The sequence below is a fragment of the Sander lucioperca genome, chromosome 9 (genome assembly GCF_008315115.2).
Source record: "Sander lucioperca isolate FBNREF2018 chromosome 9, SLUC_FBN_1.2, whole genome shotgun sequence".
Lineage (NCBI taxonomy): Eukaryota > Metazoa > Chordata > Actinopteri > Perciformes > Percidae > Sander > Sander lucioperca.
In genome coordinates, this window is record NC_050181.1 from 31,065,191 (window position 1) to 31,136,606 (window position 71,416).

At 42.4% G+C, this 71,416-nt stretch overlaps 2 protein-coding genes and 1 long non-coding RNA gene across 21 annotated transcripts; 1 reads left to right on the plus strand and 2 right to left on the minus strand.

Annotated features, from left to right (window-relative positions):
- Positions 1-23,873: 23,873 nt before the first annotated feature.
- On the minus strand, positions 23,874-50,353 carry amph (amphiphysin). 19 transcript variants are annotated; one of them, XM_036005126.1, is made up of 25 exons: positions 50,182-50,353; positions 46,987-47,067; positions 46,267-46,321; positions 44,867-44,961; positions 43,176-43,271; positions 42,988-43,095; positions 42,818-42,903; positions 41,903-41,978; positions 41,211-41,293; positions 40,167-40,305; positions 37,807-37,926; positions 37,629-37,712; positions 36,726-36,752; positions 35,895-35,918; positions 34,558-34,725; positions 33,645-34,503; positions 32,860-33,353; positions 32,547-32,576; positions 31,212-31,253; positions 29,598-30,167; positions 29,198-29,242; positions 26,948-26,998; positions 25,386-25,562; positions 25,150-25,251; positions 23,874-25,037 (listed from the first exon to the last, which is right to left on the minus strand). In XM_036005126.1, exons 1-25 carry the CDS (start codon positions 50,248-50,250, stop codon positions 24,933-24,935), a joined length of 3,786 nt encoding a protein of 1,261 aa, XP_035861019.1. In that variant the 5' UTR covers positions 50,251-50,353; the 3' UTR covers positions 23,874-24,932. The 19 variants fall into 19 exon arrangements, with proteins under 19 accessions (XP_035861019.1, XP_035861020.1, XP_035861021.1 ...); XM_036005127.1 differs by having other exon boundaries at positions 33,645-33,818; positions 33,936-34,503; positions 42,818-43,095; XM_036005128.1 differs by having other exon boundaries at positions 33,645-33,686; positions 33,891-34,503; positions 42,818-43,095.
- An 8,123-nt stretch (positions 50,354-58,476) lies between these two features.
- On the plus strand, positions 58,477-59,123 carry LOC116064100. The gene is made up of 3 exons (XR_004108454.2): positions 58,477-58,558; positions 58,598-58,624; positions 58,960-59,123. It is a non-coding gene; the product is annotated as an uncharacterized LOC116064100 (long non-coding RNA).
- A 5,026-nt stretch (positions 59,124-64,149) lies between these two features.
- On the minus strand, positions 64,150-71,186 carry inhbab (inhibin subunit beta Ab). Its single transcript, XM_031281382.2, has 2 exons — positions 69,600-71,186; positions 64,150-65,197 (listed from the first exon to the last, which is right to left on the minus strand). Exons 1-2 carry the CDS (start codon positions 70,273-70,275, stop codon positions 64,416-64,418), a joined length of 1,458 nt encoding a protein of 485 aa, XP_031137242.2. The 5' UTR covers positions 70,276-71,186; the 3' UTR covers positions 64,150-64,415.
- Positions 71,187-71,416: the final 230 nt, after the last annotated feature.

A 71,416-nucleotide genomic window follows, 5' to 3' on the forward strand; every position in this document is an offset into this window, starting at 1 on the left:
CAAGTCCAGCCCACTACCACCGGGACCAGGGACTCCGACACCATACAACCAGATCCGGAGGAGGGACAGGACGCCCCACCACAGCAGCCACTTCCACCTCCCCCACCTCCACCACAACGCGTGGCAGCACAGGCAGCAACGCCACAGAGGCGCCAGCTCACTATAGAGGCTGAAGTTCATCATGCGCCTACACAACAGCAGCTGACCGCACCATCATCACCGACGAGGCTACAACTGGTCACAACTAGCACCATGACCGAGACGAGGAGCGACTGGTCCCCAGACCAACAGCCGGAGGGAGAGAGGGAGCAAGGCTCACCACAGATTCCCTTCCCGCCCCCTACAGATCCACCTTCTTCCTCAGCTCCCCCCTTCCCCATCTTTCCTCCTCCAGTTGCCCCACTCATTTTCTCCAAATCCCTGCCCACTCAAACCCTACCGAGGCCGCAAAGACAGACACGGCTGTCACCTCACCTCAAATCCATTCTTCAGGTTGAGAAGAAGACCCAGAGTTTGACCCCGAGGAGGGCCACCATTGACCTCACAGTTGTTGAGGACTCCCGCTCTGAGGCCCCAGAGAGCTCCAGCTCATATAGAGGTAGGAAAATGTTCTCTGATATCAGCAAAATCAGACTTTCCCCCTACCCACGACCCCCATCCCAGAACACACTTACCTCAACCTCACCAGCAGCGCCCGTAGTTGAGTTCAGACCCTTTAGGCATACGCCTACAAACAAAAAAATGACGGCCTGGACTTTGATTCCAAAGAGAAAATGGCTGATCATGGGAGACTCCAACATATCAAGACTCCCCCCCTTTCACATACACCGAGCTACAAGCTGATAGCTTCCCGGGCGCTACCCTCAAACACGCAGAGGCCATTTTGGCCAAAACCAAGGTCAGTGATACTGTTGAGAAACTGGTGTTGTCATTTGGTTTGAACAATAGGGCCCAGGATCCACACAAACTTGCCATTCCACAGCTCTTAAAAGCTATTCGAATGGCAAAAATCGCCTTCCCTAAGGCCCAAATATTCATCCCCCTAATAAACTTCTCAAGGGCATTACCCCACGCAGAACAGACTAACTTGAGGACCCTGAACGACCACATACTAGCACACCACCAACATATACCTCAACTCTCCAGAAACTCTTTTTGCACAGAGAAAGACTCAATCCACTGGACCCGCTCCACTGCTAGCCACATGCTGGACCACTGGCTAGAGTGTTTAAAAGCCTAAACCCCGGAAAAGCACCACAGCAGGCGGGGTCGAGGACTGTTTTCAATCTGTGTAAGTCATTCAGGTTAACGGCAGCGGAGACCTCCCTGTTAAATAAGGGACTGACCTTTGTCCCTTCAGGTAACAATGTGAAACATAAGAATGTGAAAGACCAAGCAAGATTTGATTTACAGGATTACCATAGGAGATTAAAGATAGCAGTTTATTATGAGCAAAAAACAAATACTGAATACTTACCTTTTACTCCTAGATCGACCTGGGCTCCCTCCACAGCGCAGCTTCCTCCTGAAATAGAAACAATAATTAAAGCTGATATTCAGCACTTTCAAAATGATTATAAAATTAACTGGTCGAAACCAAATTTGGACAAATTCGAATTGGAGGCCCTCACCTCTTTACAAAAAAATGAAAAAATTATTATTAAGCCTGCTGACAAGGGTAGCTCAGTCGTTCTTATGGACAGAGAGGATTATTTGTGGGAGGGATTTAGACAGCTTAACGATACAAATTACTATAAGAAACTAGAAAAACCTATATATAAAGAGACTGTGCCCTTGATTAAGAAAATTATTGATTCATTATATAATAAGAAATTTATTAATCATAAACAGAAATCATATCTTCTAGGCAGCAGTGACCCTCGAATCAGACTTTTTTACATGTTACCAAAGATTCACAAGAAAAAAGAGACCTGGAGTGTTCCTTTTAGAATTCCACCTGGGAGGCCCATAGTGTCAGACTGTGACAGTGAGAGTTACTACACCGCAGAGTTCATTGATTATTATCTGAACCCCCTCGCTAAGCTCCACGCCAGCTATGTTAAAGACACTTACGATTTTATAGACAAAGTCAAACAGGCCTCCTTGCCTCCCAGCTGCTTCCTCTTCACACTCGATGTCGAAAGTTTGTATACTAACATTGAAACGACTCAAGGCCTCACGGCAGTCAGAAGAATATTCCACAAATATCCAAATAGCAAACGTCCCGATAAAGAGATATTGCAATTATTAGAAATTAATTTAACCAGAAATGATTTTGAGTTTGACAAACTATATTTTTTGCAAATAAAAGGGACAGCGATGGGAAAACGATTCGCCCCCGGGTTCGCTGATATTTTCATGGCTGACTGGGAGGAAGGAGCTTTGGCCAAATGCCAGAAAAAACCACTACATTATTTGAGATATCTTGACGACATATGGGGGGTGTGGCCCCATTCTGAGGAGGAATTTAAGGACTTTTTGATCACTCTCAACAACCATAATCCCTCTATTAGACTGAAATCCACCTTTAGTCCAAATTCAGTAGATTTTTTAGACACCACAACTTTCAAAGGAGAGGATTTTAAAGATAAATTGAAATTGGATGTTAAAGTTTTTTTTAAGGAGACCGACACCCACGCCTTGTTGTTTAGATCTAGTTTCCATCCAAGACACACTTTTGCTGGACTTGTAAAATCCCAGCTACTGAGATTCAGCAGAATTTGCACTAGAAACCAGGATTTCATGCAGGCAGTCAAGGTGCTGTTCTCCAGTCTCGCCAGCAGGGGGTACTCACGCTCCATGCTCCGCCAGACATTTAAAACCTTCAGAGAAACAAAACCTATCTGTCTGGATACAGTCCTCCCTGTTATCACCACCTATTCTAGAGCCAATATTCGTCTTATGAGAGTGATCAAAAACAACTTTCATGAGTCTGGGGGTAACACTATATTTCTTAAAGATTATAGGGTCATTGCTGCCTTTAGGAAGAATAAAAATTTGAAAGATATTCTAGTTAAGGCAAAATTAAAACCATTGAAGGAACCTAAACCCAAAGCACACACAGATTTCTTCAGATATCACAAATTTGTGAAAAATCAACACAGTGGTGAGGTTTTTCCCACCCAGAGAAACACAAGGGCACAGTCAAAGAATTGTGTTTATTTAATTAAATGTTCACAATGTTTAATACAATATGTAGGAGAAACGAGAAACACGATCCTCACCAGATTTGCACAACACAGATACAATATTCAGAAGAAAAAAAACACACAAATTCCTCTTGTCAGACATTTTATTCAGCATGGCTGGGCGAATCTCACAGCCACCATTTTGGAATGTAACCCCAGTTGGTCCACTACTCAAAGGAGGAGAATAGAAAAAAACTGGATATTTAAATTGTGTACTTTAATACCGTGTGGCCTCAATGAGAGATGAGGGGGACCTGGCTATCCCAGCAAACATGGTGAATGCATTAATTCTGACGCTTTCAGCGTCAGAATTCCTTTCCTAACCCTAACCCTAACCCCCTAACCCTAACCCCCTAACCCTAACCCTAACCCTAACCCTAACCCCCTAACCCCCTAACCCTTTTTTGGGCTGTGCCCTGCCGGGCTCCGTGGCAAACCCGGCCACCAGGCGCTCGCTGACGGGCCCTCCATCTGGGCCTGGCTCCAGACGGGGGCCCCGGGCTTCCTCCGGGCAGGGTCACATCATCTCTACCTCGTTTTTTCATGGGGTTTTTGAACCTTTTGTGCCTGACTATGTATAATATATTTACAATGTATGTAATATAAAATATAAAAAATGAGCACAAAATGACAGTTTGCGACATTAAAGAATGGCTTGTTTAATGCTAAGGCCATATGGTCAAAATTAAATGATTAATAATGTAATAACAATAACTTGTAACAATGACCTATTCCACCAGTAAATTGCTGGTAAATGACAAAAACAACCACCAGATGGGAAAAGGGTATTTTACAATAACTTAAAATGCACCACAAGGCTGGCGAGTTTCAAGTGAACAGTCAAACTGTTACGTCCCGGTGTTGGAATCCTCTACAGGGAAATACAGTCACACTTTACACCGCTTAGCGTTAGCTATCAGCATTTTAACCATTGTGTTTAATCCAGCTAGTAGCTAACGGCAACGTAGTGTCCCATGCAGCGATGCTTCTGGAAAAAAAAAAAAAAAAGTCAGGCACCGAAATGAGGAACCAAAATTTTCGTTCTTATCAGTTTCGTTACTACCGTTTACGTCGGAACCAGTGCCCTATTGACACCGCATTTCGGTACCCAACCCTAGTTTTAAGTCACATTTTAATGACCCTTTGAGATCCTGATCATTTTTTAAATATATTATTTATCAAGATGAAGGATTTTAGTCACAAGTCTGGCTCTGGAGTGTAACTGCAAACATTGTAACTAGGGATGTTGTGATCCAATCTGAACTTATTTCTTCATTCAGTGTTTCCCATACATTAATTTATATTTAACAGCCCAGAACAATAAAAATACAAACTGATTATTTTTGGAGCTCGCAGTCTCTTAGACACATAAGGGTGACTTTATTCAGTTTTTTTGGCTGGCCATGATGTACTCACCAGGCATTTCAGGAAGAGCTTCTCTGCTGTGTCACGGACAAATATGGGTAGACCTTCAAGGCAAGTTTTCCTTCGATGCAGTGCAATGTCAGATGTCTGAAAATCAGGGGAAAAAAGACCAACAGACTTTAGAGCAGTGAATATGGGGCCTATTTACAGAGTTAGACTGCAGTCGTGATTTCACCATGGTATTTGTTGACAAATACAAGAACTTTAGGTTATTGTTACAATTTAAGAAACCTAGACAATGTATAACAGGGCTGCACGATATTGAAAAAAACTGACATCGCAATATTTTTTCCCCCTGCGATATACTGTATATTGCAATATGAAAAAATACTGTAATTTTTACGAGATGACAAATAGCTCGAATATTCCCAAATTATAGGGTAACTTTGTAGGGGAGTGCATCTGAATAGAAAACAATTAAAAAGAACAATTTTCTTATTTGACCCACTCTCTTAAACATTAATGCTTTACAAACACAAAAACAAGAGAGCGCTGCGACTTCTCTTCTGGAGTGATTTTGGAGAGGGAAATGAGGTAGTTAAAGGACAATTCCGGCGCAAAACGAACCTATGACAGCTCCCCGCAAGTAAACATGAACGCGACTGTCTTTATAATCTATCTTTTTAATAAACTATCTGTACACTTACAACGCTGTCAATGCTTCGTTTCACATTTAGGGACCCTAATTATGCTAACGTTAAAGTGTGGTGATATTTCGAGCCTTTTTAGTGGTATTAAATAGCGATTTAATTTGAGTGTCCCAATGCCCCAAAATACTAGCATTTCAAGCTAACCAGCGGTCTGTGGTAGCCTCGTTAAAGCTCCAAACTCATTCGATTAGCATGAAAACATGTCCCAGAGAGCGACAGAGTGGGTACACATCAGTTAATAACACCTAGGTTCGTTTCACGCCGGAATTGTCCTTTAAATACACTGGTTGACTCACATGTAACCATTGTATTCATCCTACTCTATTAATCCAGGCTAAACTCAATGATGGCATGCATGTTGCTTTTCCTAAAATAAGGGGGCTCCCTGATGTGGCTACCATCCTGTTCCTCGCTCATTTTCAGGTTGTGGTCGACAACTAGCGGGCCTGCTTTGTTTGTTTGATTAATTGATCAACATTGATTGAACGTCTGGATGTCACACACTAGTAACAAACTGTGTATACAAGAACACTTAAATCAGTGTAAATTACATTATTTCAGACTTTTCTTGTAAATTAGTATTACGTTTCCAGCTTCGCGGCTCGGAAACGTAACATTAGTTGGGACAGACCCCTTGTTTCTTAAGGCTAACTATAATAGCTATTGCTTGGCTGGTAGCACATTTCTGGCAACTTTGCGGTGCAAAATGGCCAGGAATGTGATAACGTTGCTTAGGTGCTTATTTTGTCTTTTCTACAGACACACGGAAGAGTCTCACTTCCTGTAACAAACCCCGTCGAACTAACATTACGTCACATACACACGTTGCCCACATGGCCACCTGCCTTAAAGGGGAAGGGTCGGCTAGTAACAATCACGTTAAATGAGAACCGTGCAAGTTTTCTTTTTCTATCAAGCAGCAATAAAAGTTGTAGCGTTAATATCACACATCCTGCGATGTGACTATTGCACATGTGCACATTGCGATGTCGACGATGAAACGAAATTCCTAGTAACTAATAATCAGCTGAATTACTGCTCTTGCCAACAGACCACACCAACGTTAAAATAAAAATGTAAAAATGTCCCCCCTTTAATGTTTAACTAGCAGCAAACACAAAATAAATACCCTGGGCCTTGCAGAATTTCTTCCAAAAATAAATTTCACAGATAAGTCTACCTGTTCATCAAGCCTATCCAAGAGATTTTCCATGTCTTGACCACAGGCTCCCCTCCTGGCACGGTACAGCTTAAGCAGTCTAGGACAGTACTCATCTAAGGCTGCTCTAAAGGTCCCCAACAGGTCTTTAGTAGTGACACGGAAGAACTCCTCACAAATCTGTAGAAGTCAAAAGAAGTCCAAAACAATCACAAAAACATAACGATCGAGTTTGTAGTGATTTTGGATACACTTAAAATAATTGAACTCATAAAGAGTTCACAATCTAATTATGTTTAACAATCTAATCTATACTCTGAATAAGCCAATGGATGACCCTGTGGTCATCTTTGCTTTGAAAAGCAATCAAACTAAAAATATTTTATTATTTTTAAAATCTGTCTTGCCTGTTCTCTCAGAAAAAGAGCAGGCCATCTCTCCTGGATTTCCAAGACCATGGGCTCCACCTCCACGATCTCCTGTGAGAATGTGAGGTCCATCTTCTGTCTGATGAGTTCCATGTCTTTCCCCTTCTTTTTCATTTCACCCACCAGGACACATCTCTGGTCTTCTAGTGTCTCATCATTGTAGTTTTCTGGATGATCAGGAACATGATTTACTTCACCTCGCTTTGGTTTTTTCAAGGAAAACCTACCCTCATCAACTTCGTCATCCCTCCCTCTTTTCCTGTTTACACTGACCTCATTACATCCAGCCTGGCGCAGTTTAGATCGGTAGTTTCCAAGTTTGTACTTGATGCTTGTTGTCCAACCATCGTATCCTGTGCCGCTACCAGGCTCCTTAAGGCACGGATGTTTGTTGACAAGTTCAGAGGCAACCGATACTATTTGATATTTCTCAGGGTAGGCTTTCAGAGCAAATATTTCTTGTGCCAGCTTGTCTAGAATTTCCATTTTCATGTCTTTCATTACACTTAGACCTTGCCCAGCTTTTTCACGAATGTCATTGCCCTTACGGAGCTTTAACTCCACATCATATGAGAAAGAGGGGACCACAAATGGAGAAGGCCACTCTGAAATGTTTCTCATGAAGGTGCGAATAATTGAAGATGAGCTGTGGGAGGAGGCTGGTGAACTGATGCTGGCTGTATCAAGGGAAGAGATGCAGGATGAATGGGATGGCGTCTGCGATTCATCAATATTCCAAATAATGTGCAAGACAGCCTTTTCTGGTGGCAACTCTGCAATGTCCATCAGGTTACACACTGCATTCCCAAAATCTGGGTCTTCATACTGTACAGCGAATTCACCGTCAAGTTCAAGTTTTTCTCGTAGTACATTTTTTAGTTCGTCCAAAGATTCAGGGGTCTTCGTCAGCTGGACTTTCCGGATAAGTTTCGGATTCATGTGTACTCGCAGTAACAAAGCCTGTGAGGACAAACAGAAAAATAAATTGTGCAGGACCATTAACTGAACTGTAAGAACACTTATAACTTAAAATAAGTTATAAAAGAAACAAGTTGAACTTACAATAAGCAACAGCTGCCAAGATTCCACTCTACAAACCCATAAACCTCTGTCTTTTGTTACAGTTTTGCTTTAGATACCCCTAACAGCATAAACTAGTACAGCACAGCACATACCATTTCATTCAATGCAGCAGGCACGTCCTGGGGGTCACCATTAACTTTCCAGCAACTGGGTATGCAGCCAAAGGGTGGTAATCATTCAAAGCCTCTGGATCCAGGATTTCAATGTCTGTGCCGCTGTCAGTTACTTGGTAAGACCTGTAATGTTCGGTAAACCAAGAGGAGAGCTTTCTACTGACAAAGGACACTTTCTCAAAGTTGACGACAATGTTCAGTATCTTGTAGAAATGTGGCAGTCCACTGCATTGCCCAGCAGAAACTATCATGCCCTTTACATACTGGGTCCCATAGAAATGAACATCTTTGGCAAGGGACACAGAATCGTGATGTGGATACTTCTTTTCAATTACAGTCCTCAGTTTTTCTTCCAACGATGATGTTTTAACCATGTCAACATTGCCAATGTACAGTTTTGGTTTGAACAAATTTTGGCCATTCAAGGTAGTACGCCATCATTTGTTGATGTTTACAAGAGAGTGTGAGAAGCACATTCTTGAAATTGAGAACATCATGCACCACTTTTTTGAAAAAGTTATGCTTGGACTCAAATCTCATAGTCCACAAGTCCACTAAAGGTCCAAAGCAGCGTATGAGATGTACATAATGTTCAATAAAGTGATGTTTTGGCCGCAACTTAAAGTCAGGGAAGGTATCAATAAGCAGATTCCGATGGTCAAATATTTTACTCTGCAAGTAACACAGTATTTCCTCAGATAGTGTTGTAGAGACAATGATCTCAACAATCTCTTTAAGGTCCATCATTATTTCCCATGAGGGCTCCTGTTCCGGAATACTGCTCCCAATCATAAGAGGCAGCAAACGTAAAAGTGTCCAATTTTCATGCCCGTTGCCACTGATTCTTCCGTTTCCAAAGCTGGCCTTTGTAATTTGTTGTGGCTTGTTGACCTTATCAGAATATGTGTATGGGAAATGTTTTATGCGGCTATTCAGTCCATCAAATGTAATGAATCCTTTTCTAATCAGTTCTTTCAGACACAAACATAACTCTACTGGAATAACCCCTTCAAAGAAGTCATGTAAAATATCTGGGGGAAATCCAGTAATTGGATGGAAGTAAGACAAATGCTTACTCAGTACACATGCCCTTTTAACACCGTTTATCACTTGACTCAAGCTCCTCCACAAATATGTTGTGCTGTTGTACAGTTCTTAGTTGAAAATCCCTTGCCTCGACAGTTGCAATTTGGTCTCAACTAAGACAACAAAACCTGCAAAATTTTTCAACATTGAAAGATTCATGAAAGCCTGCAAGGCTGTGGGCCCCAAGGTTGTCTGCACAGACACAAAAAACTGTTCCCTTTACAAACGTATCTAGAACCTCAACAAACACACCATCCCTTTCCAGAGACTGTATATCCTTGATCAGTGGATAAAGAAATGCATCATACCCAAACAGTTTAATATCAACACTCTTTCCAAGAGCAGCCAGCTGAATTAATGTCAGGGAAGAGCGAAACTTTGTTGGTAAATTGAGCACAACCCAATAGACCGCAGTAATCTTATGAATTTTTCTGGATGTCCCCAATGGGTTACATACTTCGAAATCATCAATGTACAGTCCTATAGAAATACTTGTCTCTTGCACACCAAAAAGTTTGTTTTCTTTGAAGTACACACCGTCTTGAAAGGACCTGTACTGACCAGGTTTATCTACTTTAATAAACACTAACTTGTCTAAAAAATCTGACCGTCCCAGTAAATTCTCTAGAACCTGAATGATTGAAACATACACAAATGCATTTTTATGCGTTGTGCTATACGTATATTCAGTTGGTTCAATTACAGGAAAGTGCTGTTTAAAATAGAGATTTCTCCTGTGATTAGTGGACAGCGCACCTTTTGCCTCAGTAGTCAAAATAAGTGGATTGGTTTGGAATATAGAATCATTCATTTCTTTCACAACACAATCATCTATGTCAATACTATGTTTAGTAAACACTTCTTTGATTTTTTGAAGGGAATGAACTTTAGAAAAGTGCAGAATATCATTAAATTCTTCAGCGATTTTCTGTAAAGCACTTTTGGAGACATGCAATACTGATTGCATACACAGAAAAAGAGATGCAATTTTATGTTCAAGAGTCTCAGCTTCTACATATTCTTCCCCACCGTTGTTACTTGAACCACTTTCTGATGCCTCTACCTCAACAAAGTCATCTATTGGCTGGTCAACGATATGAGTGTCAATGGCACAAGTTTCATTTTCAGAATGCACTCTTAGACAAGTTCTAATGTCCTTTGCATTCTTTTGCTTTCTGCTTCTGTGTGAACTGAATGTTTTAAGATTGTTAGTTTTAAACTCACACCGCAGGAAGGGGCAATGCACAGTGTGTTGATTTTTTAAATGATGTCCCAGATGAGTGAAAAAAGTGCGCTCAGTACAAGTTTCTTTAAATTCACATAACTCACAGAAAAAAGACGATGTCACCTGCCTTCTTACAGTCCTGCAATGGGATCTGGTAAGGTGGGATTTTAACGCGCCAGGTGTTTTGAAGGTACACACACAGTCACTGTAGATACAGGGCCAGTGAGATCCTCTTCTGTGTCGTAGTCTATGGTGCCTCAATAGAGCTTCTTGACTTGAGCTCAGAAAACCGCAGAACCCACACTTCATAGGATAACTGCAATGAGAATTAAAAGGCAAATTAGTTTATTTACTTTTAATGGATCTGTAAAACAAGTAATCCAGAACAACAAAGTGTTATAAATAGTATGATTATATTGTTGGTTTATTAAATTTATGCAATAAAAATGTACAATGCTTAATGTGTTTGTACTGCTGCTTAGTTCAAATACCAACAGTCTTTTCCCAATATCACTTACCCGGCCTTTAATAAAGGTTGTAATGCTTGATTTTAGTTTATCTAGTTGAAAGAGTTATTTTTTATTTTAATGGTCATTTTGGAGGCTGTAATTAGTTTGCTGAGAACTAAAGGTGTTCCTAATATTTTGTTCATCCCATTTAATTTTGGGCTGCTTGTAACACTTCTGTTACAGTCTATTAAATTCTTTGTATTGGGGTTAAAATATTTGATACGCCTCTGTACAACACATCACATATTATAGAGTCAAAAATGACCATTACAATAAATTAACACCTCTCTAAATCATATTCAACAAAAACTGAAGCCTGATATCTGCGTGTACCTTATAAACAAATTAGTAAATGAGTATATTATAGACATAAATGCACAACTCTGCATGTCAACATACCTACTTTTAGCGAACAAGAGAGGGTTGTGGTTGGTAGAACCTTAGTAAACCTTTCCCGGTGGGACTGACCACAGAGCAGCATGCAGGACAACTGCAGTTAGAAAAAAAGCATTTAGATAAACAAATTAGTTGTTTACATTTTGTGAGGAATATGCAGGGTCAACGTTGTAGATGTAAAAATGCACAAAGGTATTAAACACTGTGTGGGGACATGTGCAGGTATACAGTAGACTCAGTTGTCAGTTATTATTAGGTACACCAAGATTAAACTAATTCAGTGTCATACAATAGCTCTGAAATAAATCCATCCTTCATGAGGCTTATGAGTTTCTGAACTGAATCTCTATTATTCTTATTTACTATACACTGAGAAGGGTTACAAATATTTAGTTTATCCTACACACATAAATATACGGTTAACAAAATATTAACACCTCTTAGTATGAGCCAGGCCCAGTACAGTTAACTAGCACCATAAACAGCCTTCAAATACACCAATAAAATAAAAAACCTCTTTCAAACAGATTAAATAAACTGACCACAATACCTATCAAGGAAAGGTTTTAATGCAGAGCCATTGTATTACGTTGCATAAGTTTTGTTTATGTGTACCTAAAATGCCTAAATTTTAAAGTGATTGTAACATAACCAGCAAATGCCTTGGCAAAAATGACACGGTGGATGGGGCACACTTACATACACACTTATACTGTATATAATATGCCAATGTACGTATATGCTTTAGCAATTGCTTTAGTGATTATTCATCCCGTTATGCTCTTTTGCTTGCGAAAGCAGCGGGGATACAGAGCCCGGTGATCGGCACATCTAGGTAACGTTAAAGTAGTTGAATGTGCTTTAGCATTTTGGCTGTTTCCATTCGCATATCCTGCAACAGTGAAGCAATAAGGGTTCGCCAGTGTGACTGACTTGCACACGGATCCGCTTGTTGTGGTAACTGTTAACGTTACCTCACTTAACGTTACCTCCGACCAATTGCCCGCAGCCTCGTCCGCCAAGTTGTCCGCATCTCTAGCCAGACCTTCAGACACTTTCTAAGCCGACGAGCTAACGTGAGCTGTTACTAGCACGGTGCGAGACATTTCGTTTTCTAACAACTGACTGATTCGCGCCAGAGTTTGGATGACAGAGCTCGTGAACCGCGCACACTCCAAAAAGACTGACGTAAACAGTAGATAATGTTACCTGCACTGTCATATAATGTTAACATCCAAGTACCACTGAAGTAAATTGTTAAGTCACACACACAAAATATTTATTTATGACGTTACGCATTTATTTGTCAATGCAAGAAAAAAATGTAAGACCTTTGAAAATGAAATGTAGCTAACGTTTAATTTGTAATTGAATTTTAATATCGTTTCGCGTGACTGGTCGCCAGGGCCTGGAAATTATCGAAGAGCATTAATAAAGCTCAAGAAATAATAGGGAAATCGTCCAAGCACGGATATAACATTACATTATCTAACATTACCTCCAGACCCTGGGAGCGAGCGGTGTCTCCCCTCCTCCACCCCCATGTGCCAAGTAACGTTAGCAACAGCCTCGTCTGTAATGGTAATGACCTGAATATGACCGCTTACCGGGTAACGGATATAACCAGCATGTTCAATATAGACACCGAATTTATCAAACCCACTAACGTTAGCTAAGTTTATGTTTAACATTACCATGCTAATATTAACGTTAGCTGACTTAACATTGACGCTACTTAGCGGGCAAGGTGCAGTGTAGCATCAAGCACACGATTAAATAACATAAAAAATACCTGTGATTAATGCAAAACCAATTTTGCAGTACTATATTCAAACAAAATAACGTTACTCACCTTTTTGACTTAATGGTTCTCGTCTCGATGTAATCCAACATGTCGGAAAATGTGGATGAAAACCCCTGCAGAACTGCCCAGGAAACCCTGTTTTAGCGTTGAGCATGCGCAGAGTAATTCACCTGGCCTCAATTGGAGTCTAACTACAATTTCAAAGTGGTGCCACCATACATTTTGAATTGAGACCAACTTATCACAATAAAATTACTACAGTGAATTGCAGTAATTACTTTAACAAAGTTTACAATGCCATTATGTATTTTTTGTTCTGTTTAATTGAAAATCAAAGTAAGATGAGCAATTTCAAGTTCTCGTTTTTACAGTGTGGAAGGAACTTCTTTTGGTGGAACTTGTACGTTCAAAAGTAGTTTAGTCGTGCAACAGAAAACTCAGATTGGACAGATAGTCTAGCTAGCTGTCTGCATTTGCCCTGCAGAAATCTGAGGAGCAGTTAACCTAGTCCTCAAAAACCCACCGGAGGTTAGAACGCCAACACAGAGAAAGAGGAAAGGGATGGACATCCGGCCAAAATGAGAGACATCCGGTGGAATTTCTGGTGGCACCTGAACAATGCGTTTTTACTCCCTCCCTGCTCACATACTCACCTTGCAGTACATATACTGGCCCATCTCTACTCATTCCTTGCCAGATTGTCTATTTAACACCTCAAGCTTTCCAGCTTTAGTGTCCACTCGATTCTGCCTGCCAGACACACAGATTTAGGATCTTCGCCTGACAGTCAGAAAATGTATGATTTATAACCTCTTTAAATGTCTCAGGCTGTTCGTACACCTCGCTATATAAGTAATGCACTGTAATTTGTATGTCTACCACATACTTGGTATTTACACACAGGGCTTTCAAGCTTGGAAGCAAAGTTCTTGTCCCAGAAGAAGATATAGGGAAAACACAAGACTTTCACCAAGGAAATGGGTGTTTGTGTCGTGGAAGTATTGCTTAAGGCGATCCTTTTTTTTTAACCCAAACCAGAATCCTTTTTCTAATCTTAACTAGTCGTTTTGGGTGTCTAATCTTAACTGTTGTTGCCGCATGATTATTAACTTTTGTCAGCTAAGTTTAACTGCAACGGCCGCTGAAACGTCCGTCCTCACGGTGGCCATCCTCACCTCCTCCATCATTATCTGGTACACTGCTGCCACTGCCAAGAACAAGGGCGGACTGCAGCGTAGCATCCACTCTGCTGGGAAGATGATTTGCTGCATGTGCCTCAAGGACCCTGAAGCACTAAAGATTGTGGCTGATCCCTCCCACCCTGGTCACAACAACTTTTATGAGGCAGGAGGCTGCAGTCCATTAAAACCAAAACCTCTCACGTCACAACAACAGTTTCTTTTTGTCTGCAGTCTGCCTCGTTAACAAGGTCCGGGACCCTTACTGACAGAGTCTCTTAACCCCCCCCACCCCACCCTCCCTAGGGTTGGGTACCGTTTGAATTTTTTTACGATTCCTATGCCGAAACGGTACTTTTAAAACGATTCCGATTCCTAACCTATTCCTAAACCGATTCTTGAAGAACTGAAAAATGACATCAAAGAAAGGCTCTTTTATGGAGTTTTTTTTTAAAGTTGAAAATTATTTAAATTTAACAATATATTAACGTTTTAAAGTACTTAAAGGAGAACTCTGGGCAATTTTTACGTTAATCTTGATTGAGTACTGTCGATAGCAAAAAAAACGAGCCAAATCGGTGCTAGCAACATGGAGCTGCTGCAGCTAATGCCGAGAGCTCCCACTTAGCTAGAACGGCAGTTTTGGGGGCATATCATAAAGTGTGCCTTTGTGCCTCTTAACAGACACAAAATGCAATTAAAGCTTCAAGCAGTGATAGATGGGCCGTCGCGCCTCTGCACGCTTCTGGGTTACTGGCGGAATCCACTCCTTGCGACCGTGCATTTGCGGGGAACTCAGACACCACAAATCATCACCAATGAAAAGGGAACTCCCTGCTGAGTTCAACAATACCTCAAACAAGACTCTACGTCATACAGTTCATTAGCTGTGAAAAGGGGCGTAGCTAAATTATAGGGGGTGGGTCAAACCATCACCAATTAAAAAGGAACTCTCTGCTGAATTCAATGACACCTCACACAAGACTACGTTAAACGGTTCAAATGTTATGAAAGGGGGCGTGGCCTGAGTAAGTGGGCGTGGTTAAAATATAGGGAGCGGCTCAGTATCACATGTCGACCACACATTATAAGTTTCATGTAAATCGGATGATGTTTGTCATATAAGGCGCATTTCCTGTTGCCAGTGGGGGGTGCTATGACCAAAAGTAAATATTAGCCTGTAGATGTCCTCAGACCTGGACCCTTGGCAATCATGAGAAATTTTGGGCAGATATGACAAGTTACACTCAAGTTACAACAATTTCGTTGTTCATCGCTAAACACTCAAAATGGCCGCCACGCCACGCCCACACCATTTGACAAAACGTTTTTCTTTTAATAACTTTTCATCTTTAAGGTGTTGAGATGGTACAGACCAAATTTGAAGTCCGCCGGATGAAATCTCTGTCCAGTAAATGTCCTCAGAGTTCGAGTCTTATGATTACTGAAAAGTTAGACTACCCACTTCCTGTTTCGGCGGCGAAACGCACAAAATGGCCGCCCCGCCACAGCCACACCCTATGATAAAAAGTTTTTCTTTTAACAACTTTTCATCTTTAATGTCTTAAGATGGCACTGACCGAATTTGAAGTTGATCGGATGAAATCTCTAGGAGGAGGTCGTTAAAGTACGACATGTGGAAATGGCCAAAATCGCAGTAACTTCGAACTTTGAATTAAAAATGGCGGCCTTCCTGTTGGGTTTAGGGTATGGCTCTAATGACGTTTTCTATACGTCTTGACATGCTACGTACCAAGTTTGGTGAGTCTACGATAAACGCACTGCAGGGGCTCAATTTTTTTTATCATTTTAGGTGGCGCTAGCGAGCCATTTTTGTGCGCCTATTCCCGAAACCCTTAAAATACGTAAATTTTCACGAGACTTGATGCAACCGCCAATTTTGGTGAGTTTTTGAATATGTTCAGCCCCTCAAAAAGACGATTAATTTGCAGAAAATAATTCCTTCAGTTCCAATAGGGCCTTCGCCGCTGTCGGCGCTTGGGCCCTAATTAAAATGTCTGTGCAACATGAACAGGGCCCATACATGACAACAAGATGCGTTTTCAACTCAGACATTGTTTAAATTCACCTACCCTGTTAGCTTTTAGCTGCCGTCTGGGATGAGTGAGGGTGTTCAGCCAGGCTTCGGTAATAATCATCAAGCAGCAGTTCTCTGTGTATTTGTAGCATATATATCCATTTTGTGTGCGATCCATCTGGCATTGGTGAGTGGTGGGAACTATCATCTCCCAGGACCTCAAGTGGGAGCTGAACATCAGCTCCCTCGTCAAGAAAGCACAACAGAGGATGTCATTCCTGCGGAAGCTGTAGAGATTCAATACTCACAAGTCCTCGACTGAGCGCCGCTACTTTGGAGTTCACCCCATTGGACGAAAGGGTCGCCTCCCTACGCCTGCGGGTTGTGGGGGGGCAAACTCTGACTGTTGTTTGTTCTTGATCTAAACCAGAGAGTTGTCTGTTGTTGGACTTCTGTGCTAGTCATGGATTGTCTATAACGAACACCATGTTCGAACATAGGGATGCTCATAGGTGTACTTGGTACCAGAGCACCGTAGGCCGAAGGTCAATGATCGAGTTTATAATCGTTTCATCTGACCTGAAGCCGTATGATTTGGACACTCGGGTGAAGAGAGGGGCAGAGCTGTCAACTGATCACCATCTGGTGGTGAGTTGAGTCAGGGGGTGGGGGAAGACTCTGGACAGAACTGTTAAGTCCAAACGGGTAGTGCGGGTAAATTCGGAACGTCTGGAGGAGACCCCTGTCCGACAGACTTTCAACTCACACCTCCGGCGGAGCTTTTCATGCATCCCTGTGGAGGCTGGGGGCATTGAACCTGAGTGGACAATGTTCAAAGTTTCCATTGCTGAAGCTGCGGCGGGGAGCTGTGGTCTTAGGGTCTTAGGTGCCTCAAGGGGCGGTAACCCACGAACACCATGGTGGACACCGGTGGTCAGGGAAGCCGTCCGACTGAAGGAGTCTTTCCAGTATTTGTTATCCCAGAGGACTCCGGAGGCAGTTGCAGGGTACCGAAGGGCCCGAAGGGCTGCAGCCTCTGCCGTGAAAGAGGCAAAGCAGCGGGTGTGGGAGTAGTTCGGATAAGACATGGAGAAGGACTTTCGGTTGGCACCAAGGTGCTTCTGGAAAACCGTTCGCCACCTCAGGAGCGGGAAGTGGGAAACCATCCAAGCTTTGTACAGTAAGGATGGGACGCTGTTGACCTCAACTGAGGAGGTAATAGGGCAGTGGAAAGAGCACTTTGAGGAACTTCTAAATCCAGCTAATACCCCCTCAATGGTAGAGGCAGAGCTGGAGGATGATGAGGGATTGTCATCAATTTCCCTGGTGGAAGTCGATGAGGTAGTTAAACAACTCCACAGTGGCAAAGCCCCAGGGATTGATGAGATCCGTCCAGAAATGTTTAAAGCTCTGGGTGTGGAGGGGCTGTCTTGGTTGGCACGCCTCTTCAACATTGCATGGAAGTCTGGGACGGTGCCTAAGGAGTGGCAGACCGGGGTGGTGGTCCCCACTTCTCAGCCTCCCCGGTAAAGTCTACTCCAAGGTGCTGGAAAGGAGGGTTCGGCCGAAAGTAGAACCTCAGATTGAAGAGGAACAATGCAGATTCCGTCCTGGTCGTGGAACAACGGACCAGCTCTTTACTCTCGCAAGGATCCTGGCGGGAGCCTGGGAGTATGCCCAACGGGTCTACATGTGCTTTGTGGATCTGGAGAAGGCGTATGACCGGGTCCCCCGGGAGATACTGTGGGAGGTGCTGCGGGAGTATGGGGTGAGGTGGTCCCTTCTCAGGGCCATCCAATCTCTGTACGACCAAAGCCAGAGCTGTGTCCGGGTTCTCGGCAGTAAGTCGGATTCGTTCCAGGTGAGGGTTGGCCTCCGCCAGGGCTGCGCTTTGTTACCAATCCTGTTTGTAGTATTTATGGACAGAATATCGAGGCGTAGTCGGGGTGGGGAGGGGTTGCAGTTAGGTGGGCTGGGGATCTCATCGCTGCTTTTTGCAGATGATGTGGTCCTGATGGCATCGTCGGCCTGTGACCTTCAGCACTCACTGGATCGGTTCGCAGCCGAGTGTGAAGCGGCTGGGATGAGGATCAACATCTCTAAATCTGAGGCCATGGTTCTCAGCAGGAAACCGATGGAGTGCCTTCTCCAGGTAGTGAATGAGTCCTTACCCCAAGTGAAGGAGTTCAAGTACCTTGGGGTCTTGTTTGCGAGTGAGGGGACAATGGAGAGGGAGATTGGTCGGAGAATCGGTGCAGCGGGTGCGGTATTACATTCAATTTATCACACCGTTGTGACGAAAACAGAGCTGAGCCAGAAGCAAAGCTCTCGATCTCCCGGTCATGACCGAAAGAACGATACCCAGGGTACAAGCGGCCGAAATGGGTTTCCTCAGGAGGGTGGCCGGTGTCTCCCTTAGAGATAGGGTGAGAAGCTCAGTCATCTGTGAGGAGCTCGGAGTAGAGCCGCTGCTCCTTCGCGTCGAAAGGAGCCAGTTGAGGTGGTTCTGGCATCTGGTAAGGATGCCCCCTGGGCGCCTCCCTAGGGAGGTGTTTCAGGCACGTCCAGCTGGGAGGAAGCCTCGGGGAACACCAAGAACTAGGTGGAGGGATTATATCTCCAACCTGGCCTGGGAACGCCTTGGGATCCCCCAGTCAGAGCTGGTTAATGTGGATCAGGAAAGGGAAGTTTGGGGTCCCCTGCTGGAGCTGCTCCCCCCGCGACCCAATACCGGATAAGCGGACGAAGATGGATGGATGGATAAAAACAGTCATGATAACAATAAAACTATAATATACAAATACAATAATAAAAGTTGAACAGTTATTCAATTTAATAGGTTGTAGGGATGGGTTTGGGAGGAGAGAGGGAGGGGTTTTATTTTTAATTTCTTTAGAGTGTAAAATATTCTAAATAAATAAATAATGTTCTAAGTAAATAGGATAAATAGGTTTGGAATTATTTTTACAACTGAAATAATTTTTTTGTAATTACAGAGGGAATGTACCAGAAAAAAGGTAACGTTGGGTACCGGGAACCGAATTTCAGGTAAAAATGTGAACAGTACCCAACCCTAGCCACAGGCCAGGAAAGATTCCTGATATAATAGATGGGAGTGTTGTCATTATTATTTTTTTTAAATAATAACACAGCATGTCCTACTTGTTCCCTCCGTTCAATAGGTGTATGGTCCTGTGACAACACAGAGAGAGCTGTTTCAGGGCACCGTAAAGGATCTGGTGAAAGATGTCCTCGAAGGGGGAAACTCTCTGGTTTTCACTTATGGAGTCACCAACGCTGTGAAGACCTTCACGTTCTTAGGTGTATTCCACTCTCTCAGACATTTAGTTAGTGTTGCTATTTAAATTAAGCAAAACATTTAAGGCTGCAGTTTGGAATGTAATCCATCTCGGGAGGAAGTGCTTTTTAGATTAGATGCAGAAAAAGCTTTTTGCCACCACATCCTGTATGTCAGATCTCATGTTGTGCCTGATCAGTAATAGCCACATGGAGTTACATGATATTCAGTTCATGGAATCACTGATTTAAGAAAACACTTCATTCAGCTTAGATAGTTGACCAAACAAACAAACAACAAAGTTACGACCTCACTCACTGTCATGAAATCCTGGATTGACACCTTGTCAATAAATACATGGTAGAAGCAGATTAACTTTTAAGGGGATTTTGAATTTCTGCCCTCCCTGTGATGAAACTGATTATAAGAGTTGTTGTGTTGAAATATCATGTAGATACAGTACATAGCTTTTCTTAAAAAAAAAAAAAACATCACAATGACGACAGACGTGCAAGTGGCGACGTTCTTTTTCTACTCTTGCACAATAGTTATTACATTTTCAATTTAATAAAGCCCCCTAAAAACTCTTGCAAGCAAGTGTTGCTTTTATTGTTTTCTTCTCGTGCAGCTGTAGGCCTTTTATTTAAAATACAAAAGTTTGTGTCAAAATGAGCCCCTCCTCGCTGCTGTCTGCCTGAGCAGTCATTCCTTTCCATAATTTCTTCCTTTATTTGGATCCGAATTAGCTGCTAACAATGTAACAGCTAATCTTCCTGGGGTCCACATCATCATTGCTTTGATGACAATGCATGCTCGCACCTGTTAAAGAGGAAGGAAGGACCCTGTGGTATTTCAGACATATTTCTGTCTTGAGATTTAATGATGATAGAAGCACCTTAACTCGTAACGATCCAACAATGTGCTCTTGTCACTCCAGGTCCAGATGCCGATGCTGGTACCCTGCCCTGGTCTCTCGATGTTATTTTCAGCAGTATTGATGAACAGGTTTTCACTGGGATGAGCATCAAACCTCATCACTGCCAAGAGTTCACAAGGCTCACCATGGAGCAGCAGGCTGAGGAAGTGGTGTTCAAGAGAAACTTCATAAGACAACTTAAAGAGGTAAGCCATCCGTCCAAAGCTGCTGCGGATGACAGCAAAATAACTGGCAGCATGTTAGCAGAGCAACAGCGCCAGTCCTTCATAAGTGTCTACAAAGGATTCATTCAGGCACAGTACTGCAGTGCAGGTCGCCTGTGCACAGCATTCAGAACCCAATACATAGACACGGTACTTTTGCATGTAAAATGGAAGAAAATAGACTTGAAGCTTAAACATACGCTTTGGATTGCGGCTATTTAAAACATGAGTACAACGGAGCCATTATGCAGTCTTTTGTAGATAGTTGTTTTGATGTAAAATAGTGTAATAAGATAATCTGTCGGATGTGTTTGAGACTGCCGACTGAAACATGTAGCTAAAAGAGCTGGTAAGCCTTAAAGAGATATTTAGTGAATTAAGATCAAGCTCTGTGTCATGGCAGTGTGTTTAGGTGAATGGTGTTTGGCCTCCCTCCATGTCGCCACTGCTTGGAGCTCTGAGCAGCAGCGTTCTGCCTAGATGGGGAAACAAACACTGCTCACACAAAAATGACACACTCTGAATACAATTGGCAAAATAGCCCTTTTGTGCGTGAGATGCTTGTGGCTGCTCAATGTCTTGAGACACTTTTAGAGCTCTAAAGGTCAGATAGATAGCACCCTACACTAATGATTTATTTCTCTCTCTCTTTCTCTATCTATATCTATATCTATATATATCTATATATATATATATATGTATATATATATATATATATATATATATATATATATATATATATATATATATATATATATATATATATATATATGTGCTATATAGATCAAATTAAAAATATTATTATTTTACTCTAACTCTAACCCTCTACTAGGAAAAATCATGCCATAATTAAATTTAAAAAAGAAAAAGGAAACTGAAAAAGCTCACGAAAAGTTGAAATGTAAAATGATAATTTGAAAATGTAAAGTTCAATGTAAAAAGTCAAATTTAAAATGCAAAGCTTAAATATAAATGCTTAAACTGAAATCTTTGAAATCTTTTATTGAATGACAGAAAATCAAATATGAAACTCAAAATGTGACTTCAAAGCCTACAAGCATTAATATGTATATATATTTTTTTCAAGATTATTTTTGGGCTTTTCCACCTTTATTTGACAGGACAGCTAGGTGATAAAGGGGGAAGACATGCAGGAAATCGTCACTGGTCAGACTCAAACCCTGGACCTCTGCGTCGAGGCATAAACCTCGAAGTATATGTGCGCCTGCTCTACCCACTGAGCCAACCCGGCCACATCAGAAATCAGAATCAGAAAAAGCTTTATTGCCAAGTACGTTTACACACAAAAGGAATTTGTCCTGGTGTTGTAGGTGCATGTCACATTAAAGCAACACGCACAGACACACCGAGTCGCCATATGTGGCGCCATCACAACTCTCTCAACTCTCGCAGGGACAGATACAGCATGACATGAGGAGAGGAGAGGGAAAAAAAGCAACTCTCAGACTATCCTCATAAAGATAAGAACAGTCTGGGAACAGGAAAAAAACACCTCAGCACATAAGCACACAAACAGTACATTTGCACTGCTGAACATAACATAACATAACATAAATGTACAGTTGCACATTTAGCAGCGAAGGCGTGGGACTGGGGAGAGGGTAGGGTGGGGTAGTTTGGCCTGCTGAGAAACGCACAGCCCGGCAGTCCCACTAGTGTCCCAGTCCGCAGAATGTTATAGCGATAACACAGCACGTTGCCGCGGTGACACCCTTGAACAGTTCAGAACCGATACAACAATCAGCAGGCAGTGGGGAAGACGGGGGAGGAACCAAGAGCGTCTCGCTTGCAGAGCCCCAACAGGGTGACTGTTTGTTCCAAGAAACGGCCTTGGCAAGGCCGTTCAGGATAAGGGAGCCGAAAGATTAAATTTGTTTGGTCTACACGAATGGCTGCTCTAATTTAAACATTCATTCTATAGTTCATCTGTTCAACTGTTCAACTGGTCAATTTTTCTTTCCAAATCCATGACCTTCCTCATGATGATATCCAAGCTGCGGGTCATTACCATGTTGTTTTCCGTCACGTGATTAATAGTTCCAGTTTGCGAACTGATAATCGCTTTTTCAACAGCTTCATTCAGGCCAGGCAGCTTCCTTGGGCTTTGGACAGCTACCAAAGTCTTTTTAATTTCTCGATAAACCAGAGTGAAGCATCCTCCAATCAGCAACATTCCAGTTATCAGGGTTCCAAATAGGTAGATATCCTCAACGTCCTCCACGGAAAGAGCAGAGAGACACACGACACGCCATTTCTCCCAGCTGTCCATCGTATACCCCGCAGCAAACGTCCCGTCAGGACATGCTGGCTCACCCGAACCAGTGCTCCTCCTCGAGAATACAGTGTCAATTGCGCTGAGAGACCAGTTAATCAATTCCATGATTTTTAGGTATTTGTAGAGCCTTGCAGGGAGAGTCTCTAAAAAGTTAACAACAGACAACACTAGACAAGATAGCAAGCAGGGTAGGCCTGGGAGGGAGAGGGAGAAAAAGCGACCGCCTTCGCTGAGAGCTGGAAAGAGAAGCATTTTAAAGAAACCGTTTAATACACCGACAAGCATGATTATGCAATTGCTGTGACTAAAAATAAGTAAGTGTGGGAAATGCAGGAATGGAGAATTTTGACTGCCGTGCGCCGGCCCGTGCCTTGCCTTTGATTCCCTATCTAACTGCCCAGTCGTTGGACGAAGCAGGGGAATCATCGAGATAACTTTCCCTTACCTAACCCTATACAAAGTCAAATCCTTAATATAATGTTTACGATTATTTTATTGGCACTCTGAACTGCTATCGGTACCCTTACTGACATTCGACTTCATCCCTTATCCCTAACCCAAATGCAGACTGAACCTCTTTAAAAACTCATTTGTGCCTACATCAATTAAAATGTTAAACAATAATACTTCTTGAGGTGTATGGGTTCTGCAATAACGTCATGGTGTTGTTTATGTGGCCCGTGGCTCTCATTAAATTGCACTTGCACTTTGTTTACTGTTTTATTAACTTAATAATCTCTGTCTTATTGTTTCTATTCATTGATCTTTATTGTAAGAGCAGCTAAAGTTGTCAGCGCCGGAGTCCAAGCCAGAACAGTCCGAACTATAATTGGCCCAACAAAAACCTTGACAAATTGTACCTCATGAAGTCTTATTTATTGATCTTGACATAAATATTTATGGTTTGTACATCACAAAAAAGGTTTACATTTCAGTGTAACTTTAGGGTTAGGTTAGCTTTACTATCAAAGGAAGTGACATCATCTTTGTTGATCTGAAGAACTCTGGGAATATGGAGACCTGAAATATACCGACAACATAGATTGCATATTGCATTTGTTAATACCTTCCCTGTGATCATACACCGATGAGATTAAACTGTCTTCTGGTTGGCTCCGTTTCTTGCAAATACACTTTTCATAAGATATCTTTCATTATACAGTTTTACTATAATCATTTTAACAGGAGGCAGATATTTAATTTCTTCCATCTTTGAATACTGACTTTGATAAAAAGATGTTCATGCTGGATGTGCAGTGGTTTGTTTGCCAATGCTAAGATGATAAATGTCAAAATTATTTTGGCAAAAACACAGCAACACTTGCCAGTGACTTAATTCATCACCAAATATGCCAAGGAAAAGATCACCACATACGCTCAACTGTGATATTACAGAAATACACTAAATAACAACAATGACGTGTCTGAAAAACACAACTCAAGAGTTTCATGTTACACTCAAGAACATTTAAATAGATCACAGCACTATAGATTCTGGTATATTTCACAGCTGAGAAACAAAATCAGTACAACACACTGGGTGCAAAAAAGGTTACGTTTTTCTTTTTTTCTTCAGAAACCATTTTACTGCTTTTTGTAGGTGTGAACGTGTAGAGATTGCAACATTCCCATTAAATCATACATCTTTTTGTTCTCAACAAAAAACATCTCAATTCCAGAGAAGGGTAGACCATACTATCACGTCATGCTTATTAGTTTTCAGTTATGCTGGGAATAGTTCTACTTTTTATTACCATGAATTTTATTTTCAGTAGATTGTAGTTTGATATAACAGAGAAAGCTTTGTGTTGTCCAGCAGACAGATGCAGCAGGGTTGTTCAGGGGTTGGCTACATGCTGACTGGACAGCTTGTACTTAAACTTCTGCTCATTTCTTTCCACCAGCTGAAGAGACTTTTACTCCAGACGCTGAGTGAAGTTTTCTGGGAAAAGTCCTTTGTGAGCACCAGTGCCGAGCGTCAACCACTCACTTTCTTTGAACCCTGTGAGCCATCCGGCCTCCTGCAACAACCACCACAAAAAATCACTACCAGCCTGAACTACTGTTAAAATGTGGTTCATTCTTTCCCTCCAGGATGCTGTTGCCCATTAATGTGTCACCAGCTATTCTCACCTGATCCTCTATTGACGCAGTGGGAACCACCAACACCACATCACCTCTATTTAGCTCCAGCTCATCTGAATTTGCAGCCTCAAAGTCATGCATCGTCTCCACCTGCAGGAAGAAAAACACCGTCACCACCTCTTCTGACAACAGATTGAGCAAGTATGTAAAAAATAAATACATCAAGTGTGTTTATTTTAATTTGCTGCTTCAAACGTCAGCAGTTAAGTAGGAAGAAATCCCACCTTGTAAAGAAAGTCATCAGGGAGTCCCATCACTCCCCCAGATGGACTCATGTGTTTGATAGCTGTCACACCATTGTCACTAATGGCGGTGGGAGAGATGATGTCAGCATCACGGTCATCATCACCTTCATTACTGGAGGCAGGCTCAATCACCACAGAGGGGATCGGCATCTTTTCCTGCAGAGGACAAACAGCATTTAGCTCTTTCATTAACAACATTTCCCTTTCTCTGTTATAACTATAAAGAAGCAGAAGAAAATGTGACCAAGAACAAAACCATATGTTTTTTAAAAGAACCCAAAGATGTTACCAAACTTTAAGCACCTCAGTGTTGGAATTTGCAGATGACACTGTTGTATTTTGTTTGTAGAACTTACATTACATCAAAATGAATTAGTCTTTATCTATTGTATAATTTCTGGATATGTTAGTGTTCGTACTTGAATTCACTGAAGAACGTGTTGTAGCGTTTGATTGGTAAGTCTATTTATGCTCATTTTAAGGGTTAATGCTTTCAGACACTGGATTTTTAAAATAAGATTACATGAACGTTTATTAATCCCCAGAGGAGAAATTTGGCTGTTAAAGCTGCACAAAGACAGAAATAATTCAGATAAAGAGTAAAAGTCGCAAATAATAAACTGAAAAATAAATATATTTTTCTATATATACATTTTAATCAACCAAAAAGGTCTTCATTGTGATACAGATTTTGGTAAAAATTGTTTGTGCTGCCATTTTCATAATGTTATTTCAGTATGCATTTGATATTTGTACAGTCATTAAAATAAAATGTTTTCTAGTTTTCACAAATGTATGTTGAATATGTGAAATATTTCTATTTAAGAAGTACAGCTGAGATGAAGAGGCTTCAGCTAAGCACAAACTTATTTTGACATCTTTCTAACAGTTGTTTCTGTTTCACTGTTGCCTTTTACGGCTCCTGTTGACCTTGGGTCAAATTTGATCCATTTTCAAAGTTTCTATGTCAGAAATTTGGCTTTCTTTTGACCAAATTGCCCAAGAATAACTGAATGAAGTTTGCTAGAAGCCTAGATGTACCACAAATTGGTTGATAATTGATTTGTATGCTTTAAAACCAAGAAAGACAACATGTGTGATTATTTGCTGCCATTAAAAAAAATGAAATGGAATTAACAGTATCCCGAATAAACTTTGCCTGTGATTATTCATCAACAAACGCTCCTCTGATCTTAACTTTTGGACAAAATTATTCATAATTTCAGCTTTTTTTTATTCAACTATTATGTATAATTTCATATAAATTCGGTTTCTTGACCATGAATTCCAAAAATAAGTATAAAACTAGCGGTAATGAGTTTGAAAAAAGTTGGCTAAGAATGTGTAACAGATCAGTTATACTTTTTGCTTTGTAAACAAACAGAAACAGGTGCATAATCAACATGACGGCAATACGACGGAAAAGAAAAAACTTGAAAAACCAGAGGATGATTCCTCCAAACTTTAAAAGTTCTAATGACAAAATAATTAGTGTGAGGGAGTGACTTATTCATTTATTATGAAAGTTGAGTGAAATTTACCGATGGAGCTGCTTCACCTGGAGATGGTTTGTCTTCGTCAACAGGAGGAATCTGTGTGCAAACACAAATCATTTCATTAAACGGGAACAGAACAGCTTTTTTCAGTCACAGGTTCTGCAGCAGATTAGTTTACAGTAATTTACATTCATAAATATAACATAAACATTAATGATGGCTGTGTATTTTGGGAAAACAAAGTGTATTTGGGTCCAAAATAAACACAAGATATAAAAGGCATCGTATAAAACAAAATTTCTATAGTTTGATGAGAAATTGTAGTACAAGAACTTTTAATTCCAGGATTAATTATTGACATCATCGAGGATTTATCATCACATTAACGCATCTCTAACAACAAACCATTAAACAAACATGTCAGTTATTTATCAATCCTGCTTTTATTCATTTAGTGTGCTTCATAGACTTAACTCATGGCATCAAATCATCATAAAAGGTACTCAGAATTCATTAGAAAATGAATGAAATATGAAATTATAATTATTAATGTTTACTAATTATTAGTAGTGCTGTAAATTAACAGTTTATTGTTACACACATTATATCCCTCATATTATTTTAGGTATCGGGTAATGATTAAAAAATTAAACCATTTTTAAAACATCTATAAACATTATCTGGATGGCCATACATATATGTGTACCCCCCAGATTTAACGCTAATCTGGGCAAACAGTCTTTTCTTTATGCTGGAACTACCCTTTGGAACCGGTTACCTGGTACACTCAAGACAGTCAGAAGCATAGGCAGTTTTAAACAGGGTTTGAAAGTATGGCTTAGGTCAAAATCAATCAATCAATCAATATATACACGCATATATACTGTATGTGTATATGTATATATACATACATATAGTATATATACGTGTATACATATACGTGTATATATATATATATACACACATGTGTGTATATATTGTGACAGCCCCTGTGTGGTCTGGTGGGGCCTAACTGTAGGAGTGATACCTCTCCTTTGAGTTGATTGCAGATCTGGTGCACCTGGGAGCTGTGAGGTGATAAAGCTCCACCTGGTCAGACTACACTCTCTCTCTCTTCACTGCGATCCAGAGATCAACCATGGCCTGATCATCCTGCCTGCCACATCTTGTTTTGAGTTTATTTCAGTTACAGAGACACACTTTGCACATTATAAAAAGATATGTTTAGTTTATTCTTTTGTTAAATAAATCACTTTTGATAATTTACGATGCCTCGCTCCCTCTTTTGTCATGGCCCTTGAGCCAGGTTATGACAATATATACATATACACACACATATATATATATACAGTATATATACGTGTATACATATATATGTATATGTATACACGTGTGTGTATATATGTACGTGTGTGTAAATATATATGTATGTATACAGATCATTTATTTTATAAAATTGAATGAAGGGCAAAAAATGTATCATTGCTTTAGCAAGCACTATCCAACCAGCCATCCAGATAATATTTATACATGGTTTACAAAGTATTTATTAACTATTTAACAAGGTATTATAGTCATCTGCTGCAACTTTATAATAACCATCCAGACACTGTTTATAGATGGTTAGACCTAACCCAACTAACCCTAGTAACCCTTAACAAAGTGTTAACTATCTATCTAAATAATGTTTATAGACTGTTTACCAACCAACCAGTAACCGTTAACCAAGTGTTAGGAATATCTGGTCCATCCATCTATGTCATGTTTAGAGATGGAGGCCAGGGTGGAGACATAATCTCTCCACCTAGTCCTTGGTCTTCCACAAGGCCTCTTCCCAGTTGAACGTGAGTTCCCTAGGGAGGTGCCCAGCGAGCATCCTTAACAGATGCCCAAACCACTCAACTTGCTCCTTTTGATGTAAAGGAGCAGTGGCTCTAGTCTGAGCTCCTCAAGGATGACTGAGCTTCTCATCCTATCTCTTAGGGAGACACCAACCCCCCTCCTGAGGAAACCCATTTCGGCCACTTGTACCCTGGATCTCGTTCTTTCGGTCATGACCCAGCCTTCATGACTATAGGTGAGGGTAGGAATGAAAACTGACTGGTAGATCAAGAGAGATCTCTTTTTGTCACAACGGTGCGATAAAGTGAATGTTATACCCATCCCACTACGCCGATTCTTCGGCCATTATCCCGCTCCATTAACCCCTCACTCGCAGACAAGAACCCAAGGTACTTGAACTCCTTCACTTGGGGTAAAGAAAAGAGCCAACAAAAAATGAGCAGGGATACATACCTCACTAAGTTCTGCCTTCTCAGAGTCTGGAGACCCAACCATCGACTTTGGAGAGAAAAGAAATCACATTAATACTTAAAAATAACTCGAGGAGGGATGTTCTCAAAAAAACAATAACGCAGATTCCAACAATGTATTCAAATGAATCTAAATTATTTACACTTTACTAATTTTGAGGATCACATGAGAACAATGATAGTGATGAAGATGAGTATGATGAAGATGAGTATGAAGATGATGATGGAGAAGAACAAGATGAAGATGATGATGATGATGATGATGATGATGATGATGATGATGAGGATGATGATGATGATGATGAGGATGATGATGATTATGATGATCAGGGGATCACAGATGGCAGCATTAGTGAGTTTTTTAGATCAACTCGTCCACTCACATCAGGCTTCTCCTTAAGGCTGCAAGAAATTTCCACAGAATCTTCTTCACCAACTGAAGGAGCGGCAGCTTCATCTATCTTTTCTTCAGCAGGGGGAGCTGTATGTTCATCTATCTTTTCTCCAGCAGGGGGAGCTGCATGTTCCTCTATCTTTTCTCCAGCAGGGGGAGCTGTATGTTCCTCTATCTTTTCTCCAGCAGGAGGAGCTGCATGTTCCTCTATCTTTTCTCCAGCAGGAGGAGCTGTATGTTCCTCTATCTTTTCTCCAGCAGGAGGAGCTGCATGTTCCTCTATCTTTTCTCCAGCAGAGGGAGCTGTAGGTTCATCTATCTTTTCTCCAGCAGAGGGAGCTGTAGGTTCATCTATCTTTTCTCCAGCAGAGGGAGCTGTAGGTTCATCTATCTTTTCTCCAGCAGGAGATGTAGGTTCATCTTTCTTTTCTCCAGCAGAGGGAAGTGAAGACTCCTCCATCTTTTCTTCAGCAGGGGGAGCTGCAGGCTTGTCTTGTACTTCAGCAGCTTCTGTCTCTGAGGTTTCTGGAGCCTCAGTTGATTCAGGGTTAACTTCATTCTTTTGCAAAGAAAGATGGTGGTCAAGCCTAAAACTGTTCAAACAGTCACTTTGGATGCTGACGTTTTGTATGAAGTGCAACAAAAGCTTAAGAATTAAACAAATTTAAAAGGGCCATTGATGAATAATAATCCAGCCTTTGTATCTGCTCATGTTCTTCATCTCAAACTTAATCCAAGTTAAAAGTATCGCCCACACGCTACACTACAGCAGCTTCAAAAACAACAACTCGGTCACAAAAGATAAATGACAGCAGAGTGGAAAAGAGCTTATATCAGAACTAGATATGTGTTTATAATTGATGCAAAACTGAATGTAAATAAATCTTTTTATTTGTACATATACCAGCTTGAGTTGGAATGGTTTGCTATAAACGCTCACGGTCCAGCTAGACTCGGCTTGACTCTGATCTACTTGACTAGCTTTTGGTACCAGGTGCTTTTCTCAATTTCATTTTCCACTGCAGATATAGACAGGAGTTTTAGATCATCATCATAGTGATGCCACATTAAACTGCTGCGACATCATCTTTAACCTGACACAACTCACGTTGCTACACCCGCTGTGAATCAACCACTGCTTGGTCTGCAGGCTGCCATTTTTTTTAAATCTGGGTTGGTAGTTTGGCTATTTATGTCCTTGTCACACATATGAACATTCTCTTTGACCAATCAGTGGTCTGCAGTGTTTTACCTCCATCTTTTAGTATCGGTTCAGCCTACTTGTATAGCATATAGAAAGCATGTGAAACAGCACTACTGTCTGTTGTTAAATTGACAAAAAACATATCCTTTTGCATCTGTTCTTTTTCTGCTGTTCTGAACCAAACCATGACTTCTGTGTTCTGTTACACTCCAGCTAAATACTAGCTTTTACAGTCAGAGGAAAACTTAAATCTTTGAGGTTTGAAACTAAAGATCAATGAAAATAAAGTGAGAATAAAAAATGTGTATTACAACAAACAGTTTCAAGGAAAGAACAGTAAATAAAAGAAATGAATATACCATTCCAAGTCACATGATGTATTTAAAATGTAAAACTCACCATCTTATCAAAATCTGCAAAAAATGATGGTGCAGTGGCATCCTTCAGAGAGCATGTGTTAAAAACAGAGAAGAACAAGAGTCAGGAACATAAAAATACATTATAAATATATAATTATTATGATTATTTAGCATTCACAGAAGAGCGGAAACATTAGAGAACATAAAGATATGTTCTTACATTAAGGACGTTAAGAGTCGGACGTTAGTTGGAGTAAGGTTTATGAGGGGTTGATGATGTCAGCATGCAGTTAGGGGTCAATGTCTACTCTGATGCACTTGACCTCTGACCTTTACAGTGACCTCAGCAGTGATTTTGTGTTTTGCTCAAAGATTAAATCGGTAGGTTAAGTAGGAAATTGAACTTTGGCTCAAGTCAACTAAGATTTTAAACGTTGAAACTTTCAGCTGAAAGACATTTTACTAACATCAGAGGTCCCTGCTGACTGAAATAACTAGGGATGCACCGATACCACCTTTTTTCAGACCAAGCAGTGGTGGCCTAAAGGTCAGAGAAGCAAGCTTGTGACCGGGAGGTTGTCGGTTCAATCCCCAGACCGACAGGATAAAATCTGGGTGGGGAAAGTGAAAGAGCAGCGCTTGTCCCTCCCTTATTACAACCACTGAGGTGCCCTTGAGCAAGGCCCTTAACCTCCAACAGCTCCAGTGGAGCTGCTCAGTGATCAGATCAGCCTGTGGTAGTACTGGGCAGCTTCCAGGTATGAATGTGATCAGATCAGACTGTGGTGGTACTGGTATGTTCCAGGTATAAATGTGGAACTGTGTGAATGTGATCAGGGTGTTCCTGCAAAAGAGAGGCTTCCTCTCAGTGAACCTTCCCTGAATAAAAAAGGGAGAATATAGATAAGATATATATATATATATATATATATATATATAAAGTATTACATTTGGGTACTTGCGGATACCGATATGAGTACCTAATAATACCATTACAGTTGTAACAGTTTTATTTTATTTATTTGCACCTGAATGCAACATGAAGTCCCATCGGTTTGTTTCTATAACTCACGGTGACTACAGGGAAGCAGGAGGATTTAAGAGTTCTGTTGTTTCTCCGGCAATAGTCACGGTGTCAGCAATAGTGCATCTTCTGGCTACCGGTATCGGAGTAGTTTTATGACTATGAGTACATGAGCACAGTATCAGACCCAATACCTGATACTGGTGTCGGTATCTGTGCATCCCCAGAAATAACTTTAACTTGCTAACTAAAATATGTGATGAATGCTGTAATCAGCTGAATTTGTCTGCAAATTGTTAATGTTTCGTTCTGGACAATGAGTGCAGATTTAAGTGTAGTTTGTAAAATTACCTGTGAAAATCCATTAAATGCATTGGTCACCTAAATTAAATTGCAAAAATACAAATTAGTACTCGAAAGATATAAGTAAAACAAGTCTAAGATGAGTTGTAAAGATGTAATCAATGAGAAAATGAATGCATGGAAAGAACAAGTAGACAAAGCAAGCAAGAGGAGGGGTGGGAGCAGCTCAGGTTGGGATCCAGGTTTCAGGACAACTACTTTCACTTCTCAATCTGTGGGAGGGTAGAAGACAGGGTTTTAAAGTATTTCTAGTCTACTCTACGCTAATCTACCACACTGAAGACAAGAGGAAGTCAAGTACCTCTTCCTTTTCTGTATCTAGCTCTGGGTACAACTTTCCAAATCTCCGGTTCGCAGCCTCGTCTTCAGACATGTCTGAATTTTCTGGTTCTTTGTGAATTCTGGTAACGTTTAAATCTTTAATTCCTTCTGCTGTTCCAGAAACAGCTGCAGACGCAGAGTTTTGTTGGGGGACAGGAGAGTCGAAGCCACTGCTGTGACTAACTTCCTGCCAAGACGTTGTGTTGGAGGCTCGGCCCTCAGTCCCCGAAGAGGCTGCTGGGAAACTGTTGGCAAAAGGGTCTGAATCCCACCCACTTCTTCCATCCCCGGTGGACACAACTGCACCTTCACCTAAGGCAAACTGATCAAACCCAAAACCAGCCCCCTTGTCTCCAAACTGTGTTTCGGCAAAAGGATCTGAATCAAAAGCACCTCCTCCCTGTTTTTCTGCAAAAGGATCTGAATCAAACTCACCTCCCTGTTTTTCTGCAAAAGGATCTGAATCAAACTCACCTCCCTGTTTTTCTGCAAAAGGATCTGAATGAAACGCACCTCCTCCCTGTTTTTCTACAAAAGGATCTGAATCAAACGCACCTCCTCCCTGTTTTTCTGCAAAAGGATCTGAATCAAACGCACCTCCTCCCTGTTTTTCTACAAAAGGATCTGAATCAAACGCACCTCCTCCCTGTTTTTCTGCAAAAGGATCTGAATCAAACGCACCTCCTCCCTGTTTTTCTGCAAAAGGATCTGAATCAAACGCACCTCCTCCCTGTTTTTCTACAAAAGGATCTGAATCAAACGCACCTCCTCCCTGTTTTTCTGCAAAAGGATCTGAATCAAACGCACCTTCTCCCTGTTTTTCTGCAAAAGGATCTGAATCAAACTCACCTCCCTGTTTTTCTGCAAAAGGATCTGAATCAAACGCACCTCCTCCCTGTTTTTCTGCAAAAGGATCTGAATCAAACACACACCCTCCCTGTTTTTCAGTTAAGGGATCTGAATCAAACACACCTTCCTGTTTTTCTGCAAAAGGATCTGAATCAAACGCATCTCCCTGTTTTTCTGCAAAAGGATCTGAATCAAGCGCACCCCCTCCCTGTTTTTCAGAACGATCTGTGTAAACCGACGTGAGATCAGTTGGTTTACTTGGCAGTTCTTCAGCTGAACAGCTTCTGTCCGATTCATTGCCCTCTGATGAAACTTGTTCTATAGTTTGAGACTGATCTACTGCTCCACAATCATCACATCCCAACCCATCTGAGACGTTCCCTGGGGGACGGTCATCATATGAAAGCTCATCATCGGCACTTGCCCAGCCTCCCACCTGACACCCATCAGCCCACTCCTCAGCGGTCTCATACTCAGATCCCGACCCGTCTGGAGACCTGTACCACTTGTCTGCTCTGTCCTCTGTGCTGTGCTCAATCTCTTCACCATACTCATTGGTAAATATAAGTCCTGGGGTGGACTTCCTGCGGTCTTCCTGCCCTGCTGCATCTCCCTCTGAATTTGCCTGACCTGTCTCATCTTCATCGCCTCTGAATGCAGAGGGATGAACGTTGGAGTTAGTTTCAGAGTTCCAGCCTCTAACCTCATCTTCAGATGTTGTGGCTGCCTCTCTGTCCTGAAGAGGTGTAGCTGTGTCAGCCGCTGGCTGCCAGCCGTCTGCTTGCGCCCCGTCCTGCCAGCCATCTGCCTGCGCCCCGTCCTGCCAGGTATCTGCCTGCTCCCCGTCCTGCACCCCATCCTGTGCCCAATCCTGAGCCCCGCCCACCGCCCCCTCCGGCCCTACAGCAGGGGCCTCGGCTACTGCTGCAGCATCTCCATTTGCTGACAATGAACCAAAGTCAGCAGACCAGTCGGCGACGAAGCCAGTGTCTGCAGCCTAATGGAAAAGGCAGGGATTGTAGGGTTAAAGTCTGCCCCCCTCTGTTCCAAACCCACAGCACTGAGTATCAGAACTGGAGAGTCAGTGAATGAAAATAGAGTGTAAGTTTTTAAGACAAAGACAGCAGACACATGATGTAAGAATCCAGAGACTGGTTGCACAAAGTCAGACTGATCAGAACTGTTATATCAACACATTCTCATGAACGGGTTTGTATTCGTATGATATCCTACAAAATCAGTAGACTACTGGTCAGTCACATGACAGTTAAGTTTAGCTGTCTTTACAGTTAAATTTCAACAGTCTCACAGCAGTTTGTGTAAATGTCACGTTATTTTTAATCTATTGATTAGTGTTCACGGGGACATTTTCCTCGTTTTTTACGTGTAAATGTCACGTTATTTTCTCAGGGAAAGGACGCTGGGAGATGGCTGGGAGACAGCCGAAAATGACGCTCCATAAGCCGGGAGGCGGCCCGCTGGGGACGCGCCACAATAACGGAATGGCGGAGGTTGGGTTTAGAAGAAACCCGACAGGGAAAGGGAGCCTTACACGCCGGGAGATGGACGCGCGGGACGGGGGACGCGCCACAATAACACACGGGACAAAACACCACGCGATCCCCGGGCTGTGGCCACGAAATATGTTTCCCATTGAAGTACATTACTTCACATGTTCGTGCTGGCCACCACGTAAAAAACAACAGAAAAACGTCCCCGTGAACACAAATCAATAGATTAAAATAACGTCACATTTACACGAACTGCCGTGAGACCGGGCTGTAAATTTAGCCCGAGAAAAGGGGACTGTGAGCCGGGTACAGAGCACCGTAAGGTGATGGTCCTTTCAGAGGCCGTTACAGTTGAGTTTAGCCGACAAATCAAAGTCATCATCAAAGTCATTGAAATATGTTTTGAAAATCAACAGTTCAAATATACATAAAATGCCAAACACAAGAAAATACGGTCAGTGTTGTCTTTGTGCAAACAGTAGCAGCCAAACAAAGCAGCTCAACAGTTGAATCAAATGGATGATTCTGTGAGAATATACTGATGTTCTACACAGGGAAGGGCCTCATTTTGAGGACAGTGAGTAGAAGTAAAACTCATTCATTATTTGTGATTTATCAGGTGTTAATGATAAACACTGTAACTGTGTGTACTTACAGGCTCAGCTGTTTGGGCGTTTGCCTTAAAAAAACAGAAAGAGACAGAAGATGGTTCATATCTGCAGAGACAACTATGGTGATCTGTGTATTGTACTGTATTTATTGATTTATTTGTAATGTCTTGTGTATTATGTAATGTATGTATTTTATGAATTTTTAAATTTCCAGGAGAATTGTGAAGCTGTCTGTAAAAAAGGACAACAGCGTCTATACTGCCTGAGAAAATTGATTTGGAAGATAGTCTAAACCTAAACAACTACAGCTGATAGCTACGGCCATCTTAGAAGATAGTCTACACCCTTTGAATAGGGAACTCCAGTATCTCCCCTCTGGACGGAGGCTAATTTAAAAACAGTTTTGTCCCAGCGGCAATCACTCTGTTAAACAAACTCTAGAATTACAGCACACAACGCACAAGCACCTTGGTCATGTACTGACTGTAGAATTACTGCCCACAACACACAAGCACCTTACTAGCTATAGAATTTCTGCATATAACTGCACAAGTCAATGTGGTCATGTACTGTCTTTTATCCATGTTTTACTGTCTGTTTTATATGTTTTAATGTTTTGTGTGTTGATTGTTATGTTGTGGTCTACAAAGTTTTAAGGATGTCCTGCCTCTTAGACTGTAAACCTAGTTTACCTACAGGTACTAATAAAGTAACCTGAACCTGAAGTTTTATTTGTAAAGTTACTTGACCAACTTCACTTTTTCATTCTTACCCTCAACTATAATCTGATCATTAAATTAGAAGAGGACGTTCATGTTTTGATTGTGCACTCACATTGTTGAACTGTTTTAAATACAAGAGGAGACTTTACTCACCGACCACATATCCCAAGGCACAGCTGTCTAAAAGGGGCAGAACACATACATTGTTTTTACAGATAACAGATATACATCAACATATTTCTATCAATTACTCCTGATGGCATTAAAGGTGCTGTAGGATTGTGAAGATCCAGGACTTAGCCCAAAAATATGAACACCACTTCTCAGTCCCTCCCCCCTTTCTGTTAAAGCCCAAAACAGTCTCCTAAGCCCCTCCCCCCACAAGGGAGAATGAATGAGCAGTGATTGACATGCAGTTAGATACCCCCCCCCCCCCCCGGCCCTGATTGGTGCATCTGAACAGGGAGCTGTGGATTTTTGCAAATCACACTCCAGGCTGTAGGTGGAGCCAGAGGAGCCAGATTTTATTTAAATGACCTGCTTCACGTAGTTCTACTGGAACATAGGGTCAGTTTCAGCAGATATGACAGAAAGGTAGTTTTATAAATCTTACCTACTGCACCTTTAACTGGGACAGACTTACCAGACATCTTCATTCACTCACAGATATTTATAAAACATTTGTATATTCATGATAATATCTCTGTTTTACTTGTTTTGGTATTCAAGGCTCTGTGTTTGACATTCAGAACATTAATAATACATTATTATTAGCTCTGAAAGATAGAGTAATGGCATTCTGAGCAGAGAATGAAGTCTCACTTCCTCTGTGTGTGTTGTGATCACCTGGTGAACAGTCACCTGATCTACCTGAGACTGCGATAAATAAAATATGCTGAGAGCAGGTGGCCCATTTTTGTTTGGTCTACTTTAGTCTGTCGACAGTCCCCAGGCCAGGCTCTTCTTTACTTTGTATTTTGCTTTGTCCAATCAAACATACTCAGGTGTACACTCTGGTTGAAACTGTTTTTCTGCTGTCAGGTAATGAAGTGATACCTGTGGTATCGGCGAAACACTGTCATCTGGCTGAAAAGCATCAAAGTCCATGTCCAGAAGAGATTGTCCCGGCCGTTCATTGGGCTTTGGACAAAAACAACAAAACATCAGCATACAACACACAGGGCATATTATTTGTCTCTGTCTATTTTAGGAATTGCTAATGAATGTCACAGACCTGTGATGGCGAAGGTGCTGGTAGAAATTCTCCTCCAAACAGGTCGATGATCTGCTCCTCTGCCACCTCCTTGGTAGGTGTGACCTTCGGTGGTGGAGGCACCGGTGGCCCCTTTTTAAGCTGTTGAAAAACAATATAAGCCGTTATTAAATCAATTCAGGGCAGATTTAATTAAGCAGAATTTTACTAATCAAAAAGAATGGATGGAGCAATATAGGGATGATACATAAATGATGACACAGTTAGTCTGTTATTATTATTAGCTATTATTATTTACACTAGAAGCACTCTCAGGTCACACACACATAGTTTTCTTTCTGTCACCAGGATTTGCTGAGGAACTCTCTCATTACTATTCTACCTGGATACAGAAAAGAGAGCCGCGGCGGGGGAAGTGGATAGTAAGACTCTGTATTTATGTTGACTTTGTCAGTGTCGCGGTCATTTGATCAGCAGCTTGCAATGACTGCAGGTAATTTTTGAGCTGTGACATAAGTGACACCAGAAATATTAAAGCATGTAAGCGAGATAAAATAAATTATGGTAGTTAGTCAGAATATGGAACGACACTGCACCAATCATTCCCCTTTCACAGCGAGAGCTCAACCAGGGTTGACTTTGTGTTTGAAAGGTTAATCCACGTTGACCAAGTCAGCTTCACGACGCAGGTCAAGGGTTGGGTCGATTTCAATGTGAATAGCACACAACCAGGGTCGCTAACAACCACGACGAGAGAAATGATGTCATTGGTTGGAAAGTGGAGCCCATAAACAAACAAGATTTTGTCTCACTGTGCTTTAGAACGTAACCACTGTGAAACAATCAGAAAACAATCAGATCATGAAAAACTTTGTATTTCTCTCATTCATAGCACCGCCGCTCGCTCTCTTTGCCCAAGATGGCCCGCCCAAATCTCTCTCTGTCTTTTTAAAAATGAGTTGGGAAGCCGGCAGCAAAGCTTAACTAGTTTTTCAGAGCAAAGCAACATCTGCCTTTAAATGGGGTGATGGCATGACATACACAGTCACATATGCACACATACAACACATACACACACATATTTGTCCAAATGCCTTTGACAAACATGTGAACTCTATTGAAGGCTAACACTAAGAGTCTCTTGACCTTAAAGGTGCTGTAAACATCATTCAAACTAATATTTTCTGTGTAAAGATAAAGAGGAGTACAGAATGAAGTCACACTCCCTCTGTGTGATGTAATCTGAGCTTCTCAGTTGTTTTTTGTAGCCGGTTCCTGCTGCGTGTGCGTGCATGTGAGTCCCTCCCTTTGAAACTCTTTTTCCCCCCTCCCATCGTGTTCACGTCCCACAGTTTGGTTAATCGCAGTCGCTCTGCACAGCCGTGCTCATACAGAGTTTGAGTAGAAAGCAAGACGAACTGAGAATTAATTCCCTCGAAGATCCATTTCCATTTAAATTCCTGCACACATTTTTCACCTCTGCATTTGTTTTTTTTGGTTGGTCGACATTTCGTCACAAGGAAATTTCTCAAGACACGTAACTCCAAGTGACTGAAACATCGACTGACCAAATAACCTGAAGCAGAGGTGAAGAGTGTGTGCGAGAATTTAAATGGAACGTATGAGTGATGATCTCTCTGTATGAGTGATGATCTCTCTGTATGAGTGATGATCTCTCTGTATGAGTGATGATCTTTCTCTGTATGAGTGATGAGCTCGCTGTATGAGCACTGATCTCTCTCTGTATGATCATTCATCTCTCTCTGTATAAGCACCGATCTCTGGGTTGTGCGCAGTGCAGAGCAGCAGTTTAGCTAGGCCGTAGGAGTACTATGCTGTTGTTAGCTTGCCATTAGCACTGCTAGCCATTACAGCTCAGCCACCCCCATGTTTGCTCATCACACCAGAGACAAAAGCCGTGTGTAGCCGTTCCTGACTCTGAATGTCAATCAAACTCTGGTGAGAGCCATGTGGAGGCAATCCCAGCACAGACTGGATTTTCTTGAGTTTCATGTACAGCACCTTTAACTGTTATACTTTCAGCTATCAACTCTACTGTATATAACAACTCTGCTGTTATATACTCACTCAGCACAGACAGAAACAGACACATGTCACATGATCACTCACCAGGTAACAGACAAAAGTGCAGCAAAGAAAAACAGTCACACAAAGTTACTGTGAAGTTCCAACAAACATCTGATTCAAGTAGAGAAAAGAAACACTCAGTGCACCGTTATTCATCAAATACTAAAACATTTCTATCAATTACTGTTTATGTCTGCAAATCAACATTTTATTATATGATAGTTTATGTGTGAAGGAGATCTGGAACCAGCTACGATCAGATCTAATGTAGAATGGTTTAGGATCAGATCTACCTGTATCGGGGATTTGGGCCGTGGCGGTCCAGGTGAGACAGGGCGGAGCGTGTGGTTGTAGCTGGCATCGGGACTGTCAGGTGGACTCTCAGAATCTGGAGGTGATGGGGTTCTGGCGAGTCGCAGCGGCCCGGAATCACTGAGGGACAAGATGGAAACGACACGATCACATGGCGTCAGAATCTGAAATGTCAACTTAAGTAAACTTTATTATCCCGTAAGGATGTGGTCTTACATGTCTCAACTAAACATAGACACTTTCACAAACAATTAGGCTCCAAAAAGGTGTTATAATTGTGCCATGATGCCGTTTAACCAAACACAAGTTTAGTTTTTCAATGTGCAGACTAATTGCTGTCAGCTGAACATCGTAGTTCTAATTTTCTGCTGCTGAAATCTACAGTTTAAAAGAGGACAGCAGGATGATTGAGGATCTGATCTTTTTTTAAATATGCTCATTTTACAGCTGAGCTGCAGACACCTGGTCAACACCGGTGATCCTGCTGGCCAGCGAAATCCTAAAACAAACAACACAAGTGACAGGAGACGAGCAGGTACATGAGTCATGCACATGCACAGATCTGATTGGCTGGCCAGACTCAGATATTACAAACATCTGTATCGCAGGGGTTTTAATTTTATGACAAAGTGGACTTGGTGTGACTGACTTTATTATCTAACAGTTCTGCGGTTTGTATTTGTGAACAAGTTAACTCAGGAAGGAGTTTTAAAAGTCTCTCAGATATAAACTGAACATTACTTAGTAGATAGTGATTGTATATGTTTCTAAGTGACAAAACAAGAATGTTTGATATCACTACCATCACTTCACATCATCTCTGAAGACAGATGTGGCACAGACACTGAGATAGACGGACGGAAAACACCTGTCTCATTTTCTAAAAGAACAACCTCAGCATTAGAACAATCTGAGAGATATTAAAGTCACAGCAACTTCAATGATTTCATGAAATAAAAAAGAATATTTTGGAAACGTAAATGTTGTAAGTGAAACCGATTCCCAGAGTAAAAACGTGCACTGACCTCGGAGCTCCTTGGATGGTGAACATTTTGTCAGAGTGCTGCTCAGCCAGTTTGGTCATCACTTCATAGAGCTGTCTGCAAACCTGAAGCGTTAGAGAGTTAGAGAAAATACAAGTGGAGCTTCAGACCAGTTCACCTTTGAATGAAATGTGAGCTTCACACTTTACACCATCCACGGAAACACAATGTCCCAAAGTGCCCTAACCCCATTGGTCAGCTGATGTCTGTGATGGCTCAGACTGAACACGCTAAAACCGTTTAATTGGTTTATCTGTTAATTTAACTGTCATTTTGTAATAACAATGAATCAAATGTAAAATGAGCCCTGTAAAAATGATTCTGAATGAAACACTGTTTTATCATTTATTTAAGTGCCGTTACTGATACTCTTCTGTAAACAGCAGACAGTTGCCTCTCCTACATAATGCATATTCTATATTGAGTTGTTAGATGCTGTACACATGGCCATATTATTTTATCATATTATACATTTACTAAGACAAGCACAGTTTTGTTCGGAGGAAACTATATTTGATGCATTTAATGCCTCCCTGGTCTGGGAGACTTTCTCTTGTTATTGTGCAATAATAATAACTTTAACCATCAATCCATCGGTGTTGTTGTGCATTATTTTATGGTTGTTTGAGTGCTTTCAGATCAATTTAACGACAGCCACCCCCCCTTCTCCTCACCAGAGAGATCTCGCGGTGAAACTTGGCCTCCAGTTTGGTTACGCTCTTAAAGGTGCTGATGTAGAAGCCGACCCGACTGCAGAGCAGGAAGAAACAGAGTTAGAGTTGGTGATTGTTGGTGATTGTTGGTGATTGGCTGTCATTGTGTCAGATGTTTGTCTCCAGATGATTGAAACCTTGTTGAATAAACTCATCTGCCTCTTGAACGTTTCTTTACACATACATATATACGTACATATACATACAGATATACATACAGATACACATACAGATAACTTCATAGGTTTATTTTGATGAATGTCTTTTGGACATAGGCGTGGTTTAGGTCAGTAGGAGGCGCTCCTTTTTTAATACAGCCAGGCCACAATCTAGCAGGATGTGATGATGAGCGGCGAGGGCGGAGCCAAGCTCTTAAATGGAGGGGACAAAAGATGCTGATGGGGGAACCCTTCACAACCCATGGATCTGTCAAAGTGACATTACTCGACGATGACATATCAACGCCACAGAGAAAACATGACAGCAGTAACCAGTTGCTGCTCTGACAAAATTATTGTTGACGTACGGCCTGACACATGAAGCAGATTCACCGACTTCATTCGTCAATTTAAGATTGCTGTTTCGGCTTTCACTGCATGAAATCAGAGGAGCATTCAGTGAATGAGCCGGCTTAGATGCTGTTTAAATGTGCAGTTTTCTCCTACTCGGCGTACGCCGTGGTAATGGTGCAGATCCACTTTCAAGTCGAGCCAAACTCGGAAAAAGTCATAAAAAGTCATAGCATGGTATGTCGAGCCGAGTTTCCATAGAAACTTATAAACTATCCACACTGCCGTGTCCAGCGATCACGTCCGGTTAGCAGTAACAGAGCGTGACATGGTGCTGTCAGACAGGTGTGTTTGAGATCTGACTCACCTGTCCCACAGAGTCGGCAGTTCATCCTGCAGGCCGACATTCAATTCATCAAAGACTTTCTGAGCCTTTTTCAACTCTTCTTCTGCCTTCAAACAGAAACAGGTGAGTTTAACAGGATGGACGGCAGCTGAACAGGTGGCAGGTAACATCTGGACCTTTAACTGACTCACCTTCATCACCTTGCGGTCATTCTTCATCCCTGCTACCTGCAGAGTTTCCATGTGATGGCGAGCGCTGTCGTAGTCGATTAGTTTCCGACTTCTTTTGGCCACACGAGTCTGAAATGTCACAAAGTTTCAGTTTGTAGACGATGAAGCAAGCCTGTAAAAGATTCTCTGATCAGAAGACAAGCTGTTACTTTGAGGTCTGGGAACTGCAGCAGGTACTCGTCCAGGTTCAGCAGCGTTGAGTCCACCAGTTTGTTATGGAAGTCTTCCCACATTGCATCACAGTCCTGTAGGAAATACACAACAACTCATGTTGTCATGGAAACACATTGAAAATGTTCTGTATGATCTAGGTATCCAGTGATCAGCATGTCTACGTCCCTGCCTTCGCCTGTCGATTTCTTAAACTATGGTTTAAATATAACCATACGGACTTTACCAAATCAGGATCAATAAAAACATCATCCAAAGTGGAAACGTTGGTTCGAAGGACTACATTTCATATGCAAGCAAAGATCATACTTGTTAGTAAACTATTAATGTAGCCTAAATGATTTTAAAAAAGCTTGTTTTAGAGCCAGCATGGGCAAATCTCCCGAGAATACTACAAACATATTCAGTAGTTTGGAGAGAGCAATATCAACCTGACAAATTCAATAAAGAATTTGAAAAAAACAGAATTCTTGCGTTCGGCTGCGTTACGGCTGCGTTCAGCTGCATTCGGTTGCGTTCGGCTGCGTTATGGCTGCGTTCAGCTGCATTCGGCTGCGTTCGGCTGCGTTACGGCTGCGTTCAGCTGCATTCGGCTGCGTTCGGCTGCATTCGGCTGCGTTCGGCTGCGTTTGGCTGCGTTCAGCTGCAATCGGCTGCGTTATGGCTGCGTTCGGCTGCGTTCGGCTGCGTTCGGCTGCGTTACGGCTGCGTTCGGCAGCGTTACGGCTGTGTTCGGCTGCGTTCGGCTGCGTGACGGCTGCGTTATGGCTGCGTTCAGCTGCGTTACGGCTGCGTTATGGCTGCGTTCGGCTGTGTTCAGCTGCGTTCGGCTGCGTTACGGCTGCGTTCGGCTGCGTGACGGCTGCGTGACGGCTGCGTTCAGCTGCGTTACGGCTCAACAGGTTCTCAACGTTTACTTTCAGTTGAGAGTCTGCGTATCGCTCAGAGATCGAATAGTAATGGTAGAGCGATGCTGTTTCCACAGGAGTTGGTAAGTGAAAAAAGCTTTTCAGTCAATTTCAAGCTGAAACTCAGAACATAAACTGGTCCGGACCAGGTAAGCTCTGCAGCATAAGTTACCATGGCGATCTCGCCCAGGTCTCCAGGAAGTGCGACCATAGGAACATAGCATCCAAACAAACAGTGGAACTACAACTCCCAGTCCGTCATGTGATGCCCTCTGGAACAAAAAGACTTTTCCCCTCAGAATTACACAGAGAAAGAGACGTCTGTAAATCAGTGGAGACCCACAAAATGACTAACTTTACTGTCAGAATTTGATCCATTCAGTCCAAAAACATTTGAAAAGTCTAGAAGAGCTGCACGATTAAATCATTTAATCCCCATTCAAGTTAGCGGAGCGCTAAACAGGAAGTAGCCGGCTCGGCCGCCGGAGGTCTCTAGTGTTCCTACTCTCTGGGCCGCACCGTGAGGAAGCAGCGCCGATCATTGGGTCATTTTTGGCCCCATGATGCTTCATGTTCTACTGAAAACTCTCAGAAGAATAAACGAGGGACTGACCCCAACGCTGTTTCCAGGTCCCTTAATTGATCCATGGATCTTGTCGGTTTAAGGAGAGACACAGAAACCCCTGGCTTTAGACCAGACCTCCCTAACCCCTCTGGACATCTGTGTGTGTCGTATTTGTGTGAAACGCGTTGTGACTGACCTTCCCAATGACCATGACATCATCTTTCCCGTGCCAGTCGGGTTCGTAGACCTCATGCAGAGACTGAGTCAGGTTGATGGAGGCCTGCTGCATCCCTGCACAGAAAAACACTGTCATTTACTATTATAATGTTTACATGTAAAAGGCTTCCCCCCCCTCTCCAGTAGCTCCCCGAGGCTTTAACAAAAAGGTATATGGAAATGAACAATGGTTATTTTTAAAAATTTTAAATTTAACTAATTATTGTTGAAGGCCTAAAATGGTTCTAACATTCTCCATTTACACTTCATAGCATTTCAGTCCACTAAAATGTGCATCTACAAAGAAAAAGAGCGATTCAAGAGCTGGTGCAGAGCAGAGAAAATGATCTTTTAAGAATTGGATCAAATCACTAAACTCCAAACTGCTGTTACCTGCTTTTTATTACACGGCTTGGTTGAATTTGACAGCATTCTGCAGTCTGCTAAGTCTCGAAAACAAACCGTTGCTAAGAATAACACACCGTTACGTAGTGTCACCCCGCAGTTTCACACAGCAGCTGGGTGAATGAACCCCATCACAGCCCAACTCATTTTGACGGTATAATATACGGCTACTATAACAGCCCATAATGGAGGATGAAAATTGTGCCCGATCGGTGGCTACTGCCAGAAATGTATTTGCTGCAAACAGCTGGCTATCGGGTGGCTTGTAGCTGGAACAAGTTTGGCACACACACCAGTCTGATGCCCGGCAAACACCAGTCTGATGTCCAGCAAACACCAGTCTGATGGCCGGCAAACACCAGTCTGATGGCCGGCAAACACCAGTCTGATGGCCGGCAAACACCAGTCTGATGGCCGGCAAACACCAGTCTGATGTCCGGCAAACTCCAGTCTGTTGGCCGGCAAACTCCAGTCTGATGCCCGGATGAGTTTACGTTGCTATGGACGCAGGATTCAAACCGTAGACGGAACAGACTATTTTCTTTAGCGGAAGCAATACAATTGTTTTTAAATCAATAAAATCGTTTTTAAATCAATATTTTGTGTCAAATGATTAATTTATTTGGTAAGTAGCCGTGTAATAAGCGGGATAATGTAGAGCGAGGCGGTCGTTACAGTGAATACATAATGATCAGCCTGTCAGGGTCGCTATGACGACCACCTCGCTCTACATTATCCCTTACATCATCAGGACCACATGTTAACACATCTCCACCTCAAGTAGAAAGACTTTATTTCATTCTGGATCACCGCTGAAAACTAAAAATCTGCCGTTTCTGTTTGGGTCTCAATATGTTTTGCAGCTCAAGATTTAATTTTTTAGGCTAAAAATGTCTCCTTGACAGTAAAGTTGGTGACAGCTGACATATATGATGATGATATAAGTGAAAGTTTTTATATGAGACTGTTTGTCACCTTTAATGGCAGCCATGTAGGCCTTCATCTCCCTCTGCAGCCGAGTGCCTTCAGACTGACAACACAGACACACAAACAGACACACACAGACACACAACAATATTTTACAATATTTTTGTCAGTCTTTGTGAAGACTATAAAAAATAACATAGCTCCTATTACAGAACAAAGTCACAAAGTGATTCATCACAAACATTTCCAGCAGCAGGAGCTTCTCTCTGAGCCGTCAGGGTTATGTCATATCTCCCGAGGGCAATGAAACATGCTCATGAGCAAATTATTTCATTTCAAACGTGCAGATATTACTCTTCGCGCACCAATTCAAAAACCGAGAGTTGTTCAGGCAGCTGCGAGCGTGAAACACAACATCGGGAGGGAAAGAATGACTCGTGTGCGTAAACAACTAAGCATATAAAAATAATAATGAACTCTGCTGTATGACATAAACCTGAAGCCAAACCTGTTTCTCAGGTCGGTCGGTCAGGATGAACTGTTATAAAGTTTTAAATAGCGCCATCATCAGGTCAACAGTTTAAAAACCTGTAGATCTCAAGACGATCATCAGCTTGAGCTGAGTGTGTGTTGGGTCATGTATTTCTCAAACTGATAGCTAAAACACAAAGGACCAGAAGTTAAAGTAATGCACATGCCTTTTCCCACTTTATAAAGGTGGTATATTTCCAGAATAAAGCCTGATGTTCTCTGCGTTCGTTCTCTTACCTCCTGTCTCCTGAAGTTGACGACCACTTGTTCAAACTGTTCATCTTTGGTCTCGTCTGCTTTTCCCAGTTTCTGCAGCACCTGAGAATCACAACATTATGTGTCGCATTACATTTCAGTTAGCTGAGACCCAAACCACGCCAGAGTTATTGTGTCACATCAGATAACTTAGTCCCTCAGCTCCTCCCAAACATCACCAACATGTGTGTTAAGAAATGTTTTTGTTGATGTAAAACTATAAAGAAAGCTGTCTACTGTATTAAGAGAGCTGAGAGCAGCTTCATGGTTTTAATCTGTTAGCACAGACAGAAAGGACAAAAACAAAGAGATGTTTTCAGCATGAAGAACGTAACTCAGGAACAGGAAACGATCTCAACAAGCAGAGAAACAGCAAACTGTTGAACTCTGAGAAGAGAAGCCGCTCGGCTCACGTTAGCTCTGCTGCTATGTGTTAAATATTTAATAAAGCCAGCGTCGGGGTCGTATTTCTGGATCAGCTGTGTAAACTCGTGTCAGTTCCTCGGCCACATACAGCCCGTATTAATCTCAGATGGGCAGGTTTTGTTGCAGTAAAACCTGTGCACAATAACGGATGAATAACAACAGTTTATATTTAATATACGGTATGCACCTTTCTTTCAGTGTAGAGGGAACAAGTACGTCAAGTCCAGTCAACTTTACTGTCAACTCTGCAATATGTGGCAGACATACAGAGTAATCAAAAATGTGATTTTGGTCGGTCAGCCTGTAAACACAGCTGCGTACGCTAACGTGTCACGCCCATCAGCCTGTAAACACAGCAGCGTACGCTAAGGTGTCGTGTCAGAAAACCTGTAAACACAGCGGCATATGCTAACGTGTCGCATTAGCCTGTAAACACAGCGGCGTTCGCTAATGTGTCGCGCCCGTCAGCGGCGTACGCTAACGTGTCGCATTATCCTGTTAACACAGCAGCGTTCGCTAATGTGTCGTGTCATACAGCCTGTAAACACAGCGGCTAGCGCTAACGTGTCGCATTAGCCTGTAACCACAGCGGAATATGCTAACGTGTCGCATTAGCCTGTAAACACAGCGGCTTATGCTAACGTGTCGCATTAGCCTGTAAACACAGCGGCGTACGCTAACGTGTCGCATTAGCCTGTAAACACAGCAGCGTTCGCTAACGTGTCGCGTCAGACAGCCTGTAAACACAGCGGCTAGCGCTAACGTGTCGCATTAGCCTGTAACCACAGCGGAATATGCTAACGTGTCGCATTAGCCTGTAAACACAGCGGCGTTCGCTAACGTGTCGCATTAGCCTGTAAACACAGTGGCGTACGCTAACGTGTCGCGTCAGTCAGCCTATAAACACAGCGGCGTACGCTAACGTGTCGCATTAGCCTGTAAACACAGCGGCATACGCTAACATGTCGCGTCAGCCTGTAAACACAGCGGCGTACGTTAACGAGTCGCGTCAGTCAGCCTATAAACACAGCGGCGTATGCTAACGTGTCGCATTAGCCTATAAACACAGCGGCGTACGCTAACGTGTCGCATTAGCCTGTAAACACAGCAGCGTTCGCTAATGTGTCGCGTCAGACAGCCTGTAAACACAGCGGCTAGCGCTAACGTGTCGCATTAGCCTGTAACCACAGCGGAATATGCTAACGTGTCGCATTAGCCTGTAAACACAGCGGCTTATGCTAACGTGTCGCATTAGCCTGTAAACACAGCGGCGTACGCTAACGTGTCGCATTAGCCTGTAAACACAGCAGCGTTCGCTAACGTGTCGCGTCAGACAGCCTGTAAACACAGCGGCTAGCGCTAACGTGTCGCATTAGCCTGTAACCACAGCGGAATATGCTAACGTGTCGCATTAGCCTGTAAACACAGCGGCGTTCGCTAACGTGTCGCATTAGCCTGTAAACACAGTGGCGTACGCTAACGTGTCGCATTAGCCTGTAAACACAGCGGCATACGCTAACATGTCGCGTCAGCCTGTAAACACAGCGGCGTACGTTAACGTGTCGCGTCAGTCAGCCTATAAACACAGTGGCGTACGCTAACGTGTCGCATTAGCCTGTAAACACAGCAGCATACGCTAACATGTCGCGTCAGCCTGTAAACACAGCGGCGTACGTTAACGTGTCGCGTCAGTCAGCCTATAAACACAGCGGCGTTCGCTAACGTGTCGCGTCAGACAGCCTGTAAACACAGCGCCGTACGCTAACGTGTCGCATTAGCCTGTAAACACAGCGGTGTTTGCTAACGTGTCGCATCAGACAGCCTGTAAACACAGCGGCTAGCGCCAATGTGTCCCCTTAGCCCCTCAGCCACTCTGGCGGCCGGTTCTGGCCCTCAGGCCACATTGTTGAAACCGCCGCTTCAGATCAGAACGATTTGAACTGAGAGACAGACTTTCCTGTCAGCTGGAAGAAAACTCCCTATTCTGATTGGACAAATGTCTCCATGAGCTTAATGGCAAGCTGAAAGATGTTTCAGCACCACGGACAGTCCATTCTGTCCAATCAGAACAAAGAAAAACAGTCTAACAGCTGAACTCTGCAAGTTCTCAGAGTGACGTTGCCCCACTCCCCACCCTCCTACTTCATTTATTAAACACACCGACACGTTTCACCGCGCACGTGACGTCATCGCGAGGTTTTTTTCGTTTGTTAATCAGCCAATCAGATCCGTTTCTGATGATATTAACCTTTCTTTGAGCAAACATGATTACGTCAGCCTGTCAGTGCAGATCAGCTGTGTATCTCTGATCATCCAAAATAATTAATAAACAATAATAAACAATAATAAGCAATAAAACTGTGATCATATAACGGACAGAATGAATGTGAGGAGAAGCTGCAGAGGCCGCAACCCAACACACACACACACACACACACAGAGACACACACACACACACACACACACACACACACGGACACACGCACACACACACACGCACACACACACACAGAAACACGCGCGCGCGCGCACACGCACACACACACACACACACGCACACGCACGCACACACACACACACACACACGCACACACACACACAGGCACACAAACACACACACACACACACGGACACGGATACATATTACACCTCCTGCTCCATCTGTCTCCTTCACCTTCGCCTCCATCCCTCCAACATTATCCCCTCATCTCCCCCTCATCTTCCCCTCATCTTCCCCTTTATATTTCTTACCTTCTCCTGCGCGCGGTTAAGTCTTTTCTGGACGTTTTTAGCGAAAATTCCCGTTTTGATTTCCGCCATGATGACCGCAGAGAGAGAGAGAGAGAGAGAGAGAGAGAGAGAGAGAGAGAGAGAAAGAGAGAGGATTACAGACTGACAGCAGGGGGAGGGGTGTGTGTGTGTGTGTGTGTGTGTGTGTGTGAGGGGGCGGGGGCGGGGTTTAACGAGCCGACACTCAGCCAGCTGATTGGCCAGTTTCAGATTCTGTTGCTTTAATTCATTTAATAACTCGTTTTCAGTGAGTATGGTTAGTGTCTGGTGTTCAGGCTCAGGATCAGAATAATAATAATATATATTCCATGTATTTCTATGACATGTTCAGGGTGTCGAGTCTCCGTTCAATCTGAGCTGCTGTTAATCTGAAGCTGTATTTGTGTACAGGTGGAGCAGATTACACACGGAGCTATTTCTGACTAGACTCAACAACAGGATGTGACGTCACACTGCTCCATCTGCCTGCTCATTATTAAACTATATAATCAATAATCAAAGACATAGATGGTGTGTTTGATATTCCTCTCTAAAGTTTAAACTCAGCAGCAGATCAAGTTTCCCTGAACTCACCATCTGATTATTTCAGTTTATTTTATATATATATATATATATATATATTATTATTATTATTATTATATAGCTGCTGACTCTCAGTTAGCTTCTAACGAGACACATTAATGACTTATAATTATAAAAAATATAATGTATTAATATTCTGGGTGATGACATGAATTAGTTTTTAACTTTAGTCATTTCTGAACTGTGTTGCATTAAAAGGTTTTGGAGATGTCGTTCATCTGAGTGTTTATCAGTTCTGTCCTGCTGCAGATCACATGTTTCTGTTTCAGACAACCTCCAGCAGAGGGCAGCAGACACTGAACATATAGAGGGTTATATCTATATCTATATAGTATACATAATATATATATATATATATACTGTATACTATATATATATATATATATATATATATATATATATATATATATATAAAATCTATTATTTTGCATTTCAGAACAGTTTTTAAGTACATATTAACAACGGAAAGCAGTTGTTACCAGTGTATCTTGATTGGGAATCAAATGAATACAAATTACTTCATGAACTTGATTTTAAGATTAGTATTTGTTTATTATATATTTAATCTAATCACACATTTGAATTTAACAACAACTTTGAATGCCCCACGAGGCTGTAAATTACCAGTTCCATTGAACGCACCGTCTGTGTTTTTCCGACAACAGCAGCTGCAGATTGTTACATCCTGGGGTTGAATCCTCTACAGTAAAACACAGTCACACTTTACACCGTTTACCATTAGCTGTCAGCATTTTAACCGTGTTTAATCCAGCTACTAGCTAGCGGTAGGCTAACGTTAGCTGCTGTCTAGTATAGTGTTAACTAGCTAGCGGTAGGCTAACGTTAGCTGCTGTCTAGTATAGCTAGCGGTAGGCTAACTTTAGCTGCTGTCGAGTATAGTGTTAACTAGCTAGTGGTAGGCTAACGTTAGCTGCTGTTGAGTATAGTGTTAACTAGCTAGCGGTAGGCTAACTCTAGCTGCTGTCGAGTATAGTGTTAACTAGCTAGCAGTAGGCTAACGTTAGCTGCTGTCTAGTATAGTGTTAACTAGCTAGCGGTAGGCTAACTTTAGCTGCTGTCGAGTATAGTGTTAACTAGCTAGCGGTAGGCTAACATTAGCTGCTGTTGAGTACATTGTTAACTAGCTAGCGGTAGGCTAATGTTAGCTGCTGTTGCGTATAGTGTTAACTAGCTAGCGGTAGGCTAACGTTAGCTGCTGTCTAGTATAGTGTTAACTAGCTAGCGGTAGGCTAACTTTAGCTGCTGTCGAGTATAGTGTTAACTAGCTAGCGGTAGGCTAACATTAGCTGCTGTTGAGTACAGTGTTAACTAGCTAGCAGTAGGCTAACGTTAGCTGCTGTCGAGTATAGTGTTAACTAGCATCACGTGCAGCGGTGTTTGTGTTTCCTGTATCGTCTGTTTCAGAGCATCAGAGAGAAGAGCAGACATATCAGTGGCTCCAGAATCAGGCACCGAAATCCGTGTTGCTATTCCTGCAGCAGCAGGATGTGTTACGAGGAAGTACGGCAAAATAGTAGCCTGTTAGCCTGTTAGGCACGACGCAAAGCCGAGTGAAGTGAAAATAAATTAATAAATGGAGGCATGCGATTAATACGATTAAAAAAAATGAATGCATTATGCTCGGCCCTTAATCGCATCGCGATTAACACGTTAATGCTGACAGTCCTAATATATATTCGATCTCTCAGCTCCTCTGTCCAAAGTGTCCCTGAGTAAGATACTGAACCATAAGTTGATCCCTGGTCCTCTGCTCCTAAAGCTCAGGATGGTTAAATGCAGAAAAATTTATTTAACCTTTATTTTATTTAAGCAGGAATGTTCTTGTCGCCATTCAGAATCTCTTTTACAACGAGTCCTGGCCAAAAGAACAAAAACAGACTGAAACAAAACAGGAAGTGATATCACACCCTGGATTCTGGAGCTGACAGCGAGATCAGGGAGAAAAAACTTTAACAACATTTCCACCAAAAACAGTACCGGCTCAAGGAACATAATGTTTCCTCCGTGTGACTGAAGGGTTTAGGAGTCAGTAGGAAGAAGTTTGTGTGATGTGCCGTTAAAGAAACATGTTCCAGAGTTTGATTCTACAGTTGGTCAACCGCCTGTCTCAGAGTTACCCCAGAGACTGAAATCAGAGACGTGTTCAGGGACTGAAATCAGAGACGTGTTCGGAGACTGAAATCAGAAACTGAAATCAGAGACGTGTTCGGAGACTGAAATCAGAAACTGAAATCAGAGACGTGTTCGGAGACTGAAATCAGAAACTGAAATCAGAGACGTGTTCGGAGACTGAAATCAGAAACTGAAATCAGAGACGTGTTCGGAGACTGAAATCAGAGACATGTTCGGAGACTGAAATCTGAAACTGAAATCAGAGACGTGTTCGGAGACTGAAATCAGAAACTGAAATCAGAGACGTGTTCGGAGACTGAAATCAGAAACTGAAATCAGAGACGGGTTAGGAGACTGAAATCAGAGACGTGTTCGGAGACTGAAATCAGAGACATATGGTAATGACTGAAGCTAACAAGTTCAGAGAACATGAGTTTGCATTCAGGTATAACATATTTTCATAATCTACTGCTGATTAAAGGTGCACTATGAGTTCCTGCACGGTTTCAGCGTGATTTCATTTTTTTATCTCAAATCGTAGTCCTCTCTCCCTGATCCGCAAGCTGCCTGGTCCCTGAACACACCGTGAAAAAGCCCGGTCTCAGGAGACAACACAGGGGTCGTACACGCTAAACAAACACTAGAGGCACAGGCTGTGCACCAAAATAAAAAAACAAACCACTCCAGCCAATCACAGACAAGATGGTTGGGGGAGGGGGTGGGGCTTAGTGACAGTTAGTCAGTTAGTCATGATGGGGGGAGGGGCGAGCTTGCTCTGTATAGAGCTCAACAGTCCTGCCCCTCCTCCGAGAGACCTTGGTTAAGTTTTCCATCATTTCTCCCATTGACGTCTGAATACATTTTTACATAAAGAGTTTTAGACCGTGCCTTAGGCTAATAGCTACCACGTGACTCATAAGCATACAACATATCATTTAGCGTGAAAAAACGAACAGAAAATCCAAAAAAGGTCAAAGGTACAAGACTGTGTACATATTTTCATTATCGAGCGAAGGAACTACTCATCCCATAAACCACTGCGCACCACTGAATAAAGGAAGCTAATGTTAGTTTAGCTAACAGCTAATTGGGCTAACCGCTAGCTGAGACAGCATGTAATAACTTTAAAAGACCCTCAAATTAAAACCTGAAAATAACCGTTATAATATATAACAGCTGTTACGTCAGCTGTAGCCTGCTTTACCCAGTGTTTAGTTTGAGTTAACATTATTTTAGACTGAATCAAGCTGTCAGCTAGCGGTCAGCCCAATTAGCTGTTAGCTAAACTAACGTTAGCTTCCTGGTGGAGGCTAACGTCAGAAGCGTGGAACCGATCGGGATTCATGCAGTGGTGTCAATCCTCGTAAAACAGGATTATCATTTTGGGCATGTGCATGACGGATCATGCAGGCAGCTCCCAAACATATCCACCAATCAGAGGCATCACTGTGGGATTGTGGGATTGTTCAGGATTGTGGATAATGAAGTACTTATCCATGACATCACGAATAAAAGACATTTATCTCAAAGCAAGGGTAGTGCCCCATGAACTTTTGGCATCTATATGAGCATATCCAATCTCTGAGTCATGGCGTCGCTGGTTTTAAGTCTACCATCGACCGTTACCATTTTGTGGCTTCTACTCCAACTGTCAATGGAGAAATTGCATTGTATGCTTACTCCCAGAACCCGCTGTTGAGCTCTATTGTTTGAAATTTACCTGGGACGTCAACAGAAGTAACATCATGCACTTGTCCTCTTGGCCAAAAATACTACATTAAGAACATACTCCATTGAGACCAACTTATAACTGCTAGTTTTATTTTTGGATTTCATGGTCAATAGACCCCATTTATATGAAAATATACCTCATTGAGTCAAAAAGCAGAAGTTATGAATCATTTTGACTAATATTAGAGAAACGTTTGATGATGCTTAATCAGAGACTTGTGGATGTCAAACTTTAGTCAGAATACTGTTCTGAAACCATTTCCATTTTTTCAAATGCTATAAAATTGCCTCTGCATGTGAGATCGGCCCCCAGCCTTCACGACTTAAAACTCACTCTTATTCATTGGCCTTTAAACCTGCTTGAGAGTTGTATTCTGCATCTTCATTTTCCAGTTTGTTACTTGTTTTAAATGTTCGTTTTGTTACTCGTGTGTTTATAATCTGTCCTAAATTATGTCAATGTCCAGCACTTTGGTCAACCTGGTTGTTTTAAATGTGCTTTACAAATAAAGTTGGATTGGATAAAATTGAATAAAAAAACCTCAAAATTCAATGAAAGTAGTTATCATTCATTGTACTTACAAAGAGCGTTGTAGGGAACATCCATGTTATTTTTGGGTAATTTGATTAAAAAGAAACTCATATTTCAGATTTAGACAAAATATAAAAACTAACTTAATAAGTAATAAATAATAACTTAATTACAACAGACTGGTGAGTACATGATCACATGGAGGGCTTGTTAATGATGAAATAGACTAGTCTTTCTGTCTCTGGCGTGTTGGACAAACATTGCTTCAGTGTTGGAGTCTCTGAATGATTCCTGCTGCCATCGGGTGAATGAACTCGGACTGTTTGTTCACTTTCTTCCTCTCTGGCTGATTATCTCTGCACACGCTGGTCCCGTTAACTCGGAATGGTAGTGACCTCGCTGTGTTTGAGCTCAGGTTCACCTCGGGTCACTCAGAAACACTCGTACATGCCTTTACCTCTGACTATGATGTCATACATCCCTTTACCTCTGACTATGATGTCATACATCCCTTTACCTCTGACTATGATGTCAGAAACACTCGTACATCCCTTTACCTCTGACTATGATGTTGATGATGATGATGATGATGATGCATATTTAAACTGTTTCCCTCTGGCGCCCCCCAGTGGTAATAACAGTGTGGCTAACTATGATTATACTTAGACTGTTATAAGAGAGTGGTTGAGATATACAAACACACACACACACACAAACAGACACACACACACACACACACACAGAAACAGACACACACACGCACACACACACACACACACACACTTCCTGAGACTATATAGCAGAGCCTCCGTCGCTGCCTCTGGAGCTCAGCGCCGCCCAGGACCCTTGTGATTGGTTTAAAGAAATGCAAACAACCCAGAGAGTTTATTGTCCTATCCCAGAATGCATCTGTGGTGTAGCCAGACCTTCCTCCGCAGCTCTGTGGAGATAGAGCTGGACATGAGCGACTAGCAGGCTGCTACACAGGAAGTAGCCGGGTCATTGTAGACACGGCAGCTGAACTATTTTGGCACTGAGCTCTGAGTCCAGTTCTCTTTTTACACCCATGGACGTGCTCCAGTATCCAGAGGGCTTTGTGTTTGCCTCAGCAGCCGTCTTTGTGTTTCTTAAATCAACTTGTCAACTCAGCGATGAGTTTGTAGGTCAGCGAACAAACAGAGTGTTGCCATGCCAACCGGCTGAGGCTGACCCGCTTCTCCCCAACCTGCAAACGTTTAACTTCACCAACATCAGCGCCGCTCGCAAGAGGAGCAGCAGCCTCTTAGTCTCACCTGATCACCTGACCTCTGAAAACTAAAATCACCTGATCTCTGAAAACTAAAATCACATGATCTCTGAAAACTAAAATCACCTGAGCTCTGAAAACTAAAATCACATGATCTCTGAAAACTAAAATCACCTGTTCTCTGCAAACTACAATCACATGATCTCTGAAAACTAAAATCACCTGACCTCTGAAAACTAAAATCACATGATCTCTGAAAACTAAAATCACCTGATCTCTGAAAACTAAAATCACATGATCTCTGAAAACTAAAATCACCTGATCTCTGAAAACTAAAATCACATGATCTCTGAAAACTAAAATCACCTGTTCTCTGCAAACTACAATCACATGATCTCTGAAAACTAAAATCACCTGACCTCTGAAAACTAAAATCACATGATCTCTGAAAACTAAAATCACCTGTTCTCTGAAAATCACCTTATATCTGAAAACTAAAATCACCTGATATCTGAAAACTAAAATCACATGATCTCTGAAAACTAAAATCACATGATATCTGAAAACTAAAATCACATGATCTCTGAAAACTAAAATCACATGATATCTGAAAACTAAAATCACCTGATCTCTGAAAACTAAAATCACATGATCTCTGAAAACTAAAATCACCTGATCTCTGAAAACTAAAATCACCTGATCTCTGAAAATCACCTGATCTCTGAAAACTAAAATCACCTGTTCTCTGCAAACTAAAATCACATGATCTCTGAAAACTAAAATCACCTGACCTCTGAAAACTAAAATCACATGATCTCTGAAAACTAAAATCACCTGTTCTCTGAAAATCACCTTATATCTGAAAACTAAAATCACCTGATATCTGAAAACTAAAATCACCTGTTCTCTGAAAACTAAAATCACATGATCTCTGAAAACTAAAATCACATGATCTCTGAAAACTAAAATCACATGATCCCTGAAAACTAAAATCACCTGTTCTCTGAAAATCACCTGATATCTGAAAACTAAAATCACCTGTTCTCTGAAAACTAAAATCACATGATCTCTGAAAACTAAAATCACCTGACCTCTGAAAACTAAAATCACATGATCTCTGAAAACTAAAGTCAGCTGATCTCTGAAAACTAAAATTACATGATCTCTGAAAACTAAAATCACATGATCTCTGAAAATCACCTGATCTCTGAAAATCACATGATCTCTGAAAACAAAAATCACAAGATCTCTGAAAACTAAAATCACATGATCTCTGAAAACTAAAATCACCTGATCAGGCTCAGTCAGGATCAGAAATATCAACTGACCTGCCAACACTTTCTCACTTTCAGAATGAATCTGAACTTTTCTTCTGTTTCTGAAGATATATAACCCTAACATCACAGTATCTGAAGATATATCACTAATATACAGTATCTGAAGATATATCACTAATACACAGTATCTGAAGATATATCACTAATATACAGTATCTGAAGATATATCACTAATATACAGTATCTGAAGATATTTCACTAATGCACAGTATCTGAAGATATATCACTAATACACAGTATCTGAAGATATATCTCTGATATACAGTATTTGAAGATATATCTCTGATATACAGTATTTGAAGATATATCTCTGATATACAGTATCTGAAGATATATCTCTGATATACAGTATCTAAAGATATATCACTAATATACAGTATCTGAATATATATCACTAATACACAGTATCTGAAGATATATCGCTGATATACAGTATCTGAAGATATATCTCTGATATACAGTATTTGAAGATATATCTCTGATATACAGTATTTGAAGATATATCTCTGATACACAGTATCTGTGTTGGGCCCAATATTATTCACTTTATACATGTTGCCTCTGGGTCAGATTATTCACAATTTTAACATTTCTTCATCATTTTTATGACATTCAGCTCCATTTTACTTTCAGGCAAAATGAGACATCCAAACTTACGAGTCTGTAGAATGCATAGACGCCATAACCATCTGGATGGCTGAAAGCTTTTTGCAGCTGAACCCAGATAAGACAGAGGTTTTAATCATAGCGCCAGACAGCGCTATCCCTCTGATTAACGTAATCATAGCGCCAGACAGCGCTATCCCTCTGATTAAGCAGAACTTTGGGCCTTCGTCTTCTGCGGTCTGGCCCAGTCTAAGGAACCTTGGGGTAACATTTGACATATCCTATCTTTTGAAACTCACATCAAATCATTGACCAAATCCTGTTTTTTTCACTTATCGCAATATTAGTAAATTAAGGGCTGTGGTTTCTCAGTCAGAACTAGAGATGCTCATCCATGCCTTCATTTCCTCCCGTATTGACTATTGCAATTCACTTTTCTCCTCACTCAACAAATCTGTCCTTCACCGCCTGCAATCCATTCAAACCGCTGCTGCTAGACTTCTTACTAGATCAAACAGACGCCCCCATATCACTCCTCTACTCTGCTCCCTTCACTGGCTTCCTGTAACCAGATCCAATTCAAAATTCTCACCATAACCTATAGGGCTCTACATGGTCAGGCCCCTGATTATCTTGCCAACATTATTCACTTACACACCCCTTCCCGGTCTCTCAGGTCTGTCAATCAAAATCTGCTCTCCACGCCACGCACTCGTCTGAAGACATGTGGGGATAGAGCCTTCGCTGCTACGGCCCCCAGACTAATGCTCTGCCAGCCAGCATGAGGTTGGCTGAGCATGTGGACTGGTTTAAGGGACAGGTGAAGACTCACTTGTTCAGGCTTGCTTTTGGGTAGCCTATGTCTTTTATTTATTAGGGCCCGAGCGTGTACCACAAAACTTGGTACACATATGTATCATGGCAAGATGTACAACAAACATCATTGGAGCCATACCCTAAACCCAACAGGACGTCCGCCATTTTGATTTCAAAGTTCAAAATTAGTGCAATTTTGGCCATTTCCACATGTCGTACTTTAACAAACTCCTAGAGATTTCATCCGATCAACTTCAAATTTGGTCAGCGCCATCTTAAGGCGAGACACGGCAGGCAAAAACATCGGTTTTTTTTCACTGGTCAATTTTGAGATTTTGGGCTATTTGTCTTCAATAACATGTCTTCTTTCAGACTTGTGGTGAAATAAAGTCCGAAATACACATTTAGGTCTTTATTTTACTCCACTTTGTCTGTTTGCGGTGGTAGATTTCACCTAAATTCAACAAAAGTTGGCGTTCTAAATCATCCCGCTGCTCCGCGATCGCTGTCTGCACCCTGTCATCACATATACCGTTGGAAAGCTCTCTTTCTCCTGTACAATGCTGTCGGATCCAAATATGGTCATTTCCTTTTTATCAGCAACCAATCGTTAAAGTAAAAGGGGGGATTTAACTCAAAATGCGCAATCTCATTGGCTGATGCCAATTTCTGACAACGTGATTCGTTCAGAATCGTCACGTGACGTGCTCTGACATTTCCGCGGTAGCTCAAAATGTTGAAAGAAGTGCGGCGAACACGGCCGAAAATCACCTCAGAGAAGATGAAAACAGTTGTTATTAGCAACAAGACACAGGGGATCACAAACTAAGACAGCAGATGATGAAATGACATCACATAGTACGTCGATGTTTAAACTGTCGTTCAGAAAACAGGAGTTTTCAGACAGCGGAGGTAATCAGACTCTCTCTCTCTCTCTCTCTCTCCCTCTCTCTCTCTCTCTTTCTCAGCAGTTTACAGAAAGTCATAGCCTACATGTCATATATTAAATATTTGTCACATATGTACCACACTGTACTGATCTCGATAAAACACAATATATTACAAAACAATTACATTACACAACAGTTACAGTTTTGTGTAATGTAATTACTATATAATAGGCTACTAAACAGATCTGTAATGTTGGGATCCTAAGTGGTGTGAGGCCCTCAGGCTGTAGCAGGCAGATCCATATGTAGCTGTCAGTGGAGCTGCTGTCACCTCTCCTAGGAGAACTACCAGCTTCTCTTCTGGTCTTAACTTTTTTTGGCTATTTTTCCAAGGTGTAATTCTCTTAGTGAAGATAGTTTTTCCCAGTGGAGGAGGAAGTGTATCTCTGTCTGACCCAGCTGGTGGTCACTGAGCCTGTCTCTCTCTCTGACCTGTCTGTCTGACCCAGCTGGTGGTCACTGAGACTGTATTTAGTCAGGATCCGTCTCTTCTTCGTATCTCTGACAGTGTGAAGATAATCTGTCAAATAACAATTTAGTCTACTTTGTTTGCTTTCTCCAATGTTCTAAATATTGGTCTTTTGAATGAGTCATAATTAGTTTTGTTCTGTTGTGTTATGAACCAGTGCTGAATGGAGCCTGGTTAGTTATCTTCACCATCAGCTGACTGAGGGGACTGGTTCTGGTTAGTTATCTTCACCATCAGCTGACTGAGAGGACTGGTTCTGGTTAGTTATCTTCACCATCAGCTGACTGAGGGGACTGGTTCTGGTTAGTTATCTTCACCATCAGCTGACTGAGGGGACTGGTTCTGGTTAGTTATCTTCACCATCAGCTGACTGAGAGGACTGGTTCTGGTTAGTTATCTTCACCATCAGCTGACTGAGGGGACTGGTTCTGGTTAGTTATCTTCACCATCAGCTGACTGAGAGGACTGGTTCTGGTTAGTTATCTTCACCATCAGCTGACTGAGGGGACTGGTTCTGGTTAGTTATCTTCACCATCAGCTGACTGAGAGGACTGGTTCTGGTTAGTTATCTTCACCATCAGCTGACTGAGGGGACTGGTTCTGGTTAGTTATCTTCACCATCAGCTGACTGAGGGGACTGGTTCTGGTTAGTTATCTTCACCATCAGCTGACTGAGGGGACTGGTTCTGGTTAGTTATCTTCACCATCAGCTGACTGAGGGGACTGGTTCTGGTTAGTTATCTTCACCATCAGCTGACTGAGGGGACTGTTTGTGGGAAAAGTAAGCTGGAGCAGCAGCAAGTATGGCCATGAAGGTGCCTCTGTCATGCTTTCTGTTATGGAAAAGTTGTGGCTTCAGAGCTCAGTTGTGACGGTCAATTCAATGAGAGAAACTGATATGCTCAGGACCTCAAAAGCTGAGACCATCACAGCTGCCAGTGTAAAATATAGGCGCAAGAGTCTAAGCACAGCTAAAATACATATGGTGCTGGAATGGACAGTTAGACTTTAAAAAGCTGTTACATCCATTGTTGGTCTTGTTCTGTGTCCATACACCTGTCCAGCGTGGGTTTTGTCTGCAACTTTGTGCATGATACGCCAATGTTAATTCATTGAGTTACTGCAGTTGTAGGCCTTATATGCCTGCCATTTTATTAAATAATCAATTTTCATGAGCTTGAAATATTCTATATTATTATCACTAAGGGCCTGAGCATTTATTCTGTTTTTGAGCAATTTTTCCAATAGAAATGTATTAAATTCCACTATTTAAATCTTTAAATGCCGTTTTCTCAAAATGAGTTTTTTGTAATTCTCCAGTATAAACATCTCAGCCTGTGTAGCACCTATGTACACCAAACTTTCCAGTTATACACTTAGTAGTATTCTGAAGATATTTACAGAGGGATTTGTTAATAAATCATTCCTGGCCTGATTTATGTGAAATTTTAAGCTAAAAAACATGGCGAAAATCGATTTTTTAGGGCTATGGACAGTATATTTTGATTTCCTAGGTAATGAAAGCAGATATCCTGAAATCCCTCTGTAATTTTGTTTTCATCTTGTGTGTAAACAAAATGAAAAAAGAATTTTGCACCTGGCTTTATCATATGTTCAGATCTATCTACCGAAAATATATGCAAAATCGCGCATATTTAATGAGAAAATGCCATTTAAACATTTAAACATTTAAAAAACTTGTAATACATGTTTTTTATATACTTGTGTAAGTAATCAACTGAGGAAGTTTCATGGAGATATCTATTATATAAAAATTTTAGCCTATTCACCTGTAGTGTCTCGCCTTAAGACATTAAAGATGAAAAGTTGTTAAAAGAAAAACTTTTCGTCATAGGGCATGGCCGTGGCGGGGCGGCCATTTTGTGCATTTCGCCATCAAAACAGGAAGTGGGTGTAACTTGAGTGTACATTGTCCGACTGGCTCAAAACTTTTCAGGATTCATAAGAGTCCAAGCCTGAGGACAAATAAAGGCCGATATTTACTTAAAGTCATAGCGCCCCCTAGTGGCAACAGGAAGTAGGCCTAAAAGTCAAGGTGCTATACTTTAACGAACTCCTCCCAGAGATTTCATCTGGCGGACCTCAAACTTGGTCTCTATCATCCCAAGACCTTAAAGATGAAAAGTTATTAAAAGAAAAACTTTTCGTCAGACGGTGTGGGCGTGGCGTGGCGGCCATTTTGAGTGTTTAGCGATGAACAAAGAAATTGTCGTAACTTGAGTGTACGTTGTCGTATCTGCCCAAAATTTCTCACGATTGACAAGGGTCCAGGTCTGAGGACACCTACAGGCCAAAATTGACTTTTGGTCATAGCGCCCCCCGCTGGCAACAGGAAATGCGCCTTTTATGACAAACATCATCTGATTTACATGAAACTTGTGATGTGTGGTCGACATGTGATACTGAGCCGGCCCCTATAATATAACCACGCCCACTTACTCAGGCCACGCCCCCTTTCATAACATTTGAACCATTTAAGGTAGTCTTGTGTGAGGTGTCGTTGAACTCAGCAGAGAGTTCTTTCTTCATTGGTGATGGTTTGGCCCGCCCCCTATGCTTAAGCCACGCCCCCTTTCATGAATGCTGATCCATCTAAGGTAGAGTCTTGTGTGAGGTATCATTGAACTCAGAAGAGTTAATTTTTAATTGGTGATGGTTTGACCCGCTCCCTATAATTTAGCTACGCCCCTTTTCACAGCTAATGAACTGTATGACGTAGAGTCTTGTGTGAGGTATCGTTGAACTCAGCAGGGAGTTCCCTTTTCATTGGTGACGATTTGCGGTGTCTGAGTGCCGCGCAAATGCACGGTCGCAAGGAGCGGCATCTGCCAGGAACCCCAACACTCGCAGAGGCGCGAGGGCCCGTCCATCGCTGCTTGCATCTTTAATTGGTAATTGTATCTGTTGTATTTGTATTTTATTCTACTGACTATTTTTACTATGTTTTTATTGTCTATGCACATTGTAAAGCACCCTGTGACCTTGTCTGTGAAAAGCGCTGCATAAATAAAAATGTACTTTTACTTATTTTTATCTGAAGATGTTTTTCTAATATATAATATCTGAAGATATATCTCTACCGTACGGTTTGGTCCTGATGGGTTAATGAAATCATTCTAATGTAAATCCTCTGAAGGCATCTACAGAATAAAGAGACAACGATGACTAAATGTTGATGAACATCATTGTTTAATGACGAAGCTAAAAAAATGCAAATAAATTATATAAAGTTGGCAACATTTTTTTTTTTTTTCACACTGAAGCAATGACCAAAAACTGCTAAAACAAAGTGTTACATAATTTCATCTAATAATCTTCACAGCTGGTCTATTTGATTTATTCACAGCTCACTCGCCTCTCTTTGGCTTTCTTCTGAATCTAAATCTCTGCCAGGAATGTTTGAACACATTTCTCTCACCACGGTTCAACCTGAACAACAGAAAACAGCAGAAAACAGCAGAAAACAACAGAAAACAATAGAATACAGCTGAAAACAACAGAATACAGCTGAAAACAACAGAATACAGCTGAAAACAATAGAATACAGCTGAAAACAGCAGAAAACAACAGAATACAGCTGAAAACAACAGAATACAGCAGAAAACAACAGAAATACGAAGAGTTGTCGTTTGAGTTTGCAGGAGATGTTGCATAGTGTTCTCAGGTCGTTCCAATGTGGAAAAAATGCGTAGTCACTAAACATAAATACTTAATTGTTATGGTGAAAGTGCTGAGCTGATATTGTTCCTGTTTCTACGGTCTGCGTGAGTGTTTACGAGCAGCCGCACTCCTCTACGATCATGTTCTGGATGTCTTTCTTGATGATCTTCTGCTCTTCGTTGTAGTAGAGCATGGACATGGCCCGCAGCCGCGTGGGAACGCAGCACGACCTCATGTTCTGAAACGGGCTGTAGCCCCGCATGCGGTAATGGTTGATGACCGTTGAGTGGAATGACAGCGCTGAGCCGCTGAAGCCCGCCATGTGGCTGGGACACTCTCCCTCGCAGTAGTTGGCATGGTAACCGGACGGAGCGATAATCCAGTCATTCCAGCCGATGTCTTTGAAGTTCACGTAAAACTGACGTTTGCAGCAGACGCGTATTTTCCCGTCGCACTCCAGACCTCGTTTGACTCGCCGCTGCATCCCCTCCTCTGGGGCTCGCAGCACCGCCATGAGGAACGGCCGGTGGGACTGGTCCCGGGCGCCGGTGTGCCCGCCCAGCGCCAAAACGGGCGAAGCGTCGGCACACAGCGGGCAGGAGACCCGCAGGCTGAGCGAGCCGCCGCCCGCGTCCAGCAGCGTCTGGACGCCGCGGGAGACGGCGAGTGTGTGCCAGCCGCTGCGCCGAGCGTCCACCAGCTTCTCCGAAACACATTCCTCATTCTCATCGCCACCGTTGTCACGGTGACGCTGCAGCAGCCGCAGCAACACTTTGCCGCTCAGTCGCTTTCCCTTCGGCATCTTCAGGAAGATCCAGACATTGGCCTGCTCCACCAGCGGCGAGCCACTGCCGTCCTGAGAGAGGTCAAAGGTCACCGTGTCCGGGGAGGCTCCTGCAGAGAGAGCGCAAAGTTAGACAGGTCTTTATCATTCATTTTATTAAAGATTTAATCATTCAGTTTGAACATGAGCTCCATCTGAAAGAGAACGTTTTCAGTTCTCAAGTCAAACATGAAGAATTTTAAGATGTTTTCTGTTAACAGCCTGGTCTCACAGAATCCGTGAAATGATCACGAACTGTTAACAGCTCATTACGTGGTGGTGGCACGCAATGTGTGAAGGTTCCGTGCGGCCACCACTGAAAACAACGCCAATATAAAGTCAATGAGAAGATGACGTAGCATTAAGAGCGACTATGGTAGCGAGAAGTATGAAAGGCCGAAATGTCCGCGTAAGGAGGTTGGTTGTGGGGGAGGATGGGTCAAACAACACAAGACTTTCACCCATGGTGATAACTGTAGTCATGTGAACAGGTTAGACAGCATGGTGATAACTGTAGTCATGTGAACAGTGAAAAGGTTTGACAGAAGCATGGTGATAATGACATAAATACCATCAGGAGAACATTAAACTGTGACCCCGCTGTCTTTTTGTCTTCCTGTCTTTTGAATGAATGAACAAAGAAGATGTCATGAACAATAAAAGCATGAAGTGATCCGGAGCCTCTAAATATACTCCCTATGAGCAGAGACACTAAAAAAAGAAAGGCCTGGTTTCAGGGAATGTACCACTTTGTTTCCTGCTGCAGAATAATTACTGAGGCCCAGATTAGTCTGAATGAAGAGATTATTTACGGACCGAGACCCCTCGGTATGCCCCCCCACCACCCCTCGTTACTGTCCTCTGATTTTGGGGCCTTTGAGGGACATTATTAATTAAACATTCCTCTCAAAGAGAAACTATTTATAGCACAAAGCCTTTCTTTACATTCATGTAAGCAAACAATCAATGGGACAAAAAGCAGCTTCACGTTCAACATTTCATCTTCATCGACACATTTTATAACTACCCTTTGAAAACTCTTTCCTCAGGGCGGCCTCTAGCTCACCCAGTGAGAGCATTCGCCCCATGTTGGCTGAGTCCTGCAGCGGCGTGGGTTCGAATCTGACCTGCTGCCCTTTGCTGCGTGTCATCCCCCATCTCTCTCATCTCTCTCCCCCTTTCCACGGTCTCTAGCTGCTTTCCGACCAAGTAGTTACAGGAACGTAGTTATAGGAAAAGTCCACTTCTAAACAGTTCTACTAACTTCTCTCCCCCAAAACCGTTTTTTCCAATTGCATTCGCACTGGCGAAATGGCTATAGGGACTGGTAGGAGGGGTAAGGGAATTATGCAAGCACGGCAACGCTCTTTATAGCGTTGAAATCAGAAAACTAATACACCAAAAAAAAGTACAAACAAAATACCAAATCTAATGTATATAGATGTATATGTATATAGCATATTTGTCATAATTTAAACAAGTCTCCCGAAGAGAAACGGGTATCTCTCTCTACCCCGCCTGCTGCGCTGTGGACATGTGTGTGTGTTTGTGTGTGTGTGTGACTGTGTGCGTGTGTGTGTGTGTGTGTGTGTGTGTGTGTGTGTGTGTGTGTGTGTGTGTGTGTGACTGTGTGTGTGTGACTGTGTGTGTGTGACTGTGTGTGTGTGTGTGTGTGTGTGTGTGAGACTGTGTGTGTGCGTGTGTGTGTGTGTGACTGTGTGTGTGTGACTGTGTGTGTGTGTGTGTGTGTTTGTGTGTGTGTGTGTGTGTGTGTGTGTGTGTGTGTGTGAAACTGTGTGTGTGTGTGTGTGTGTGTGTGTGTGTGTGACTGTGTGTGTGTGTGTGTGTGTGTGTGTGTGTGTGTGTGTGTGTGTGTGTGTGTGTGTGATGGCCGGCGAGCCGCAGGACACGCTTGTGGAGTTTAACTCCGAAAAGACATGTATGGACTTAAATAAGTCCATACATACCCCTCTCATCTCCGTGCGTGTTGTAGCTCTTTCCGACGGCTCCACCGGTAGCTTAGCCTAGCACAGATCCTGGAGGTAACCTGCTCCATCTAGCCTAGCTTAGCACAGATCCTGGAGGTAACCTGCTCCATCTAGCCTACTGCTCCCAATAAGTGACAAAATAACGCCAACATGTTCCTATTTCCATGTTGTGATTTGTAGAGTCACAGCGTGTACAGAGCCATCGGAAAGAGCTACAACACGCACGGAGATGAGAAGGATATGTATGGACTTGTCTAACTCTGGGGGTTACGGTGAATAAGCTAAAGTCCCAATAAGTCGGCGTGTTCCTTTAACCCCAGGTTCCCGTTAATCTTATAATGGACATGTGTTGTGATATTTAAACAAATGAACCGTCAACGGCAAAATAAAAGCCTCTTATTTACGAGAGCCATCTGAGAGACCTCCAGCTTACAGCGGGGTGTCTGATCATGACTGGCCCAGCTACGAGCTAGCGGCCGGGGCAGGCACCTGCTGGCTGTTGCCTCACTTCATGGAGCTTCTCAACTCCGAAAACTTTGAAGCAAATTGTCAATTCGGCATCAATTTACGCAGGACTGCCTATATTCGAAATCTAAACAGTTAATTTCTCACCTAAAACGTTGTCAGAAGTGAAATTAGTGATGAATAAGATGGCGAAAATTGTTGGTCTGTCTGTACCGGAAATCCGACCCTCGTTGACCTAGGTTCATATGCTGAAAAGGGAACAGCAAAAAGACCCTGCCCTGAAATAGGAGCTGAAAGAGGCCAGAGGGACTTAAAAATCCCCAAATTGGTCTAGTCGGAACACCAGAAAAGGGTTCTAGGAATTTTATGTTCTAGGAACTGCAAAAATCCCTCTGGTCGGAAAGCCGGCTTCTGTCTAATAAAGGGAATAGCCCCAAAATATAATCTTTAAAAAAAATAAGTCTTTCCTCAGAGATCATCTTTCATAAACTTCAAACACAACAATCTGTTGTTGATGTCCAAACCTTGACCTACTGTATGTTCTATAGACGTCTTCGTAGATTTCAAATAGTTTTAGTCCTTCAGTAGGACTAAACTCCTTTAAAGGTCCACTGTGGAGGAGTTTTTCAAGTCTAGTGGTAAAATTGTATTTAATATTCAAACCAATAGGTCTCTCTAGCGCCCCGCTTTTTCAAACGTGTGTTGCAACTACGGTAGCCGTTATGTACCAAGAAGCTATGACAAGATGTCTTCAAACTTTGGCTTTTTTGGCGAGGAGGATTCCTTCTCCTGTGGCTCGGCATGAGTCTGATCCTCCATTAGGAACTAAAGGGCAGTGACAAGCGCCTCTCACTGATCTCCTTCTCGGTTTCAGCTGGTTTCAGTCACGTGACGCTGGCTCTGAACCAAAACGGGTTGTGGATTATCTAGACAGGTAGGCTAGTGCTTTACGTACCTCTCAGCCATTATAGAACGACAAGGAAGCCTCCTTGTACTTTAGCCTGGCTCTGCTCCCCTACGTACTCTCTGTACAAATGAAATGTACCAGTCTGGTAGGACCAGGCTAATGGATCAGAGTCTGGTAGGACCAGGCTAGTGTACCAGAGTCTGGTAGGACCAGGCTAATGGATCAGAGTCTGGTAAGACCAGGCTAGTGTACCAGAGTCTGGTAAGACCAGGCTAGTGTACCAGAGTTGGGTAGGACCAGGCTAATGGACCAGAGTCTGGTAGGACCAGGCTAGTGTACCAGAGTCTGCTAGGACCAGGCTAGTGGACCAGAGTCTGCTAGGACCAGGCTAGTGGACCAGAGTCTGGTAGGATCAGGTTAATGGACCAGAGTCTGCTAGGATCAGGCTACTGTACCAGAGTCGCTAATGGACCAGAGTTGAGAGACAGAAAGACAGACAGACAGACAGACAGACAGACAGAAGGACAGACAGACAGAAAGACAGACAGACAGAAGGACAGACAGCGGAGAATCAATAAAATCTGAAAAAAGTGGCTGCTGATGGATTCCGACTGAGACATCTGTAAACAAACTTTGAACCTTTGGGATTTTTGTGAATGAGTTAGCAGACAGACAGACAGACAGACAGAGTAAGACAGAGAGAGAGTAAGACAGACAGACAGACAGAGAGTAAGACAGACAGACAGACATAGAGTAAGTCAGACAGACAGGTAGGCAGACAGGCAGACAGACAGACAGACAGGCAGTATGTAGACAAACAGCTTGTCTTTTCTGGGGGTAACATTGACATAAGAATTATATCAGACCTGCCTCCTGGATCAACCAATCAGATTGCTTGATGTTGAGATTTGGGAGGTGTGAGCATCATTTACTCTGTGATCTAAATTACCCATAATCCCCCATAATACCCCCTAACTCTGTAACTCTGTCCTGATTTGGTTGGTGAAACCAAACCTAAGCATGACTATTCTTTTAACCTTTTAACTTTGACACTGAGACACTGTCCTGAAACTAAAACTAAGTGTGGTGTTTCTGATTGGCTGTCAGACTCACCTGGCTCAGCGAAGATGATGATTTCAGACGTGGGTTCGGGTGGCGTCGAGGCCCCAGGGCCCCAGCCGTCCTCCTGGATCTCCACGCTGCCGTCCTCAGCCACGCGGCCCACGTGCAGCTTCTGGATGGCGTTGAGCAGCGCGGCGCGGGGGACGAGCTGCGTCAGGTTGGGCCGGCTGCTTAGGTGCAGCATGTTGAGAATGTGACGCTTCACTGCCTCCACCATGTCGCTCTGTCCGCCCGGCGAGGACGAGTTCCTCCTCATCTGAGGCAGGGAGCAGGACGGACAGGCCAGAGATGGTGGGGACGCTGGAGACACTGGAGACACTGGAGACGCTGGAAACACTGGAGACGCTGGGGACGCTGGAAACACTGGAGACACTGGAGACACTGGAGACACTGGAGACGCTGGGGATGCTGGAAACACTGGAGACACTGGAGACACTGGAGACACTGGAGACACTGGAGACGCTGGAGACACTGGAGACGCTGGGGACACTGGAGATACTGGAGACGCTGGAGACACTACAGACACTGGGGACACTGGAGACACTGGAGACACTGGAGTCAGAGAGACGGCCGGAGAGGCGTCGACGAGAAGGCCGATGGCCAGGAAGAAGAAGGCAGAAAAGAGAGAAGACATGATGTTTTCGGACTGACACTGATGCTCCAACATGGACAGAAGAGTTGAGTCTAAAAGCAGAGACTATATCAGCAGAGTCTGAAAGTCTCTGTCTGGGTCTGAGAGGTTTCTTCTGTTTAAAGGGAGTTTTTCTTCGCCACTGTTGCACCAAATGCTTGCTCTTGGGGGTAATTGTTTTTTCTCTGTAAATTATAGAGGTTGGTCCAAAAGAAACACAAATAGTTCAGCAGCTGACAAGTTGGAAATCCTCCCAGAGAAGCTGGTCGGGTTCTGATGGTCCTGATGGTTCTGATGGTCCTGATCTGAACCTGTACTAATGTCTTGTGGTTTCCTGTTGCTCTGCTCTCCAAAGGACATCACCGGCACATTTACAGAAATGCTAATTATCAGCAGAGCCACACAGAATCTGCAAACACAGAATGTCCCGCAGATTTAAAAGAAATAAAGAAAGTTAAAATAAAACTCAGAAAGTCCCAAACAACAAGAACAACAGTAATATCAATTCTGCAGATTTTCATTCTGAATCACTGCTGAAAACAAACACATCCACGATCATTCCTGTGTTTGGGTCTGATTAAAAATAGAGCAATAGAAAAAGCAGATAGTTCTGGTCCAGAAGGTTTGATGGTCCCAGTTGTTCGGTGGTCTGATCAGACTGAACGCTGCAGGGTCACTCTACTCTCCGTCTCTGCTCTCTTTCTGTAATTATACCTCTCTGCCTGTTAAATCCCTCCCTCCATTCAAACAGAGGTATTCCCTGTGACACACACACACACACACACACACATACACACACACACACACACACACACACACACACACACACACACACACACACACACACACACACACACACACACACATACTTTGAGAGAAGTCTCAGAATATCTGCGGACTGTTTGTGGTGTTTCCTCCTGAACGAACGTCACGACAGAAGAGGAGGAGGAAGAAGGGAAGAGGAGGAAGAGAAGAGTGTCCCTGATTCATTCATACCACACACACACACAAACACACACACACACACACACACACACACACACACACACTGATGACTCAGCACAGCATCACCGTCACCTCACGTGGAGGAGAAACTCCGTCGGTGTGAAATAAATTTTTAGACCAAAGAGTTTGTTGTTATAATCTGAGTCCAGATGGAGCGCGTTTAGAACAGGCC

Excerpts from the sequence above, each read along its gene's own strand:
- amph (XM_036005121.1), bottom strand. The coding sequence starts at position 50,250 with ATGGCGGAAATCAAAACGGGAATTTTCGCTAAAAACGTCCAGAAAAGA. Across the intron at positions 47,068-50,181 it reads TTAACCGCGCGCAGGAGAAG|GTGCTGCAGAAACTGGGAAA; the intron begins GTAAGAAATATA and ends TGTGATTCTCAG. Across the intron at positions 26,999-29,197 it reads AGAAGGCAGAACTTAGTGAG|ATTCCTCCTGTTGACGAAGA; the intron begins GTATGTATCCCT and ends GTTTGCACACAG.
- inhbab (XM_031281382.2), bottom strand. The coding sequence starts at position 70,275 with ATGTTGGAGCATCAGTGTCAGTCCGAAAACATCATGTCTTCTCTCTTT. Across the intron at positions 65,198-69,599 it reads CATCATCTTCGCTGAGCCAG|GAGCCTCCCCGGACACGGTG; the intron begins GTGAGTCTGACA and ends CTCTCTCTGCAG.